Raw genomic sequence first — 72,089 nt, 5'->3', positions numbered from 1 at the left:
TATGGGCGCACATCTCTATGGATTTTGTTTCTGGCTTGCCTAGAACTAATTCAGGACATGATAGCATTTGGGTCATTGTGGACCGGTTAACCAAAGCTGCCCACTTTCTACCGATTCGCACGACGTACACTTTGGATCGACTGGCTCAGCTGTACATTAAGGAAATAGTGCGGTTGCATGGAGTTCCTATCAGTATTGTATCGGACAAGGATACTCGGTTTACTTCTAAATTTTTGGCTAGACTACAGTCAGCCATGGGGACGAGACTCACCTTTAGTACTGCCTTTCACCCCCAAACTGATGGACAATCGGAGAGGACCATCCAAATCTTAGAAGATATGCTGAGGGCCTGTGTTATTGACCTTACAGGAAGCTGGGATGACCATTTACCCCTGATTGAGTTTGCTTATAATAATAGCTTCCAAGCCAGTATTCAGATGGCACTATATGAAGCCCTGTATGGAAGGAAATGCAGGTCACCCATATGTTGAGACGAAGTTGGTGAAAGAAAGCTTTTGGGGCCCGAAATTGTCCAGGTAACCACAGATAAAATAACATTAATTCGTGAAAGGCTCAAGACAGCTCAGTGTCGGCAAAAGAGTTATGCCGATAACCGTAGGAGAGATCTTGAATTTGAAGAAGGTGATCGAGTTTTCCTAAAAATCTCACCAATAAAGGGTATTATGAGATTCGGCAAGAAAGGAAAGTTGAGCCCACGTTACATCGGACCATTTGAAATCCTGGAAAGAATTGGAGGTGTCGCTTATAGACTTGCCTTACCACCCGAATTGGCAAATGTCCATAATGTCTTTCATGTATCTTCACTACGAAAATATCAGCCCGACCCGTCCCATATCTTAAAATATGAACCTTTACCGATCAGGAAGGACCTATCCTTCATTGAGCAGCCAATTTTGATACTGAATAGAAGGGTGCAAGTATTGCGTAACAAGGAGATTCCTTTAGTCCGTGTATTATGGCAGTACCATTCAAGAGAAGAGTCGACTTGGGAATGAGAAGACGAAATCGGAGAAAAATACCCCTATCTTTTTCAGTAATCAGGTACACAAATTTAGAGGAGTAAATTTCTTTAAGGAGGGAAGAATGTAATAATCCTAAAATTTCAAAAAAAAAAAGGAGAAAATATGCTTTTAAATAGGTGATGTTCTGTTTGAATATGATGGTCCTTGAGGACCATCACTATTTTCAAAAGATTTTGCCTTTGCCTTTACTTTTTTTTTTGCTTGCTTTTGCCTCCTGCTGCTTGCAGCTGGCAACGTCCTTTAGCGGACGTGGTTTTCGTACGATCAAAGCAGACTTTTAACGCGACACCTCAGGTATGAGGTAAATAATATAATAATACGTTATAAGAATTTTAAATAAGGGATGTGAGCACTCCCACCCTAAAAAAAATTTTGAGATCTCTCTCTCTGGTCGAAACACAGTGAACTTCTCTCTCGAACCGAATTTTTTTATCGGAAGCTCCCTCTCAAATAATTGTGGGTAAGTGACATCGTCTTTCTGAAAAATAGTCTATTTTTAATAAATAGTTATATTTCCATCTAGAATCTTTATTTTATCAGTTTTGTGTGTAAGTGACCTCATTGTCTCGAAAAATAATCCATTATTTTTAAAAATAAAATGAAATAATTATTTCTGCTTATTATCATGAATTTTAGGCACGATAAATTTTATGCGCACGTGACCTCATTATCTTGAAAAATAACCTTTTTAATAAAAATGGTGATATTTTATCTATGTTAGAAATTTTGAATGCTGTAAATTAGAAAAATAAATTTTTCTTGTCTATTGGTAGAAATAAATGTGATATTTCTGCTTTTAGTAAAATTGTGATATTTCTTTCTACTGTTTTGAATATTTAGACATTGTAAAATTCATGTGCAAATGACTGCCTTATTATTTAAAAATTGACATTTTTGCAATTGATTATAGTATTGTTGTGAAATGTTTATTTGTGAATTGATATTCCATAAATTGTGATAATTCCGTATTCTTGAATTTTTATAAGAGTTTTTCTATACATATTAAATTGGCAATTATGCTAGAATGCCTTTACAAACTGCTACCTTTCTAAATTTGAGCCCAAAATATTTGATTGGTTATTTTTGAAATATTATAGAGAGTGACTGTTATTAATGGTTTAAGTGAAATTCATATTAATGGTTTCAGTGATATGTTGAGTACATGATATTGCTGCTTTCGAATGTTTAAAGAGATTTAGAAATAATTTAAGTATGCAAGTGGACTCATCCGGTTCGCCGGTGAGGTATAAGTGGACCTATCTGGGACGCCGATAGGGATTAAGTGGACTCATCCGGTACGCCGGTGAGGTATAAGTGGACCTGTAGGGATTAAGTGGACCTATCTGGGACGCCGATAGGGATTAAGTGGACTCATCCGGTACGCCGGTGAGGTATAAGTGGACCTGTAGGGATTAAGTGGACCTATCTGGGACGCCGATAGGGATTAAGTGGACCTATCAGGACGCTGATGGGGTATATAGGTGACCTACTTGGGACGCCAGTAGGGTATTTTGTGAAATCCTTTGAATTATGTACTGCCGTTAAAAGTGTTATAAGCATTTCAATTACTCGGATTATACTTAAATTATGCATTTATTGAAAGTGAAACTGTTGATGCATTTCTGTTAATAGATCTCATTTTGGAAAATATTGATATCTTTCAATCATGATTATTTTTAGGATTATGATGATCACTTACTGAGTAGCCAAACTCATCAAACTATGGTAAACATTTTTTTCAGGATAACTATGGATTCATTTTGAGTGCTAGTCAAGATCAACCTTGGAAGATACTGTTGTTGTGCTAGCTTTCTTTATTTACTATGTAAGACCTCGCCACTGTAAATTTGTCCTATCAATAGATGTATATATGTTTTGTCCGTCATATCTCAGGAATAATAGTATTGTAAATTCTTGGGGTGTGACACAATGAGACCTCGAGGTTATGAGGATGATTTGGAATGTATATTTTAACCTACAAATTGCTTTAGTTTTGTAGATGCCAATCAGTTTGTATGTTTATTAACCTACAAAATGTTTTTGTAGGTTAGTGTAGTTCAGGCTAGGATAACCATGTTAGCAGAGGCACTTACACTTAGACAGAAGTGGTACCCTAAAGTATATAGTAGCGTTAACAACGCGTTTGAAATGTTGTCTAAGTTTATGCCGATCTACATAGAAGATATAGAAGCCATGATGGAATTGTTACAACATAAAGTTAATGAAGAAGCTGTACAAGAAGAGGGCGAACAAGATGTAGTGGGTGAGAGTAGTCGGGCTACTGTTGATGACTTGGCTCCATCCACACAACCTGCAGTTGAGGAGTGTAGAAGACATAACACAAGACAGAAGCAGTATCAGCCGAAGAGAAGGCGGCATCCATAATTATATTTTTTTGGCAATGTAATGGTCATTTTTACCGTTGTAATATTATGAAAGGACAATGTAATGGACACTGAATACATTTGTATTGTTTATTAAGGATGTTATAAATGGCTTTTTTTTTGGGAATTATTTGTACTTGGTCTTGCTATATATAGAGTGTGGTTTTTATAAGGTTGCAACCTTAAACAATCCAATTAAGGTGCACCTCCTAATTTTATCATAACATGTATTAAAAATGCTTATGATAAAATGCATTTAAAAATGCACCTCCTAATTTTATCATAACATGTACTAAATATGCTTATGATAAAATGCATCTCAAAATGCACCTCCTAATTTTATCATAACATGGATCTAAAAATCTAATTTCATATCTAATTATAAAATCTTAAAATTTAAAATGTTAAAATGAAGTAGATCTATATGGAAATCTTGAATGTTCAAGTAGATCTACAAATATTTGAATAATGTTTTAAATGTTAAAAAATGAATGTTCAAGTAGATCTATAAACATAATAGTAAAATAAAATGTTTAGAATGTTAAAAAATGAAAAAAAAAAATATTTTTGGCTGTTGAACAACTGAAATTGCTCTAATTAATTTCAGTTGTTCAACAACTGAAATTCTGTGAACAACCAAATTTCTGACTGTAAATTTCGGAAGCTCCTTGGATTTTTACAGTAAAAAATTTGATTTTTCAACAATCCAAATTTCTAGAATGCCAAAATTCTGATTCAAAAAGTTGTTCATTTTAGTTGTTGCAACATTTCGGTTGTTCAACAACCGAAATCAACATTTTGGTTGTTCAACAACCCCAATCAACATTTCGGTTGTTCAACAACTAAAATTCTGATTGAAAAAAATGTTCATTTCGGTTTCGACTGTTCAACAACCAAAATTTTGATTCAAAAAAGCGGTTGTTCAACCGAATTTCTGACTGTAAATATCCAGGGGAGCTTCTGGAATTTAAAGTCAGCAATTTTGGTTGTTCAACTACCAAATTTATGACTGTAAAAATCCAGAGAGGTTCTGGAATTTACAATTAGCAACTTGGTTGTTGAATAACCTAAATTGTTAAAATTGTTGACTATGTGGCCTTTCAAGGCCTTAAAGCCAATAGTCTTATGCTATATGGGAGTTAGAGAGAGACTGAATTTGGATGCTTGGCGCACTCGGGCCCAGATTCATATACCCCTAGTATTTGAGGCATTGAGAGTATATATTTTAAGAGTGTGAACTCTCATGGAGGTGTGAGGGTTACCTCCCAATCAGGACTATATAGATTAGCATGCCTCATGTGATAAGCCAGGGCTTGGAGAATCCAATCGAGAATAGTAGAACCCGAGTATTTAAAAGACTATTCGGCCTATATAGAATGGTCAACTCATGGGACATGAGCCTGTATCCTAACATGAGACCGTTCCATGGCATGTGCACCCACAGTTGTATGGGGAAGCCACTCTTCTATAGAATTATCCGACTTAGAAGAGCTAGTGTGCATGTGCTTTGAAAGGACCCATGTATTTGAGTAGAAACATTTCCCACAAGGGTGCACCAATAATCCATTAAACCCCTAGTGACGGGAAGCTTTAGTTCAATGACTTTTATATGACCAATTATGTGTCCTTGCCATAGATTGTGGAGCATAGGTCCATTGGGTCGGCTTGAGACACCGACGGAACGTCATTCAGGTTAGCCTAATGGAAGACTCCGACTAGTGTTATAAGTTTAGAGATCTCATTTTCCTTTGACCAATATTAATCTAAAATTGATGATAAAATATTTTATATTGATGAAAAATTGTGTAATAATATTGAGAAATTATTAAGAGAATTTTTGGGATTTTTTATATTGATGAAAAATTATGTAATAATATTGAGAAATTATTTAGAGAATTTTTGGGATTTTTGGAGATTTTTTCAGTTTTTTTTTTAAACAATAAAATATGATTTTCAAATTTGTTTGACACAAATACCAAACAAGGACATTCCATGGGGATGCCACATGGATCCCAAGTGGCTATAGGGATGCCACGTGGCACCCCCACCTCCCCACTCATGGATGACATCATGTTGATGTCATATCTATGTGGGGACCTATTTGTCATTAATTCGTGTGTTGGTATTATGTTATAACATGTTATCTTGTTATTTAAAACGTTATATATTGTTATAACTTAAGTTTGATTTAAATCACATGTTGTTTTGCACATATGTGTCATTTTTTGCATGTGTGATGTCATGGAATTTTGAGAATTAATATTATTATCCACATATGATTTTGTAGCCTGTGAGTAGATCTTATGTTACACCACCTTATGGGCTTGACCCATATGAAACTTTAGTGTTGATAAAATCCTATTGGTGGTGTCATAATATATTTTATTCATATTTTATTGACTCTCACAAAGTATTCAAAAGCCATGGGTATAAGTGTAAATATGAATTTGGATTTAATGAGAAATAAAACATGGAGCTAAGGGCTTCAAGGTAAAATGACTATAAACCTAAGTTTTAAGGAGTGAAAGGTGTCAAAAGCTCATCCATTGATCTTAGTGATAAGATATGGATGAGTGGCTTGAATAAAAGCCTCTCATGTGCCATTAATCTAAAGCATCAATGATCATGATCAAATCCATCTTTATGAACGAAATATAAAAGTAACTTATGTGATCAATTATAACCCGTAACTTGAGTTTTCACTTCAAAGAGAGAGAGAGAGAGAGAGAGAGAGAAAGAGAGACCTAGACCAAAATGTGGCCACTCATGAGGCTACCTTTTTCTTTGAGCTTTCATTTGAAACCCTTCAATGGAGTAGTCCATCATTTATATTATCAAGTCCATACTATTGCTTCATTAAGGTATTGATTTTTTTTCTTATATTTTTAATTCCTAGCTCATTTCCCTTATCAAAGCTTGTTGTAATTCTCAATTTAAGGTAGCTTTCTTCATATTTGGTCATGAAAACTTGATATTTAAAGAGTCCCAAAGCAATAGTGTAGTCCATATATATGGTATGTGTAGACTAGCTTGCTTACTCCATGATCTTGAGTAGTTTCAACTTGATTTCTTGATCTTATTTTTCTGGAATTTTTACCGAGTACAACTGATGAAAGGTTTATTTCATCATATTTGAGCATAAGAAATAGTCCATTGAGTTCATTTTTTTATGTTGAAAAGTTTGTGTGGTCCCTTATTGACCACATGGTGTAGTTTCACCATAACTTCCTTATTTTGTGTAGTATCTCTCTCTAACTTTGAAGGGCTATTTAGATATATGTCTCTCTCATGATTTGATCCCCATTAAGTGAAATAAATGTGATCATTTTCTTTCCAATGAACTGATCTCCTTGAGTTACTATTATCACCTATGCATTAGACAATAGATCAAAATTAAATCCTCAAAAGGCCCTTTGGTAGCCCGGGCACAAGGGGTTCGAACCATGGTTTTTCCATGTATATTTGCATGTTAATTTGATGTATTTACAATTATTAAATGGATACATGATTGATTAAATTGAGTACGTTGTGTGAGTACTGAGATTATTTTTTAATCTTGCGGTATGAGTTTTAATGCGATGCATTATTGTTTATGCGAATTGAAATCTTATTGAATTATTATGATCAAGTGTATGATGTGTATGAGATATTATGATATATGATGAGGATGAAGAATGAAGACGGAATTATCATATAATTTTGATATATTGAGGAATTGCGAGTGCAAGTCATACAATATGTTGTAGAGATGTGAATATTTGAATATTGTATTCAGTTTAATTGAATTTTGGAGTAAGGGATTTGTAAGGGACCTATTAGGGTTGAATTTTATTATTCAAATATGTATAAACCATGTTTGTAGGCTGGAATATATGTATTATGGTTTTGTATTGAGATATTCATGCATTTAAACCCTTCAGTTTTTATATAATGGAAATTTTTGAAAGATTGCATTTCTAGCTCATTGGTCTTATGCCACTAACAAATGATATCAGAGCAGGGCTCTAATATGGTCCCTTAGTCATCCTATATTGTGTATAATTTAATTTTTAAATTTCATAAACACTTGATCATGATTGCCATGAGAATTGATAGTGTCATTGGCATATGAACTGTGAATGAATAATTTTCAGAATTGTTGTATATTTGTGAGAGAATGGTCGGGCATTCAATATTTTATATAAGAGAATAATTTTGGATAGTATTTTGTGTTATTGAGCGTATTTTCATATGGAAAAAATCTCATGATCATATTGTGTATATTTTGGAAGTTATTGACTGTTTATTAAAATGTATCAGATCTAAGAAAGACATTTCCAAGAACTTTATACCTTTTTCAGTGGGGGTTTTGGTCAATCAAAACTTATGAGAATGAGTTATGACTGCTTTGTATTTTTGAGGAATCGAGTCTAGTTTAAATGTACATTTGGGCTTATAGGAAAATTCCCCATATTTGGAAAATTATGGTCTTTTTACTTTAGGGGAATCATACTGTAATTTCTGCTACATAAAACAGAACTTGACCCTATGAGAATCATGTTCTTTGATCCACTTCGAACTATTATTCAATACTACTTTATAAATGAAAGTTATCTAATTTTGAGTTTATTTTATCTGAGAATAAGTCTCATGATTAAATGATGTGTAAATTTAAAGTTATGGCCATTGAATTGTACCGTACTCATCTTGAAAAACCAGAAAAACATTATTTCTTATATCTAATGTGTGAGAAGGGCATTGATATTTTATATTTTTTTGTAATCTCACCATGAAGTATAAGTTATTGAAAGTCCTTGTGAGTTCTTAGGATGTTTTAGAGTAGTGGGAGAGTTTTATAAGCCCCATCGAATCGTGATTGTTAAGTTTTAATAGCCGATACCTAAGTCTTGGTCTAGATCCGGACTAGTCTCGAATAGTGTGTGGTGAAATTGACAACAAGACTAAAGACATATGTGGATAGATGAGCCAATGATCATAGTTACAAAAGAGAAAAATAAAAGGTGAAACCAAATCACAGATCGAAGACAAAGGTATTGGCACATTATGACTTGGTCACTTTAAAACTATAAGGTACGACTTCTTTCTACCTATGAGCATGATTTTAATATTTTGAGAATGCATTTCTTAGAGAATAACCATTTTGGTTTTATGATATCATGTTAACAATTATTGGTATAATATCTTGGTGTATTATATGAGTTTAATAATTGGAAGGCTTGGACTCGTCACATAACTTATATACTTGAATTAGGCCGATACTTACATATTGAGATTTTGAATGCTTGTGTCCACTCTTATATAATCTTAAGACATATGGAATATGCTTAAATAATTTGATTCTAGATCTATGATCTATGATTCAAATTACCGATCCTATGGATATGGCTAATTCAAGATATATGGCATGTGTAAGGATTGCTTTTGTGATTGCTTGAGAATTATGATATATCAGAAATATTTATTATTTGTGAGTTGCTTTATGATTTGAGAACTCATGAGATGTATCATGAATAAGACATTGACTAATCCTTATGGTGCCTCAAGCTACATGCTTCATTATTTTGAGCTTTTCTAAATGATAAGATAATGTGATATATTATATTATCATATTGTGAGTACTTAGTGATTCATGATCCCGCCATAACTCTTATGTGAATAAGAAGTGAATGTGGTATTATGTTATGCGTGTCATATGAATATTATTACATGGCAAGGTAGGCTCAATGGTCATGAAAAAGGATTTTCATGTATGAGATAACATTTTCCTTTATAGTACCATGTTTTTCACTATTTTGAAAATTGAGATCAATCTAACCAAAATTTATCTTAAGTATGGATTGTAATAATTAAGAAAATGTGATGAAAAAGATTTTATTTTAAACACTTATTCTTCTGAACGAGGGTTTCTATTTTTTAAAATTTTTTAGCACAAGAGGATGTTAGAAACCATAAAGGGGATTCCACTTCATTTTGTGTATTGCTACTTTGTATTGTCTTTCTATTAAAGAGTTATGACAATGCTAAACTCCATGCTTCTTCCATTTGGAAGATCACTCTTAAATAGGTTCTTTTAACATTATGGTATGACCACATAACCGTTTGTCATAATATTTTGAAGTATCTCATAGTCATCAATCTTTGAATAAAGTCTTTTTTGAAACCTTTGAATTTTTACTTAAAAGTAAATTGCTTTCTAAGGCATAAATTCAAGTTATTTTAAAAGGAAACTTTGTTGGTTTCAATGGGAGCATCTTTAGTAAGTCTAAATAGTAAAACCATACCATCCTCAAAGAGATACCCGTGGTATTGATTTTAGAAATACTTATATCTCAAATTAATTTCACTTATGAAAAATTGGAAGAGGCATTGAATTAGAATGATTTATAAATAAAAGTCAAAAGGAGTGTTTGACCTCTTATTTGAAAATTGATTATTTTATGAACCCATGTGCCGTTTTCTCCGTTGTATTATAAATATTATTGTTTTCATTTAGAGCCAAAGTGAGAAGTTTTAAGTTACTTAGAGACATGTCACTTGTTAGAGTTGTGAGACATCTCTTTGATAGACTTTTGAATTTTCAATGATTAATTGTGTGACATTATGGTAATAGATCCTCACTTGTCTATACATGCATTTCATGTCATGGTGATCATATGCATTTACTTTCACATATATGATCCACTACTAGATAGCTTCTACCGGTCTCTAAAAGGCTAGTAAGCCTTTTAGTGGAGTATGCATAAGCCACTTGAAGATGTTTTTAATAGTATGTGAGACCTTATGTAGAGCTGCATATTTATATGTGGATTATGATATGATTATATGATGATAATGACACCTCATTTTGTGGGCTAGTCACACTGATAGTGACTATCTATGCATGGACTATATGCATATGACTTAATGCAATTGGTTGTTTATCATGAGATAATTTGTAAGACTAAATGTGAGAGAAATCTAATAAACTTTGATAAGTCCCACACTACATGAGATATTGTCTTAATTGATTCGAACTTATACTGTATTTGGTCACTTAGACATGTATAATTGAGCCTCTCTTGATCTTGGGATTGGATCTAATTAATAGGTTCATGATGACACTTGCTAGCCATCAAATCCAAGTGTAATTTCAATAAGAGATTAAATGTATTGAATGGAGAAATGATTGAAAGTCCAAGCACTACTCCTACACCTTGGTTTTGAATGGATAAAGTATTAGTTCGTGACTAAAGAAATTTTAAAACAATGCATGAGATTAAAACATGATTTTAATGAACTTTTATTCGAGTAAAAATCTGTATTACTTGAGAATTGATATGTACATAAAGTTGTGAACATTTGAGTACATGAATAAATGTTGACGGAGCAAGTAAGAAGATAGATGTGAACATATATGTCAATCTTTATGAGCATAAATTGTCATGAACATGCACATAACAATACTGTTCTCTTTGCCATACCTTATGTTCCCATATTTCACTTCTTTTAGGGATACCCATTACATTCTTAGAATATGTGATTGTTGAAGATGATGATTACTTCCATAATTAGCACCTAGTAGATTAGTATGTCAAGCATTGACGTGAGTATGATGTGATATGTTAATACATAAACTACATGATATTTGATTAAATATGTGGATGAAGGATATCGAACATGGCATTTAAATTGTGATTTATGGAGCATACAATGGTTTATGCTTATGCATGATAAGAGATTGAGCAAGTTAACTTGTTTGTTGATACTTGCCCCCTTGCTTGATATGCGTATTGCTTTTATTGTAGGGAATAAATGTTTTAAATTATATCATTGTGCATAAGAATGAGAGAGATGATTGTTTATAAGGCCTCAAAAGGCTTAGAGAGAGATTGAATATGGGTGCTTAGCGCATTGGGGCCCAGATTCATATACCCCGAGTATTTGAGGCATTGAGAGTATACTTTTTGAGAGTGTGAAGTCTCAAGGAGGTGTGAGGGTCCACTCCCAGTTAGGACTATATTGATTAGAATGCCTCATAGTTGATGTGATAAGCTAGGGCTTGGAGAATCCAATCAAGAATAATAGAACCCAAGTATTTAAAAGAGTATTCGCCCTGTATGGAATGGTCGGCTCATGGGACATGAGCCCGTATCCTGACACGAGACTGTTCTATAGCATGTGCACCTATAGTTGTATGGGGAAGCCACTCTTCTATACTATTATCCGACTTAGAAGAGTTAGTGTGTATGTGCTTTAAGAGGACCCCTATATGTGAGTACGAATATGTTCCACAGGGGTGCACTAGTAATCCATTGAACCCCTAGTGACGGGAAGCTCTAACTCAACGAATTTGACGTGACTAATTATGTGTTGCTGCCATAGACTGTTGGGCATAGGTCCATTAGGTCGGCTTGAGACACCGGTGGAACGCCATTCAGGTTAGCCCAATGGAACACTCCGACTAATGTTATAAGTTTAGATATCTCATTTTCCTTTAGCGCATATTAATCTAAAATTGATGATAAAATATTTTATATTGATGAAAATTTGTGTAATAATATTGAGAAATTATTTAAAGAATTTTTGAGATTTTTGAAGATTTTTTCAGTTTTTTTTTAAACAATAAAATATGATTTTCAAATTTGTTTGACATAAATACCAAACAAAGACATTCTATGGGGATGCCACATGGATCCCAAGTGGCCATAGGGATGCCACGTGGCACCCCACTTCCCCACTCGTGGATGGCATCATGCTGATGTCATATCTATGTGGGGACCTATTTGTCATTAATTCTTTTGTTGGTATTATGTTCTAACATGTTATCTTGTTATTTAAAGTGTTATATATTGTTATAACTTAAGTTTGATTTAAATCACAGTTTTTTTACTCATATGTGCCATTTTTAGCATGTGTGAAGTCATGGAATTTTGAGAATTAATATAATTCATATTATTAACCACATATGATTTTGTAGCATGTGAGTATATCTTATGTGGCACCACCTTATGGGCTTGACCTATATGAAACTTTGGTATTGTTAAAATCCTATTGGTGGTGTCATAAGATATTTTATTCTCATGTGTGGATGTCCCATATTGTTTTTATGTTCATGTCTTTATATTATATTGACTCTCACAAATTATTTAAAAACCATGAGCATAAGTGTAAACATGAATTTGTACTTAATGGGAAATAAAACATGGAGCTAAGGGCTTCAAGGTAAAATGACTATAAACCTAAGTCTTAAGGAGTGAAAAGTGTCAAAAGATCATCTATTGATCTTGGTGATGAGATATGGATGAGTGGTTTGGATAAAAGTCTCTAATGTGCCATTGATTTAAGGCATCAATGATCAACCATCTTTATGATCTAAGTATAAAAGTAACTTATGGGATCAATTATAACCCTAACTTGAGTATTCACTTCAAAGAGAGAGAGAGAGAGCCCTTGACAAAAATGTGGTCACTCATACGACTATATTCTTCTTTGAGCTTTCATTTGAAACCCTTCGATGGAGTTGTCCATCATTTATGTGATCAAGCCCATACTGTTGCTTCATTAAGGTATTGATTTTTTTTCTCATATTTTTAATTCCTAGCTCATTTCCGTTATCAAAGCTTGTTATAAATCTTAATTTATGGTAGCTTTCTTCATATTTGGTCATGAAAACATGATATTTAAAGAGTCTCAAAGCAATAGTGTAATCCATACACATGGTATGTATAGACTAGCTTGCTTACTCTATAATCTTGAGTAGTTTCAACTTAATTTCTTAATCTTTATTTTTTAAAATTTTTACTGAGAATATAGAACTATTGAGAGGTTTATTTCATCATATTTGAGCATAAGAAATAGTCTATTGACTTCCCTTTTTAATGTTGAAACGTTCGTGTGGTCCCTTATGGACCACATGGTGTAGTTTCCCCATAACTTCCTTATTTTGTATAGTATGTCTCTCAAACTTTGAAGGGCTATTTTGATACATGTCTCTCTCATGATTTGATCTTCATTAAATGAAATAGATGTGATCATTTGCTTCCTATTGGATTGATCGCCTTGAGTTATTATTATCACCCATGCTTTAGACAACGGGATAAATTAAGTCATCAAAAGGCCCTTTGGTGGGTACAAGGGGTTCAAACCATGGTTTCCCCATGTGTATTTGCATGTTAATTTGATGTATTTACAGTTATTAGATAGATTCATGATTGGTTAAATTGAGTATGTTGTGTGAATATTTAGATTGTTTTTTTTAATCTTGCTGTATGAGCTTTAATGCTATGCATTATTGTTTATGCGAATTTAAATTTTATTGAATTATTCTGATCGAGTGTATGATGTGTGTGAGATATTATCATATATGATGAGGATGAAGAGTGAAGATGAAATTATTATATAATTTTGATATAATGAGGAATTGCGAGTGCAATTTATGCAATATGTTGTAGAGATGTACAATGTGAATATTTGAATATTGTATTCAGTTTAATTTAATTTTTAAGTAAGGGATTTGTAAGGGACCTATTAGGGTTGAATTTTATTATTCAAATATGTATAAACCATGTTTGTAGGCTGGAATATATGTATTATGGTTTTGTATTAAGATATTCATGCATTTAAACCCTTGAGTTTTTATACAATGGAAATTTTTATACAATTAAAATTTCGGTTGTAGAACAACCAAAATTAGGGAAAGTTCGGTCGTTCAACAGCCAAAAATGTTATTTTTTTCATTTTTTAACGTTCTAAACAGTATTTTACAATGTTATGTTTATAAATCTACTTGAACATTCATTTTTTAACATTTAAAACAATCTTTAAAACATTATTTTATAACGATCTAACTCGAGAATTCTTGAGTTGAACTAGTAGGCTTTGGATTGGTCCAAGACGGATTTAAAACTATGACATAGATATTGTTAAGTTTTCTTTTATTTTTCATACAACACTTGTTTGTGTTATTTCCTTTCCATCGTAGGAAAATATTTTGTAGGGTCGTTGTTTGTGCTATTTCCTTTCCATCTTAGGAAAGTATTTTGTTGTGCACCAAACAAGCTGCAAATTGTTCATACCTTTTTGGAAGGAATAGATTCCTAGCCATATATATAGCAATTTCAGTTGTTCATAAGCATTTTTAAATCACCCATTTCATTAATTCAACACAAGATTGACGGCATCTAAATCACTCATTTCATTAATTCATCAAAATGTTAATTCCATTCTAAAACGTAAGATTGACAATAAATAATTCACTCTATCAGTTCTCTGCATATCCTCCTATTATGACCCACTGTGCCGCATCGTTTGCATTTTATAGTCTTGGTGAAGGGTTGTTCAGTCTCAGATCTTTTTCATTGTTTTTTCGGTCTACTAGGAAGGCGTATCGTCCTCGGTGGCAACACTGTACAGTTGAACATACCAGTTAACTCAATATCATCCGAGACAGGCCTAAAGGGATTTTGAAAGGTCCTTTTAAATGTTTCAACTGTGAAATATTGAAGGCAGTACGCTGTGGGATCCAAATGCATATGGTTAATAGCCGGAATCATATGAGTACACGGTATGTCATTCAGTTGCCATTTTCTACAACTGCATGTCCAATGAGTTAAATCGACAACATACTTCTTCCCAAGATAGTGGATCTCAAGTTGTGTATCCCTAGCCAATATAACTGTATGCAAAAATCCAGCCTTCATCTTTCGCAAGTCTAGTAAATCTTGGGCTTTTAGTACTAGCAGGCCGCTCCAACTATTACCGAACTCCCTTTTCTTTTCAAACCTGGTCATTAACTGTACCTTTATTTTTTCACACATTGTAATGATCGGCTTATCTTGAGTGGGCATTATCCAAGCATTAATGACTCCACTATGTTAGAGGTAAGATGAATGTATTTTGTCCCTGCAAAATAAGCATCCGCCCAATATTTGGGAGGGATATTCTTAATCCACTCATACGCATCTGGGTTGGCACATTATATGTCAAAAATAATTTTTTCAAACCCACTAATGGTTGCTTTACGGGCAGCCTTCCAAAACAACATCAGCAATACTTCGATTGTTGCTTATTTCTTCATGAAGCCCTTGAAGTTCTCTCCCATATATTCCATGCATAATGCTGAAAAACACGTGGGGAAGTATTTTTCTATTGCTTGTGGCAAGCTTTTCTGTCGATCTGATATAATTGTTAAGGCAGACAGATTAAAAAACTCATATAATAGTTCACTCAGTATACTCAAAAACCAATATCAACTCTAGTAGTTCTCCTTCTCGACCACTGCAAGTGCCAATAGAAAGAACCCATTATTTTCATCTATAGAAATGATGCACAATAATATGCCTTGATACTTTCTTTTTAAGAATATCTCATCAGTACCAATTAGTGGCCTGTATCCATTAACAAAATCCATAATGCATGTATGATAAGCAATGAATAGTCGTTTGAACTTGCCTTCATCTGTGTCGATGCGAACTACAGTTCTGGGGTTGGTTATTCGAAGCTTCTCCTCATACAAGGGGAGGTCATGATATTGTTGTTCATGTGACCCATCTATCATCTCTCTAGCAACCTCTTTTCTCTGCCAAGCTTGCATGTATGAAAGCCTGACACTGTGATCGCATTAAACATCATTTACAATGTCTTTAGCTTTAATTTTTGGTTGGTCAACAAGGCGGGCTTTAATTTTTTTGGCCACCCAATTATTACGAGCTAGTGGCAGATGGATGCTCCCCATTGGACCATTACATGTGTGCTCCTTAACCATAGATTTAACTTTGAAGTAAGCCGTACTGCCAACTCGTAAGCGCCGTACTTGCCATGTGCATCCCTCTGCCTTACAACTTGTTCATACCCATCCCAATTCACTTTTGTCAAATTTTAGAACAAATTATTGTGAATTGCAAAATCTACAAGATGATGTCAGCATTCATGGACACTTTCAAAATATTGTCCTATATTCAATTGAACCTCATTACCAACCCCTCTACATGGGTTCTCTAGTGGTTCAATATCCTCCATATCACACTCTGATACAAGCTCAGGGTGGCGCCACATGAATGTTTTGATCTTGATCAGGTAAAGTGTTACGCCGACTGTTGACAACAGATATAATGTAAGATGAAGCAAGAATAAAATTTCTATACATAAAGAATAAATTAAAGCAAATTATAGATGGAAAATTAAATTATAGATATACCTATTTCTTGAAGATGGACCTTAACCAATAGATTCCAGTTCTGGCACCATTGTAGATGCAATATATACAACTATTTTCGAAGATTCCCTTCCCAACATAAAAGATACATCTACATCATCACTTACATCAATCAAATCAAGCCCACTAGGAAGACTTTGTGTTGTGGTACACAATAGTTAATTTGTTTGGATCACACATTGTTAAATTACTAAAATGACTTTTTATTTCCTCCAAAGAACTATTTCCATTATACTTTGTAACTTTCAATTTTACCCTTTTGTAAAAGATACGACCGTCATCTGCATCCATCGCAAATGACCCCTCATATCGCAATACCACTTGCACTGCCTCAGTAACGATCGTCAATGCTACTGTATTAAATGAATATCAAAATTTGTGTCACAATACAAAAAAATTGGATATTTCTAACTACTTTAGGGTTCATAAAAAGTGAGTATTACATACTAAATTCAAATAGTGTACTATTATAAAAGGACAAATAATCAATAAACAACAAAAATAATAAATACTCAAACAAACTCCAAATAAACAACAAATATTAACATAAACCAACAAGTTCAACAATATTTACCCAATACAATAAATACAATGTATCAACATAAAACAAACAATACATATTTATACAAACAACAAATAATTATACAAAGAAACACGTTTAGCAATGTTTTAACAAATATTACTTATTAATCAACAATACATAAAACTTACAAATCTGATAATATGATATTCCATTATACTCATTGCGACAAAACTAACAAAAAACAATAAAAAACATAAGGCAAGAGTAAGCACCGTACCAATCACGACCGCGGGCCAATCTCGTGGGATATTGTATTGGGAGAAAGTAAAAAAGGTATGGATCCACGTATGATACTATATTTTCCGTTTTTCCCCAACTTTATACCCTAAAGGGGTTTTCTTACAGTAAAAGCGTGCGAAGTATAGAAGCGAACATTTTCGGTTAATCAAAAGCCGAAGTCCATAAATTTTCGGTTGTTCAAAAACAAAAATCATGTTTTCGGTTTTTGATTAACCGAAAATATAATTTCGGTTGTGAAAACAACGCACTCCACGGTTTCGGATTTTGGACAACTGAAATTAGGTTTTCGGGTGTTGAAAAACCGAAATTAGATTTTCGATTTTTCAACACACGAAAACCCTAATTTCAGTTATTGAACAACCGTAACTAGAGCAGGGTCAAAAGACCTATTCCCGTTTTTGGTTGTTGAAAAACCGAAATTTTTTTATTTTGGTTGTTCAATACCTGAAATTGGGGAAAATCATATGTTCAAACAAATCTCGTTATGAAAGTGAAAACTGAAAGATGGAACTATAATAACGCAAAATATAATGGATATATACATAATTTTCTAAAACAAAAAAAGTAATACAACAAATATCATATTTTCTCGTAAAAAAAAATACAAGTATTTATTGTCAAAAAAATAAAAGATATTTCTTAATGCAACAAATATTTTTTAATAAAAACTAGGAATAACTGATCTAATTATAATTTTTATTTTTATAATATGGTAAGCTTTAACATAAATTTAGGAATATTAATTTTAAGATATGATTCATACACATTTGAAATATCTCTCTGTCTCTAACAATCTCTTCAATTAAATTTATTTTAGAATTCTAAAAAATTATATTTTTGAAAATTTGAAGTGTTATTTAGAAAATTGATGCGCATTCGAATAATTTCTATATTGATAATCAAATATTTTATTTTATTTATTTATTTATTTGTATTATAAATCTTTTAATGTATTATTTTTTTTACAGTTGTCAATAATACATTTTAAATTAAATGATATTATAAAATATTTTAAGTTTTTTATTATTTATATAATAAAATATAAACCAACAATTTTCGTTGCAATAAATAATATTATAGTTAGATAGGCTATAATAATTTTGGATTATAGTTAGTTAGGTTATAATAATTTGGTTTTTTTTTTTTTTTTGTGGATTAGGGTTTTTCCTTAATTCGAGATTTTAGTGTCCATTTTTCATTGATTTAATCCATTATTTATTGTAGTCTATGTAGGATTATGTACTTTATTCATGGTAATTCTATGTTTTTTGTTTTATGTGATACAAATTTAATGGTTATCGTAAGTTCATACAGGAAAAGAACATATTAATTTTTCGTAAATTGGTTAAAAATGAAAGTTAATAATGTAATACCCATATTTCTTATTGGAAATTATTACAAAATAGCATTTATAATGAATTTTCATAACTTTTTTGGACTTTTTTTAAGGCTTAATCGGACAGATCGGAGGATTCCCGATCCAGATCGTTGATTCACCAATCTTGAGGTGCCTAATCCGCGGCACCGATCCGTTTCTTCAACCACTGGTTTCCATTATAAATTTATCTCTTAACAAGAGGTTGTGGGATCCACTCCTGTGGAAGACTTTTTAAAAGTACCCTTTAAAAAGGTTGTAACAACCAAAAAGACATTTTTACACATCTAAATTAGGTTGGTGGTTTTAATGTAGGGAAAGCTTTCTATGTTCCCCCTACAACATATAAGTTCTATCGTCCCCCTACCATCCAGGCAGCCGTCCATTTTTTATCAAGAGAGCCACTGGCCGTTTGATCTTAGATCCGATGTCTTTATTTTAAATCTTTTTTAGTTCAGTTTTTCTGAATATGAAAATTGGTACATGCCATCTTCTCATTGGGGCGCACCTATAAAAATATTAACAATAATTTTTCAATAAAATATAATGACCAAAATACCCCTTGAAACTTTCAGGGGTATTTTAATCATTTTATTCTATTAAAAATATATTTTTTATATATATTTTTTGTTAGTGCAAGTTTAATAGAGAAATGGACGTTCAAAATTTGGTGTCAAAATAGTTTATAGAAAAAAATTAAAAATAAAACAGTGTAGAGACGTGACATTGTGATTGGGGCAATCTTGGCCCTCCATTAAAAAATGGACGGTTTCATAAGGGGGAGGATAGAACTTTTGTGTTGTAAGGGGAACATAGAAAACTTTCCCTTTAAAGTAATTGAACTTAAAAAAAATGGTGTACAACCAATTTAGCCAAAACTGCATCGCCCTATAGTTACTCGGCAGAGTCCGAGTTACCTCGGCTGAGTTTCAAAATGATATGTGTTTCTCTCTCTCTCTCTCTCTCTCAACATGTGGAGTAATGTGATTATTTTTAAGAATTTCGATAGGGGATTTGAGCTCGAAATGCTGTGATCGATTGATAAAAAATCAGTAAGGATTTATAATATTCACAATTATTGTGCATTCATATCAATATAAACAAGCAATCGAAACTAAGTAAAAACATGGAATAAAATTCCAGCAACATGCATTCACAGAGCATTAAAATTTAATGTGGTTCGATCACAAATCGTGACCTACATCCACAGGAGAATAGTGAGAGGCTTTACTTACTTATTTGTGAAGATTACACGAGATATCAAGTCTCAAAGCTCAAATTTCCAGCAGCTTTAACTCTCTCTAAATATGGCCCAAAACAGGGTGCAAATATACTACAAACATGTACTTTCTCTCTCTAAAACAGGTCCTGTAACATGGTCTCAAAACACCCAAGTGCATGCAAAAAATCTCCATGTTATCTCTTTACAAAATGGGAAAACCAAGGCCAGCAGTACCCACTGGATGTATGCTCTCCTTTTCTTCTTTCTCTCACTCTCTCTCTCTTTAAAACAAAAGTGAAACAAACCCCTTTGAAGAGAAAAGTTTCTACAACTCACAACCATTGGATTAGGTGCATCCAATGACCCAAAATAAAAGAGACAAAAGTCAAACAAGAAAATATAAAATGAAGCCTACATGTTTGATTTGACTTTTCATATGTAACAATCTCCAACTTGAAGACAAATCAACAAACACACAAATAATAGTCTCCCACTTGAACACAAATCTTCAAGTCTCTAAAATGATCACTAATGCACAATTCTCTATCCTCTCAAGGTTATGCTTTTTTTGTGGAATCTAGAGAGCTTATACAATGCTGCAAGCTCTCTAGCTTAATAAACTCCATGTGCATGTGTTGCTTATCCTGCTTCATGCATGTACTTCTCATACAAACTCCATCTTCTACAACACTTGTGTCCTCGAGCTCCTGGAGCCATCTTACATTCACACATGCTTTAGATGAACCATTTTTTATGCACTTATAAGCCCGACTGATGGTTGATCTCATACCATAGAGATCCTTTGTATCAATCTCTCCTATGACGCCTTGAAAATCTTGGATTCCATGCCCATACTTCTTAAATTCTGGAGTATCCATGCACTTCATTCTAACTTTTTCTTCCTAGGCTAAATACAAGACAATCGAGAAAAACACAAAGAAATGAAATGATATACTTATACAAGTCATGGCAATTATCAAAATTAACATTAGAGTGAGATGCAGCACTCTAATCACATTGGCCATTCCTTCACCAAATTCTGAATATTGGTTCGAAGGGAATCATGGGAAGCTTTTGGCTGCACATCTTTTTGTAAGAGCTCTAAGTCATGCTGTTTCGATTATCCTTGTCAAGAACTTGTTTTGTACCATCAAGTTCTTCCATTGCAAACTATGTACCTATTGTCGATCTTCTTTTTCTTCTACAACCAAATTTCCCATTTTGTTTATAATTGTGCTTCCTAACAATTTATACAAGTTTCTTTCGGGAACTCCCTTCATCATCATCAGAGTCCCCCTTTGAACCTTTAAGCACTCCACCTTGCCTGATAAATTTGTAGCCTTCTCTATCGATATTAGGAAGTGAAATCAAGCTCTTCTTTAAGATTTTCAAATGTATGAACCATACCATCATATATTTTTATGTGAATATTTTCAATGCTCAAAATTTTACAAGTTCTATCATTACCAAGATAGACACATCCACCATCCAGATCTATATATGATGGAATGTATGATCTTTTTAAGAAAATATGAAATGAAGCACCAAAGTCCAAGACCCAATTATCTTCATTGGACATTTTTGTTCAAGCAATGCTAAAAGTGACCCCATCTTCACCATTTAAAACAGAAATTGCTTCGGCATGACCATCATTATTCTTGGTCATTTGCTTATTCTTCAGAGCATAATAATCTTCCTTGGTCAGATTTCTTGCAATACTAGCAAGTAAACTTCTTTCTCTGTGATTTGGACCTACCTTTGCCATGAGATTTATCTCTATTAAATCCATAAGGTTGTTCTCTATGCTTGATTTGATTCAATAAGCATTTGTGTGGATGCCTTTTTAGTTTCTTCTTTTAACAATGAGGAAACAACATCTTTCAAATTAAACTTGTTATTCATTGTATTAGTTATAGGGGTAACCAAGGTATCCCAACTAGTAGGCAAAGAACTTAGCAAAAGCAAACATAACACTTTTTCATCCAAATTCGCTTTCATAGACTTCAATTGTGCAGAAATAGAATTAAATTCACTCACATGCGATTTAATTATAGTAATTTTATTTTATTTTCAAAAGACATAGTTTTCCCATTGCATGCATTTTATTTGCACCAGAGGGTTGCATAAAAGATTGCTCCAAAGATTGTCAAAACTTTACAGATATTTTATATTGACAAATATTTAATAAAATTGATGGTGAAATACATGGTCTAATAGCTGTTAAACATTTTCGATCAAGAATATATTATTCCCAATCTTCTATTCCAATAGGCATAACCTCATTCCCTTGTAGTGGCCGATCCAACTCTTTTCCAACAAGATAATCTTCCATCATCATTTTCTATATTAGCCAATTTCTTTGATTTAGTTTGTCAAATTCCATTGCCCTTTCCATTTTAAGGAAAATTACAGCAAATAACCACAATAGCACAAATCTTTTCTTCACAACAATTGTGTATTCATATCAATATAAACAAGCAATGAAAACTATATAATATTTAAGCATGAAAATGGAATAAAAATCCAGCTACAAGTATTCACAAAGCACAATAATTTAACGTGGTTTGATCACAAATCATGATCTACATCCACAGGAGAATGGTGTGAGACTTTACTTACTTATTTGCGAAGATTAAAAGAGATATTGAGTCTCAAAGCTCCAATTTTCAACAGCTTTAACTATCTCTAAACAGGGCCTAAAATACGATACAAACACACTTCAAAAGTGTACTTTCTCTCTCTAAAATAGGATCTGTAACAGGGTCCCAAAACACTCAAGTGTATGCCTAAAAATCTCCACTTTCTCTCTTTGCAGTAATAAAAGAAGAGCAATAAACCATTCAGGGGCTCACTCCAACATTCTTATTGAGGTCCTTTTCTTCATCGCGTGTCTGATTTCTCTCATCTAACTCTTGATCTTTGTGATCCTTGCTCTTACCCCATGTAACACAATAAAAGCCTAAAATTATGAGACATGCCCCAATAACACTGCAACCCATGAGGAAATGAAAAGAGGAAACATTGTCAAAAATAAAATAACACAACTGATTTTCTGTTCTAGTTTTTTTTCATAACCAGTTCAGACATCATATGATTATGAGTAAATCAGACAATTTTTCCATTAACCCTGTTTAATGACGAGAGGGAAATCTCTCTATGTAGAGCCACTCTCGTATAAAACATCTTTGACTCCCATTATGAGTCGAATTTGAATAAACAGATGGGATAGCTTACGTCATAAGTTATGCTGAACACGGTTTTTTTTCAAATTTTCTTTCTAGGAATCATTTTGAGAAAAAGTTGCAATGCACAATTCTCATTGGGGTTCACTTAATAAAAATAATTTTTTAATATTAATAAATGACCAAATTGCACCTAAAAAAAATATTAAAATTCAAATAGTCCAAACCATCTACTCAAAGGCTAACTTGTGACATTATGATTAAAGCTATCTCCAACGTTTATATAGATCTCAGACTTGTATAGTCACATATATTTTATTTGTGGGTGAAGCGCAATAGAAATTTTCATGATGAAATATCCATAAAATGCTAGTGCTAACATTAGGGGCGGCAATGGGTCGGCCTAGGTCTAGTTCCAAAACTCTAGACCGGAGTGGATTTTGGGTCAGGTCCAGATCCAGGTCTAGATGGGTCTAGAGCCTATGCTTGGGTTGGGTCTGGGTCCAAGTTGACCCGATCAGGATCTGACTCGAGTCTAGGTTTTGCAGTCGCTTCACTGGATCTAAAACTTGGAACACAAATCTAGACTTGGATTAGGTCAACTTGACCCGATTGCCACCCCCAGCTAACATTTAGGATATGATGATAATTTGTGGTTTTTGCCCTGCCAAATTTGGTGCATGCTTTTATAATTGTTAATAAATGCACCAATTTCTAATAATCACAAACAAAAAGAATATTATTTAATATTTTGGAAAGTTTGTTCAAAGTATCGCTAGATAGTTTAGAAAGGAGGCCACAATACAAACCTGCCCAAGTGGAGTCGCTCCCTTAAGATAAGCGCGCTAAGGATGGCAGCAATTATAAGCTGGAGGGGAAAGAACAAGGCGACGAACACCGGTCCTTTCTTGGAGATGCACCAAGTTTGTAGACTATAACCGATTGCCGAAACCAAAACTCCCTGCACAGCAAGGCTACTTTCTTATTGAATGAGGCTTGGCTTTCAGTTTCTTCATGCTTCATCAATGTTTTCACACTGTCCTAATGGTTAGCTTCAATGGTAATCTATAAGGAAAAAGTTTATATAAGGTTGACATGTTATATTGTAGGGTCAAAAATCCATCAAATGCTCATTTTGATGTTGGAAAACCATCTAATTGATCATCTCAAAATCAAGATGTACAAATATAGAAAAAAAAAAAACAAAAAGATGAGATTTTAACTCCTAAAAATAGTACACCGTGCAATAAATTATCCGGACTATCCATTTTCAAGATTTTCATGTGTTTATGCCTATGCTTGATTTGAACCATTTTTGGAGTTTGGAATTTTATAATCAGAGATAAAAATAGATTTTCAAGCCATTATAAGAATTTTCAACACCAAAATTTCATCTTATAACAAATTCTGGAAGTGTGCTTTACTTTGATTGTTTCAAGTTCCAAACTTACGAAAGCCCCACCCAAACTATAATTGTTTAACGATACCTTCTAGTTCAAAGATTCAACCAAATTTCACTTGCAATTCAAAACTAGATTTGAATTTTTGGAAAAATTTAGAAGAATTCTCATAGAATTTCATGTTCTTCCATTGAATTCGGGAAAAAAATTAAGGGAAAAAAATGAAGCCTGGTGTAAACCAATTTATGCCCTTTTGAGATTGAAAAATCAATCACTGATCCAATTTGTGAAACATTTTGGTTATGGTTCCCCTTGAGATAGTCCAGGACGAGGCGTTACTTGTGATATTTCACCTTGGGATGATCTTATTAACCAAAGATACATGAATTTGCAGTATGGTTTGTACGTATTTCTAGATTTTGACCGTTTCAATTAGTAGTACCTTCAATTCTATCATCTGGTCCTTTCCTCTCATATAATTAAATATGGAGGGCAATTCCATTGTTGTAATTGCATGTGCTCTATGTATGTGTTTATACACACACAGAACTACCCCATTAAATGGAAATTCCACTAAAAGTTTAAATCATATGATGCCTAAAGAAGAATAAAGTATAACAAAGCCATATCTAGTAAAACTGTAAATTTGATGGAAATAAAACTTAGAATTGGCATAAAACATATGAAAAAGAAAAGTTTCGAATATGGGTAGAACTTGAAGAGGGTGGAGAAAACCAAGGGGTATTTGACAATCTCAAATTGCCATCACCTTCTAATGCCTTTATACAGAAGCAAGAATCGTGTTTTCTTTGGCAAATGGATGTGTTGCGGCCTTTTGTGTAGGTGTGTGTGTTTTGTTTTTAAACATATGAAAATGACTCTAATGGACAAAGAACATACCTATAAAAAAGGTAATAATTTCAAGTAATATCAAAAGTTCACTATTGGAATTTCCCCAGGCGTATATTTGTGGGGAAATATCAGTGATTTTGCCCTCGAGGGCTTTACCATTATTTTTTCCTATTGTTTAAGCCAATTTTTTATGGATTCGGGGTTAGTTTCTCTCCTTAACTTGCAGATAAAGTTTCATAGAAAAAGTCCTCATATCCATGGACATTTGATTGAGCAGGGGGCATTCTCCACGGCGGCATTTGTTTTAAGCTGCATTATGCCTCAATCCACTCCTCGATCTTGTTAGCAATCATGAAAATATTTACTACGGCATTAAGTGAGGAGCTTATCTACAAATTTTCAGCTCCAAATACATATATATATATATATATATATATATATATATATATATATATATATATATATATATATATATATATATATATATATATATATATATATATATATATATATAGTGTCAGCCAATCGTCCAGATTTGAATCTGGCCGATCTGATGGTCATAATCTTATTTCGTATTTGAATTTTTCATTTTCTTTTTTTTACAAATCCAAATCATTTGAAATTTAAGCTTATATTCTGCTCATCAAGGTGCACCTAATAAAAATATAAAAAAATAATTCCAAAAATATAAATTGATCAAAATACCACCAAAACTTTTGGGGGTATTTTGATTGATTTATATTTTTCAAATTATTTTTTAAATATTTTTATTAGATTATAATATTTTTTAACAATAGCTGCTTAAAATTTCAAGTGATTTGGATTTGCATAAAAATAAATAAAAATTCAAATATGAAATAAGGTCGTGACCATTGATTGGGCTTAGATTCAATCGGGACCATTGGCTGACACTATAGCTGTCAACCCATAGGCTGAGCGGATCATTTCCCATATATATATATATATATATATATATATATATATATATATATATATATATATATATATATATATATATATATATATATAAATGTTGAGATTAGCCCGCTAGCTCATATGAGTTCATATGAGCCCAATGGCCCAGATTGGATCTAAGCGGATCTACCAATCACGATCTCACTTCGTATTCGAATTTTAATTTTTTGTTCTACAAATCCAAATAATTTGAAATTTTAGACGTATGTTCTTAAAAAATAAGACAATCTAATAAAAATATCAAAACAATAATTTACAAGAAATAAATTAACCAAAATATCCCTGAAATATTTCGGGGTATTTTGATCAATTTATTTATTACAAATTATTTTTTAAATATTTTTATTAGGTGCACCATGATAAGAAGAATGGACGCCTAAAATTTAACGGTATTTGGATTTGTATAAAAAAAAATTAAAATTCAAACACGAAATGAGGACATGATTGTCAGATCGGCCCGTACTTAATCTGGGCCGTTGGGCTCATATATTCATAAGAGCATGAGCTAGTGAACTAATATCAGCATTTTCCTATATATATATATATATAGTTATGAAGGGTGGATTTATTAATTTTGTAAGTTATTTTTTTAAAAAAAACATTTTTGTGGGGCAATTTTGTAAATATTATTGTAAGACAAATGGTACTTTTGTCTTCTCCATAAAGAGTAAAGTAGAAATTTTAACTAAAGGACAAGGGCACTTTATAAATAAAGTTCCAAGATACTAACTTTCAAAATGTCATTATATTTGTGAAAATTTCAAATTAGCCATTGCTTAATAGTAAAGTTACATATTCAAATGATTTTTTAATAAAAAAGTAATCAATGTTTGGATAAATACACCCATCATAACCCCTTCTAACTTGAACCTTTGTATTTTGAGGGGTTGTTATATATATATATATATATATATATATGAAAGATGCTAGGGTGAGCCCACTAGCTCACCTAATAATATAAGCCCAATGGCTCAGATTGAATTTGGGTCGATCTGACGACCGAGAGTGTTTGAATTTTAATTTTTTTTAAAAATTCAAATCACATGAAATTTCAGGTGAGTGTTCCTCTCATCAAGCCACACCTGATAAAAATATAAAAAAATTAATTCATAAAATTAAAAATGACCAAAATACCCCTAAAAATTTACAGGGGTATTTTGGTCATTTTGTTTCATGTAAAGTATCTTTTTTAATATTTTTTTAATATTCACCTATTTTTTTATCAACACATATCTAAAATTTCAAGTGAATTGGATTCATTAAAAATAAAATAAAATTCAAACACTATCGGACATCCTAGATCGTTAGATCGGCCCATATTCAATCTAGGCCATTGGGCTCTTTCTTTCTTGTGAACCCATTGGCTCGCAGAAGCCTTTTCTCATATACACACATACATACATACATACATACATACATACATACATACATACATACATACATATATATATATATATATATATATATATATATATATATATATATATATATATATATATATATATATATATAGTAGATTCTGTCGATGGTAGCTACAACAAAAGTAGATTCTGTTGGTGGTGGCTACAGTAAAAAACAGATTTTTCGGTAAACGGATACGTGTCCTGGATATGGGTCGAGTCGTCCAAGTCCCTCTGCGAATTTTCTTTACTTTGAAGGAAATTCAATGCTTGAACAATCATCACTGTTCATTGGGCTGTAGTCTTCTTGTTCATTACTCTGAGTAGAGGTGGACATTTTGTCATTGTCTTCTATAGCACTCCAGAGCTTCCTTTTAAGCTCTTCTTTAGATAGTTTAGGGTTTTGTTGCTGTAGCATTGCAACATATTCTGATATTTCTATTTTTTTCTATTGAGATGAAACTGAAGGTATAAGTTTCGTTTTTATTTTGTCTAGACTGAGGGATTCATTTTTATAATTGTTCCACCATTTAATGGATATTTGTCTCTCTAATTTAGAAAGGTAATCCCACCTATCCATAAGATCTTTTGAGATTTGATAATCCCATTTTAAAATCCACAGGACCTGATATAAAGCCATAAAGTATATATGATAGTCTCTTTTAAGACTTTGCCTATTGCAATAAGAGAATTTTCTCTGTGAAATTTGTAGATTTGTAGGTAAATTTTGGCTTGATGATCCTCATATAGGGAATCAATTTTTAAACCAATTAGGAAACTCATTTGGCTCAATTAATTTAAATTGAATATACCAGCTATGTGAATTTTTTGTATTCTGGTATGCAAAAACTTTGTCCCAAGCTTTTCTATATTCGAAGTAGTGATAGGATTTTATTTTAAATCCTTTCGTATTGGTGATCCTTAGTTTTAAAGGATCTAGTCCCCATTCATGGTAAGAAATAGCTTTTTATATTTGAAATTTGGAGTATGCTATTTCTGTATCATTGTTTCGGTAATGGTGTACTATAAATACCGAACCTATTTTCATAAGGATGTATTTGTACCATTCCCTACATCTTTCATTCATATTGGGATGCATATGTTGCCTTAAATATATGACAGCTATTTCAGTTGGGGTTTTTGACTGGTGGTCATTTTCTATAATCAATAAAAGAATATATGTTGTTTCCAAATATGTGGTTTTAGTACTAGGAGTTTGAGTGCTTATTTGTGTTTGACGGGGAGATATATCAATATCTTGTATTTGCCTTCTTATTAAAGTGTTTGATATTGATGGTGATGTGAGGGTTTTCCCCGGGCTAGGGATTATTGCCATTGATCGCTTTTGTTGATTCCTTCTGCCTTCCTGCAAATATTCTCGTGTTAAATAGTTAGGCAAATAATTGATATTACCATTAATATGTTCTTTAGTAAATTCAAAAGCTGAGAGAATACCTTGCCATCTTGCTAAAATTTGTTTTGAAACGCGATGTTTTACATCTTTCTGAAGAATATCCCTGACTGCTTTACAGTCAGTTCATATAAGGAATGACTGGTTAAGCAGATCACTCTGAAATTTTTTGGCAGCATGGACAATAGAAAGTATCTCCTTTTTCACGGTTGAATAATTTTGTTGGGCCGGGTTCCAGGTTTTAGAAGTAAACCGGACCAAATGCTCTTGATTATTGATTTTCTGTTTTAATATTGCACCAAGTCCCTATTTTGAGGCATCTGTTTCTACTATTTTAGACGTTGTAGGACTGGATAGGGCTAAGCATGGTAATTCTTTGGCTTTTGTTTTAATCTTTTTGACGGCCTTAGTATGTTCATCTACCCATTCTGGAGGATGCTTATTCAGTCTTTGAAATAAAGGTTTTGCTGCTAAGGCCAGATCTTTATAGAAATGAGAAATAAAATTTAAACATCCAAGGAATCTTTGTAATTCAATTTTTCCTTTTATTTCATCTGAAAATTTAGATGCGAATTATATTGCTCTATCAATGGGAATGATTCTCCCTTTAAAAATATTGTGTCCTATAAATCTTATTTTTTTTTGGCATAGGTTTATCTTTTTTGCCGAAACCACTAAACCAGCATTTTTTATTGCTTTTATAAATGTACCTAAATGTTTCCAATGTTGATAAATAGATTATGAGAAAACAAATACATCATCAATATAAACAATCATAAATTTAGTATATGGATTAAAAATTTCGTTCATGATATATTTGAAATTTTGATGGTGCATTTTTTAATCCAAAGGGCAAGACATTCCATTCAAATTGTTCAAATGGGATATTAAAAGTAGTTTTGTATTTGTCTTTTTCAGCAATCTGGATTTATCAGTAACTTGATTTGAGATCAAATTTTGAGAACATACAGGCGTTAGCCAGTCTATACAGAAGGTCTCTTTTATTTGAGATCGGATATCTGATCCATCTAAGAACTTTGTTGAGTGGTTTATAATTTATAACCAACCTAGGAGCTCCTCTTTCTATTTCTGAGGCCTTTTTATATAAAAGGCTGAGCAACTCCAAGGTCATGAACTTTTTCTTATAAGTTTTTTGTCTAATAATTCTTTTATTTTCTTTTTACAAATTCCGAGTAGCTTATTGTTCATTTGAATAGGTCTTGCTTTAGTAAGAATTTTTTCTTCTAAAAAATCTGGTTCATAAGGAAGCTCAACAATATATTGTCTTTTATCCCAGAAAGCATTAGGGATATCGACACATATGTTCTTTTCAATATCTATTTTTAAAGTTTTAATTTTATTTTGTATTCCTAGAAGAAGTAATTTTTCTTTTATATTTTTATATTTTATTTCTTCTTTTAGAAAGAAATTTTTCTTTAGGAGAAATATTATCCCTGATATTATTAATCTCATGGATTCTAGGCTTGTCAATAAAGGTGAATTTAACCTTATATCCTTCAATATTAGCTTCTATCCATGTGTCATCAATTTTAATTGGATAGAGCATGTTTAAAAATGGGGTTCCCAGATTAACATGTTGACTTAAACATTTTACCATTATGAAGGGGAATTTGAAACAAGCATCATTATTGTATACTGCAGCATCTGATAACTTGTAATTGATAAGAATTTTGCTATCATTGGCAGTATTTAGTACTTGGGCAACGTCTAAAATAGTAGAAACAGACGCCTCATAACAGGGACTTGGTGATATATTAAAACAGAAAATTAATAATCAAGAGCAATTGGTCCGGTTTACTTCTAAAACCTGGAACCCAGCCCAACAAAATTATTCAACCGTGAAAAATGAGATACTTGCTATTGTCCATGCTGTCACAAAATTCCAGAGTGATCTGCTTAACCAGTCATTCCTTATATGAACTGATTGTAAAGCCGCCGCCAGGGATTTTCTGAAGAAAGATGTAAAAAATCTCGTTTTAAAACAAATTTTTACAAGATGGCAAGGTATTCTCTCTGCTTTTGAATTTACTGTAGAACATATTAATGGTACTACCAATTATTTGCCTGACTTTTTAACACGAGAATTTTTGTTGGGAGGGCAGAAGGAATCAACAAAAGTGATCAATAGAAATAATCCCTAGCCCGGGGAAAACCTTGACATCACCATCAACATCAAACGCTTTAATAAGAAGGCAAATACAAGATATTGATATATCTCCCCGTCAAACACCAATAAGTACTCAAACTCCTAGTGTTAAAACCATATATTTGGAAACAACATCTATTCCTTTGCTGATTATAGAAAATAACCACCAGTCAAAAACCCCGACTGAAATAGCTGCCTTATATTTAAGGCAACATATGCATCCCAATATGAATGAAAGATGCAGGGAATGTTATGAAAATATCATAATGGAAACAAGTTCAGTATTTATAGTACACCATTACCGAAACAATGATACAGAAATTGCATACTCCAAATTCTAAATAAAAATCCTTTAAAAACAAATGAACACCAATACAAAAGGATTTAAAATCAAATCTTATCACTGCTTCAAATATATAAAAGCTTAGGACGAAGTTTTTGCATACCAGAATACAAAAAATTCACATAGTTGGTATATTCAGTTTAAATTAATTGAGCCAAATTAGTTTCCCAATTGGTTTAAAAATTGGTTCTCTATATGGGGATCATCAAACCAAATTCTACCTACAAATCTACAAATTTCACAGAGAAAATTTTCTGATTACAATTTGTAAAGTCTTAAAAGAGACGATCATATATACTTTATGACCTTATATCTGGTCCCGTGGATTTTAAATTAGGATTATCAAATCTCAGAAGATCCTATGAATAGGTGGAATTACCTTCCTGAATTTAGGAGACAAATATCCATTAAATGGTGGGACAGTTATAAAAATTAATCCCTCAGTCCAGACAAAATAAAAATGAAACTTATACCTTATGTTTCATCTCAAAAGGAAAACATAAAAATATCAGAATATGTTGCAATGTTACAGCAACAAAACCCTAAACTATCTAAAGAAGAGCTTAAAAGGAAGCTCTGGAGTGCTATAGAAGAGAATGACAAAATGTCCGCCTCTACTCAAAGTAATGAACAAGAAGACTACGACCCAATGAACGGTGTTGACTGTGCAGGCATTGAATTTTCTTCAAAGTAAAGAAAATTCCAGAGGGACTTGGATGACTTCACCCATATCTAGGACACATATCCCTTTACCGACAAAATCTATTTTTTACTGTAGCCACCACCGACAGAATCTACTTTTATTGTAGGCACTACAAAAAGCCGACAAAAGTGGAAAAGCATCTTGGAAACTTTTATTGTAGGCACTACAAAAAGCCGACAAAAGTGGAAAAGCATCTTGGAAAAGGATTGTCAGTGCGGATTTCAAATATTTTCAAATCCACCTAGTTTCTCTGGCTATAAGAGGAAGAAGCTGAGTTGTTTAGGGCACACTTAAAAAATCCTTTGGCCGTTCTTCTCTTTTCTTCTCTTCCCTTGAGTCTGTAAATGTGTAAGGGTTTAACGAGTGTTTAAGTATATCTGTGACTGCTTTTGGAAGGAAGTGCCAGAATCGATCCCTGAGAAGTTAAAGCAATTTACGAGCTTCTGTATCTGTGAAATGTAAGTTTTTTTTTTTTTTTATAATTGTTCATATTATTTGGTTATAGCTAAGCTTGTAACAGTTTTATGTTAGGCTTGCAATAGTTTTATGTTAGACTTGTAACAGTTTTATGTTAGTTTTATGGTATTATGTTGCCTCTGCTGTATCTAATAGATCTGTTACTACTAGTAATACACTTCGTGTTAATAATAGAGAAGAAGTTATAATAGATAATATAGAAAAACAAATCCAAAATTGGAATATACCAAGTACCTATGACAGATGTTTATAGTTAGGGGACTTTTGATTTCAAAAGTAGTTTTTCCATAAAAACAATTGAAAAAAGTATTTCTGTTATGGAAACTCAAGACAAATTTCAATTACTCTCAGAAAGAATGATCGAAGATCATAAAAGGAAAGACTATAAATATTTGCATATTGGATTAGTTCAAATAGCTGTCAAACCATTAACAAGGACGTGATTAAATAATTTTGTTCTACTCTGTCTAAGAGATAGTCGACATAAAAGATTCACTGATTCACTATTAGGAATAGTCGAATCTAGTCTCTGCAATGGCCCAATATACTTTAACTGTTTTCCAAATTACTCTGTAGCCTTAACCGATCCAAATATGTTAAAAGTCCTAACTCTAAACCTAAAAACTCAAGGTTTTGATATGGACCTTGGTTCTCAAAGTTTATTACAGATTTCTCAGATTCTTACTTAATAGTTCAGCTTACTACCAATAGTACAGTTATACCACTGTAAAGTAACTTAACTTGGCTCTGATACCATAACGCATTCATATCAATGACTGCTTTGTAAAAATCACATTGGCAATTTTCTTCTTTTAGATTATTTTCATCATTAGAGTCTGAATCAGAACTACTAATGATAATATCTTCATCATCATTGATCTCTCTAATCAATATCAGAAGAATTAGAAGTTTCTTCTTTTATTTGGAGCATCTCAAGTAATTGAGTTTTAAGACTATTATCTATTTCTGGAAAGTTAATTTTCTTTTTAACTCTATATTTAATTTTCTAGTGGCCTACTTTGCCACAATTATAGCAAACAAGAGTCTTTCTTTTTCCCTTTCCTTTAAATGATGGTTTGTCTTGTAAAAACTTCTTGGAAATTTTTTTTCTTTTATTTGAAGATTTGTTTAAATCTTTTCTTTCTAAAATTTTCATGTTTTTCTTTACGAAAAGGTTTTGAAGGGGGTAGGGTATTATAACCAAACTGTTCATAGAAATCTCCTAACTATATATATATATATATATCTTCCGCAATTTCTGATACTACAAAACTCCTATAGGTGAAAATGAACAGTGATTTTGCCTACCCTCATCATCATCCAAGCTTCATCACACGTTCACAGTTGTCCGGTAGTGTTTCAAATTTTATTTTTTACTAATCGAAATGATCAGAAATTTGGAGCATGTGTACATTTTAGTGAGGCATACCTAATAAAATATGAAAAAAAAAATTGTAAAATATTATTTGACCAAAATACGCACGTAAAGTTTCAGTAATATTTTTTGAATTAATTTTTTCGTATTTTAATTTGGTGATGATCATTAGGATGTATACACGCTCCAAATTTCAAGTAATTTGGATTTGTAGAAAAAAAATGAAAATCGAAATATTACCAGACAACTTTGATCACATGATGAAGTTTGGATGATGATGAGGGTAAGCGAAATCACTATTCATTTTTGCTTATAGGCGTTAGGAAGACTTTTCCATATATATATATATATATATATATATATATATATATATATATATATATATATATATATATATATATATATATATATATATATATATATATATATATATATATATATATATATATATATATATATATATATATATGTATATATATTATTTTTTTAATTATGTTTTGGTACAAATCCGAATGATATAAAATTTGGAGGGTATGTACATTTTACTAAGGAGCATATAATAAAAATATAAAAAAAATCATTCATGAAAAGTAAACTGACCAAAATACCCTTGAAATGTGTCAGGGCTATTTTGGACAATAGTTTTCTAGTAAAATATTTGTTTAATATTTTTCAAAGATTCCCCTATTTTTTATAAATACGCGCTCTAAATTTTAGGTCATTTCGATTTGTAGAAAAAAAAAATGAAAAATGAAACACTACCAAACAATCGTGACTGTACGATGTACTTTGAACGGTGATGGGGGTAGGCGAAGTCACTGTTCATTTTCTAAATACCTATCCTCCTTTATCTCCAGCAAGATCAATCAATCACCCAGAATATTCATCTCAACTGAAATCCACTCCAGTTTTCACTCTTGCATCTAGTCGCAATAAATCCAATAACCCAAATAAATCAGTATATGAAGAAACTGCTTTCTTGATAGATGTTACCCATCTCAGAGCCGGAAACTTCAACCCCTGAATTTCAATATAAATCATATCGATATACTGAATATATAGATGCATGGCATAAAGTGTTTGCATATCAAAACCTAAATAATTCTCATACATGGTTTGTTCAGATAAAAATGCATGTTTTTGAGAGATTTCCTAGTTAGTTCCGTTACTGGTTTCTAATCTAGGGATCAGGAACTCAGATATTGCCAGGTCCATTTATAAGTGCTCAAACAGCATTTGCTGAATACAATGGAGTTGATGCTGATATTGACTATCATCTTTATTTTATGGCCATATACCAGATACCCTGGATAGTCAAGTGGGAATATGGGATAAATGAGAATACTCATAATAATTTTGAATATATACCCCGTTTAGAATATCGATTCGGTGGTGGGATGTTTTTAGCATGGACCCAAATATGATAAAACCCAAACGAATACCTCCTGCTACTCATGATTGTCAGAATACTCCTAAATTTGACCCAAACACTTTCGCCGAATATATAAGACAAATGCGAAGACAAAACCCTAGAGCAATCAAAGATGAACTGGAAAATCAGCTACTAAAAATCATACAGGAAGAAACATCTGAAGCTACCACTTCTCCATCTGAGCCTGATGATGATTTCAGCCAAAGACCCGAATAGCCCGGCTCAGCTCAGCAAGCTGATACATCATATTAGGTATCAGAAGCTTATCACATCCTCCTACTGTATTAAAAACCAGCTGTATATCCATCCAGAAGATGCCACCTGTACAGCTATTCAAAAGACTTTACAAAAGGACGAAAAGAAATAAAGAGGTCGACAGATGGCATCTGCCGTACGGCAGAAACGACAAAAGCCATTAGATCAAGATGCTTTTCGTACAATATGGACGACAAAAGTTTTGCTTGTAGTCATGTCATATACAAAAGTTACTTTTTCTTTTTCTTTTAGTCGTGTCAAGTCTCTTTTATCCTTTATCTTTAAGTCATATCTGACTTTAAAGATTCCTTTCTTCTCACCTACTTTGCCAGCTCACCTTGCCAGCTTACCACTGCCAGCCGATAAGATTCCTTTACGTCTTCTCCTCTCTTTGTGTCTAATCAAGACAATGCCAGCTCGACACCTTTGCTTGCTCGCTCTTGCCTATAAAACCCCTCTCTTCTCATTCAGTCGGGGCATCGGGGATTTTCACCTACTCTCTCTCTATTCTGAAAAGCTCTGTCTGCTCTTTCTCTATTCTGAAACACTCTGCCTGCTCTCTCTCTATTCTTAAAAGCTTCTACGCTTTTACCCTATCTACCCGATCTCTGCAAATTTTCCAGGCAAGCCTTTCTCAAGTAAGATCTTTCCATTAATCTTTACTTTCACTTTGAAATGTGTGACTGTAATATACATAAGTTACCATCGTTCTGTCCGGACGAATGGCAACACTTTTCAAGTTTTTGCCTTTGTAATTTGTAAGTTATACACAATCTGTATTCAGTTTGTAATTTGTATGTGTTTGTCTCTGTACTTTATTTGAATCTGTATCAATAAAGATTGTTCATATTATGCAGTTTAAAATAATAGTCAGTGTTAAGATATTAAATAATAATTATACCAGTTGGATATTATTCGATATATTGGTTGTTTCATTCATTATTATTCTATTCATCTTTTTGTATTACACTTCTCTTCTTAGATCTTTATTAGACTATAGCACCATGTTTTCTATGATGTTAAGATAAAAGGTAAGAATTAATAAAATTTAAGAATTTCATACGAATTTAGATCTTGGAGCTATTTGTTATCAGAGCCATAAGAAATTCTTAAAAAGTTTTTATGTTAGACTATTTTTAGCTGATTATAGTATTTATGAGATAATATTATAATAAAATTAGTCATTTATATGGTAGTCCGAGAGTTAAGACTCATTGCCGCCAAATCATTAAAGACCATTTAGGCCAAGGAGAGCCGTTCAGGTCGTTCAAGACGTAAGAGGTTGACTAGAGTCATTATCCGTACCGATAAATGGAGAATTTTATTAAAACCTTATCTAATAAAACACTATCATCTTCTAAAAATACTCTAAGGGTAAAAAATAAAGAAGAAGTAGTTATTGAAAATGTTGAACAACATATTCAAATTGGAACATACCAAAGGTCCCAATAACGGATGTATATAAAAAAGGAAATTTTAATCTAAAGATTGGATACGCTATCAAAACAGTAGAACAAAGTCTACCTGTTCAAAATGAACAAGAAAATCTTCATATATTAACAAATAAAATTATACAATCTCATAAAAATAAAGAATATCAATATCTTCTTATAGGATTAATTCAAGTAGCTGTGAAGCCTTTAACTAGACTAGGATTAAATACTTCCATTCTATTATATCTATGAGATGAAAGACATAATAATTTCTCAGATTCACTATTAGAAATAATTGAATCCAGTCTATGTAATGGACCAATTTATTTTAATTGCTTTCCTAATTATGCTATATCATTAAATGATCCGAATTTACTTAAAGTACTAACTTTAAATATTAAAACACAAGGATTTGATATGCTACATGGATATCAAAATATAGCTATCATCTATCGAATATATTATAAAGTAATTACCACTTTATGTCCTAATGTTATACAAAGAGATACAAAAGGACAAACTACTTTCTTTCAAACGAATACTGAAAGATCAGATGTAATTATCTCCAAAACAATACAATGGTCACAGATACAACTTTCGTAAGAGTGGAAACTTCAGATGTCAAATCAAGCATTTAAAATCCCTCAGAATAATATTCCGAATCAAATAATGGAAAATATAGATGAAGTAGAAATACTATTTAATAAAAGAACTCCTTCCTTAAAAATAAAAGACGATAATTTTCTTCCAGTATCAAGGAATTCAACAAATTTCTTATCATCTAGAAGATCTGTATCCAGCATATCAAGACCTGAGACTACATCATCTTTAGAGCCTGAAATACAAGGATTAGTTAGAACTCAAGATAATATACATAAACCTATATATCAACCGATGAACATAGAAACTCTAGATCAAGATTTTCAATTATTAACATTACAAAAAGAAAACAAAATAAATAAAGAATATATCAAAATTGATTATTTAAGCGAAAACAATAAAGAATTTAGAAATTGGTACCTAACTACCTTTTCAAAAGAATTAATACAAATGACTCATAAAATATATAATAAATTTTTGAAAAAAGAAAAAATAAACTTAGGATTTTTTGAATGGCTCAATACTACATTACTTTTAAAAGGAGTTAAAAGCCCTGAATTCCATAAACTCCATAAAATCAATATCAAACATATGCTACCGATCAACAAAAACAAATTCGAAGTATTCATCCTTCTGAAGAAAGTATAAAAATTATAGGAAAAGATCAGAAAGAGGATTTAGAAACTGTAGCTACTCCATACAAAACACTTCCTGGAGAACACTATCATAAAATAGAACTATTACCTCATATATTAGAACAAAATAATTATACAAATTTATATTTACAAACCATAGGAAAACAAACAACCAGGATAGAGAATATTATCAGACAACCACAAGAAAAAATAAAAGAAAAGAAAATGGCAATATTATTTAAATCTCCTCCTCTAATTAAGAAGAACCTTCATCTGAATTAATGCAACAATTTATTACTAAATTAGCAAGCCTAGATATTAAAGAAAAGGAGAAAGCTAAAAGTAAAGAATCGGTAATAAAAATAACAGAACCAACAACTATGATGCAACATGAAATACCGGAAATACAGAATACTATTACTAATATCACAGATGCTTTACTCAAGAAAATAATATTAATAGAATAGACTATGGTAAAAAATGGAGACCAGTGTCTCAATCTAGAATGTACCATACTAGACCTACACCAGTCGATATACAATTCGAAAAAGACCTTATATCCCATACAGTATCATATTCAGGACGAACTATTGTTCATTGGAATATAGACGGAATGTCCGATCATCAGATTCTTGATACAATGAAACACATGACCATGTATGCTACAGTGTGCCAGGTCTTTAGAGCCCATGATTAAGATGTAGTGAAAGCTATTATCTGTGGTTTCACTGGTTGGCTTAGAGGATGGTGGGACTTCCATCTTAATGATATCTCAAAACAACAAATATTAGCAGCCACTAAACAATCATATATTAAAAATGAATTAAATCAAGACATCGTCCAAGCAGAAAGCGACGCTGTCAATACCCTCATATACACAATAACCCTTCACTTTGTAAGAAGCACTGCCGTACTAGAAGCAAGATCTGAAGACCTCCTTTCTAATCTTAAATGTCCAACCCTTTCTCACTATAAATGGTATAAAGATGTTTTCTTTCCCGCCTTCTTATTCGTGAAGATAGTAATTCCGATCACTGGAAAGAAAAATTTATTTCTGGTCTTCCCTATCTTTTTGCTGAAAAGTCTGCAATCGACTTAAGACCAAAAATGGGGGGATCATACCATATCAACTCTATACTCTAGGAGAATTATCAGCTAAAATATGTGCCGAAGGGCTAGCTCTTTGTACTGATCTAAAACTCAAAAAACAACTTGATAAACAAAAGATGACTGATCATAAAGAACTAGGTGATTTTTGCGAACAATTCTGATATAGTTTAAATTTGTCCCAAAATAAACCCCATAAAAGAATAAAAACAGAAAAGAGACAAAAATCCTATAAAAAAGGATACAAGAAAAATAAATATTAAAAATATGAACAACGTTCTAAAGGAAGTTCTAAAAATAAAAGGCCTAAAAGGAAAATACCTAGATGTTATAAATGTGGAAAATAAGGACACTATAAAAGTAATTGTAATATCAAGAAAAGATAGAATCATTAATATTAGATGAAAATATAAGAAATCAATTATATGAAATTATTCAGCTATATGATAATGATATTAGTACAACCTCATCTTCTTCTTCTGAAAGTTTTGATGAAGGATCAGATATAGGAATAATAAAAGATGAAGACTTATTAAATGAGACATCTTCCTTATCTGACAACGACAATAAATGGGCATGTCATACCCTTACAAAAGAAGACAATTTAATTTTAGAAATTATAGACAAAATTCCAAATACTGAAGATAAAAGAACAATAATCAGTCAATATATTCAAATAGCCAAAGCTAGGAATAAACCAACTTCATTAATAAAACCACCAAAAGAGTATAGCTTCTCTGAAATTCTTAAAAGAATTGGTCAGAAGAATAACATTCATAGAGAACCTACTATTGTTGAATTAAAACACGAAGTTAATGAAGTAAAATCTGAACTTAATAATTTGAAAAATAGGATTAAGTTATTAGAATTAACAAATGAGTTAACTGATAATCCTTCCGAAGATGAAGACATAGAATTTAATGAACTAATAACCAATAATAGAATATTAGATAAACCACAATCATTAGACAATAAACAAGAACCTCAGTTAAATTTAATCAATAAAATATTAAATAAAAAATTGTATACCTTAGTAAAAATCATAGTTCAGAATGAATACCATTTTCAATCCATGGCCTTAATAGATTCAGGTGCCGATTTGAATTGTATAAACTAGGGACTTGTCCCTACAAAATATTTTGATAAAACTACTCAAATTCTAAATACAGCCGATGGAAGCAAATTAAAAATAAACTATAAACTATCAGATACAGCCAACTATCAGATACAGCCATTTGCAATAATGGTATTTGTCTAGAATTGCCATTCATCATGGTAAAATGACTTAATCAAGCAATAATTCTAGGCACCCCTTTTATCAGTATGTTATACCCTATTGTTATAGACCATACTGGATTATAATCAACAATTGAAGGAATAAAAGTAAAATTTGAGTTTATTGACAAACCAAAAATAAAAGAAATAAATAATATAAAACAAAACATACAAAATAAAGAAAATTTTTTATATCAGCTCAAAACTGAAATAAAATATAAAACAATTGAGGAACAACTATTATTTCCTGAAATAAAGTCAAAAATTGAAAACCTAAGACAACAATTTGAAAAAGAAATATGTAGTGATTTACCTAATGCTTTCTGGAATAGACGAAAACATATAGTATCTCTTCCATATGAATAAGGATTTTCTGAAAATAAAATACCAACAAAAGCTCGCCCAATTCAAATGAATTAAAAAATGGTAGAAATTTGTCATAAAGAAATAACTTCTCTCTTAAAAAAAAGATTAATAAGGCCAAGCTCATCTCCATAGAGTTGTGCCACCTTTTATGTAGAAAATAATGCTGAAAAGCAATGAGGGGTTCCAAGATAAGTTATTAATTATAAACCACCAAATAAAGTTTTAAAATGGACCAGATATCTAATTCCTAATAAAAAAGATTTATTAGATAGACTTGTAAATGTCTGTATTTTTTCAAAATTTGTCCTTAAATCATGATACTGGCAAATACAAATAAATGAGAAAGATCACTATAAAACAACATTTAATGTTCTATTTGGCCAATACGAATGGAATGTAATGCCATTCGGTCTAAAAAATGCATCATCTGAATTCCAGAAAATCATGAATGATGTTATTAATCCTTATATGACATATATGCTAGTATATATTGATGATGTTCTTATCTTTTTAATTCATCGACACTTTAAACATCTAAATATATTTCTCAATACTGTGAAAAATGCCGGACTTGTAGTTTCTGCAAAGAAAATGAATCTCTGTCAAACTAAAATTAGATTTTTAGGTCATAATATCTTCCAAGGTACAATCAATCCTATTGATAGAGCTATTGAATTCTCTACTAAATTTCATGACATTATCCTAAATAAAGTCGAATTACAATGATTTCTAGGACGTCTAAACTATATTTCTGATTTCATTAAAGATTTTGCTATAATTGCTAAACCTTTATATGACCGACTAAAAAAGAATCCTCCTAAATGGACGAATCAACATACAAATGCCATTCGAATTCTTAAAAGTAAATCAACTGAATTACCTTGCTTAATCCTATCCGACTCTAATGCTTTTAAAATTATTGAATGTGATGCCTCCGAACTTAGTTTGGGAGGAATCCTCAAATAAAAAATAGATAATAAAAAACAATTAGTACGCTATACATCTAAAGCTTAGAATTCAACACAACAGAACTATTCAACTATTAAGATATGGCCTTACCAGTGTTTTAAAAAATACAGTGACGCGTTTAAGTTGCCAGTGGGGTCCTAGTCGCCTGGCACCTAGGTGGACACCAAGATTTCTGGGTGGCATAGGTTGAATAAGGGCGTAGGGGTGTCTAAGTAATATGAGTATAAGACCATTACTAGTACACTGTTCTAAGATCTCAAAAAGGGGTGTTTGGGCACATAAAAGCCTAAAGCCTCCCTTTCCCCCTTATATTGTGGGGAAAAGTATGAAAACATGCCCCTCGTTGAGACTATGGGCTTTACAATTGTGAAGATTCAATGTAGTTTCATTTCATTAAATCGGTTTATCAATATTTCATATACTAATATTCTATAAAAAAAAGATATTGTAAACGGGAACTTTTCCAATATTTAGAAATCAAATAAGTGCAGTGTCAACATTCGCATCTCTTATGGATTCATTTGTAAAAGCAAAAAAAAAAAAAAGTAATCGGAAAACTAGAGAGAAAACGAGTAATTTCTGCCCTGTCTAGATTCTAATAAGCCATGGCAAAAGGAAGCTTATTCGGAATGGAGGCCGAATGCCTTCTTGGAAAAAGGTGATGTCAAAGTGCATGTTTACACGTAAAATTGGCTGAACGCCATTCATTTTTGGCAGTGAGAATTGGGCTCCAAATAGAAGTCCGCTTTTTTTCATGCTTATTCACATATTTAGACAGGGCAAAGGGACTTACATTGTAGACATAGGCTAAGAGCTTCAGATCCCAATCCAGTGCCCAAGGTGAAGCTGTCCTCTCAAAGATCACAGCAACAGCGGCCGATTGGATTACGACAAAGCAAAAAATCCATGCATTCATTGAAAGCGGGGCAGGATAGTCTTTGCAGAGAGATGTCAGTAGAATTAGAAACACGCTCCAGCACAACATTGCAAGAATTACGAACGAGGAACCCTTAACCCAGTCTGATTTGGCATGTGTTGCCCCACTATGAGAGTTGAGGCCATGAATATCAATCGAGGAATCCTTGAGGGGTGGGAAGAGGTAACCCTTATAAAAAATGAAGGTCATTGCACCTCCTAAGCAAATCAAGGTGCCCAGGACCTTGGCTTGCCCACGATGAGTTTTAGTGTTCACCTTCTCCATCCTGTATTATGAGCAATTATTGGCATACATTAAAAACAATTTGTTTTTTAAAAAAAATAGACAGAAGAAGAATCACAAGGAGTCTTTATTGTTTTCTTTACAATTTGCAAAACCATTCATTCTTAAATAAAAATTGGTGTATCTCTGGTTTTGTTTTTGGAAAAATATTTGAACTACTTTCATACTCTCACCTTCTTGCAAGAACGGTTACCATATGTTTGAAGAACAATGAATAAAAAAAATCAATCAAAATTATGATACTTCTATCCAACGTTATATAAACATTGTTATTGAATATCGTTTCTACTACATGTGGAAAGGGTCTAGTACTTTGGCCTAAAGACAATATCGCAAGATGCCGACCATACAATCAGCATTTTATAATAAAATAATAAGCTTAATAATAGAAATATAATATCAAATACTTCATGGTCTTTAAACTCTTAATGCATTTGGGACAGCAAAAGGTTGCATGAACTTGGCACAAGATGTTTTGGGTTAAAATCTCAGCTTTAAGCTACTTAGACATTTTTAATAGCCACGTACATCGGAATGTCTGCAAGGCATTCACATGTTGACACATGATGCGGCCTAAAAGACAAGACATCTTGGTAACATAATTTGCAACAAGGAAGGAATGTGCACCGAAAAGCAAAAACTTTGAGATAGTATGGTACCTGAATATTATTGCCAAGATGAAGGTAATGGCTGGGCAAAGATTGTTCATGGCACTGGTAACAGTTGGAGAGGAGTAAAAAAGGCCTGCAAAATAAGCATTTTGTGCCACTGTATACCCACATAAAGCCAACAAGCACAACTTGAAGAAGATTGGCCTTGTGAGAGGTGGGCGTGTTTTCCTGCAAAAACATATGAAGTATTCAAACATAAGCTTTTAAACTTGTATCGTACTTGAATTTTGTACTGCAATATGAAAATGAGAAGTTCACATGTATTCTATGATGTGCTTCATGGTATGGTTATGTTTCATAAGACAAACAAATGCATTTCTATGTGTTGGTCTTGTTTCTAATATGTTCAAGTTGGGCGTTGAGATAATTATGTCTAGTCATCTCCTAAGAGTTTGTCTAATTTGTTACTAGTCCAACTCTAATAATTTATTTCTAATAGTTTTAAATACACAAAATTGTATCACCACCCTTTAATTGATTTGGTTATGTTGTATTCTTCTTTTCATCTACCCAAAAAGGTTGTTATGATGAAACAGGACCAAGAATTATATGTAGGGTTTCTTGATGGTAGAACATTCTTTTCAGGAGAACTTTTTAGGTCACCTATTTCTACAGTATAAGGTTGAAACCTAATATAAACTTTTTCCAATAAGTAGTGACATATCAGTTAACATTGTGGTGCTATGCACCCTTCTTTCTTTTCGAAAGATTTGTTTAAGTGGCATGAGAGGTGAATGTCAAAATTCCATGACCTCTATTGTGCATACCAACTAATGTCTTTCTCCCAGCAACTTTCATTCATTAGGAGAGAGGGGGGGGGGGGGGGAGGGGGGGAGGTGTTTGTTCTTTATAGGGTTTTGAATGTGCATGTTATAGAGATACTGATACAAATTGAGGGCAAGTTTTGGGGATTTGTAGTATAATAAAATCTCGGTAAAGAGAGTGCGTGAGAGAGAGAGCCCTAACCTAGGGTTAGGGTTAAGAATTTATTTGGTTTGGATCCGAAACCCAAATTTCGGATCCTATTCGAATATGGGTATGGGTATGGATTCAAGATTTGGATTTGACGGGTCAGGTACAGATGGATCCAATCTATATATATATATATATATATATATATATATATATATATATATGGGTGTGGTTTCTATAAGGTTGCAACTGTAAACAATCCATTTAAGGTGCACCTCCAAATTTGATCACCATATATAATTTTGATGTAAAACCTTTAAGATTATCTTAAAATCTCTTTTGCATCTCTATTTGTAAAATTTGAAACTCCAAAAATAGATAAAATCAAGAAGATCTATAAACATATGAAAATATTGAAAATGAACAGTCTAGATAATGTGTTGCAAGATGCATTATTTCTAAGACTCAATATATATATATATATATATATATATATATATATATATATATATATATATATATATATATATATATATATATATATATATATATATATATATATATATATATATATATATATATATATATATATATATATATATATATATATATATATATATATATATATATATATATATATATATATATATTCCCATATGTCTACATCTCGATGTCGAGATGATCAATTAGAAAGTTTTTCAACATTAAAATAACTTTTTTTGATGGATTTTTTAGGTGCATCTGTAATTCTACATTTTAAGGTTGCAACCTTATATTAAAATTTTCCTATATATATATATGTATTTTTTTTTATCCAATTAGGTCTAGATCTAGATCCAAATCTTATGTATACTTTTTGGATTCGGATTCAATCGGGTCCATATTTGGATCTAGATCTCACGTATACTTTTCGGATTTGAATCTGGATCTCCATGGATCCGTACCTGATCTGACCCATTCTCAGCCCTACCTAAGGTTTCTAGGGCAGGATAAGGGGATGGTGAAGGTGATGAAATGACAGTCAAGTTTGTTGCTTCTGCAAAATCTTTCAGGGAAGCGTGAAGAGTCAGAAAGGAATGGAGAAAAATGTAAGAAGATTGTAGCAAAGAAGCAATGATTAGACATCAAGGAGAAGGGAAAAAAGTAATGAACACCGTAAATATTTTAAATATAGTTAATATTTTGTCTTTTTTGCTGAATTCTTTAAAATAAAGTGAGAGTAAAAAGATGGGAAAGAAAAAAAGAATAGTTGATACAAGGGGATATAATTATCGCAAAGGATAAAAAAAGTAGTGATGCAAAAGGGTTAAGAGAATGATTTGTTGTTTAGGTTCGAATATTGGATGGTATGAGTGAAAATAATCAGACAGAAAAATGGATATGTCATCAAAGTCATAAAAAAGTAGTATAATTTGAGCAAGTAGTCCTCCCTTTTCGTCTTACAAAAGATCCAAAGATGGTAAGAAATGCAGGATGACAAAAGATGACCCAAGTGCAAATGGAATATGGGGACAAAGTACTATTTGAATTATTTGGATAGAAGAAACTGATAAAATTCTAATAAAGAGGCATCGGTCAGTTAATGGTAGGCTATTAACAATTCAATCTAGGAATCCATAGCTGTGTAAATCAATTATCCACCCGAGAATGCCTGGTTCAAAGCAGTTGGAATACCTCTGATTGCATGGAGTATGGAAGTGTTAAATGAAATTGTAGAAAAAAGTGGAAGAAATGAAGAAATGGAGTGGTACTATGTAATGGGCGAAAAGATTGGTGAAATTTGATATGAACTAGAAAAGATACTAGGAAGAGATGCCAACGAAGAAATTTCTTTAATGGTGGGAGAATTTAAATACAAAATTGATGTTGAAGAAGAAAAAGAATTAGTTACAAAGAGTTGCAAGATTGAGAAAAGGAATTTCAGAGGCATCAGGAAAAAAGAGTAGGAAAAGATGGAAAATTAGGAGAATCGTTTATGGATATTAATAAAAGAAAGAAAAAGAAAGGCAAGAAAGGGGACAAGAAAACATTTATTGGAAAGTGAAAAAATAGAATAGCAAGAGAATCTGGAAAAGTTAATAAAAAGGAATAAACAGATGGAAAAAAGGTAAACAAGAAAGAGAATATGGAAGGAAAGGTGAAAGTAAGTAAAAAGGATAGACAAAGAGATGACTGTGGCTTGCGAGGCAGGAAAACTGACAATGGATGTGACTTGAGATTTTGCTTAAAGCCAACATTGGAAAAGAAAAGATCATTGAGATGATGAATAGTTGTGAATGGGATAAAGAGAAGAGCTATAAAGGTACAAGAAAATAGGCTGTAGGGAGTGAAAGAAAAGTTGAAAAGGAAAGGATTAGAGAATAAAGGGAAGAGTAAACTAAATATTAAAAAAATAGTGAAAAAAAGATGAAAGAAAGCAATAAATTTTTGCCATATTCAAAAGGTACGAAAGTAATGATCGTATAGGATTTTCTTCCACCCATGTGTATAGATCTTCAAAAGATTACCATTAAAGTTGTCACGGATCTCTAAAAACATTATCACATGTAGGACTTGACTTTTCTATAGATCGTTCCCAAATTTAATGATGATCCTTTCGGATCCTACACATATGAATAGGGGAGGGTTCTATAAGATCATTTCTCAAGCTATAATAAAGAGAAAAGGGAGCAATGAATCTAATGCTATCAATGAATTATTAGCCCAAGTAATGAGTGCCATCTATATTTGTTGCCTTGTTTTTCTGATCCAACCGAAATGAAACCTATCACAAGGTTCATTGAGCACAAGGAGAAAGCTCAAGAATTGGGCAAAAGGATATTATACTGGATGTACCACCTATAAGCAGGTTTCCTAGAAGTTTGACGATAGAAGATGAGACTAATAAGATGTGAGATGCAAGAAAATAGGAAGCCAAATATTATTCTTGGGTGTCCTAATATCTAAACTTAGTAAACCAACTCTCACAAATAGATACATTTCAATGCAAGTTAGAAATTTTTGCAAACAGCCGTTAGCGAGAAAATGAATCAATAATCAAAATCCCAGAACTTTTATCAAGCATAACTAATTAGTTGTCAACGACATGGGACATGTCATTGGATTCATATAGCTTAGTGATGCATATTGCATTGCTGAAGCTTGTTGGCCTCCAACACCAACCACTATTTTTAAGGAGTCTTTCAGCTATATACAGGTATTTGTAGTATAAAAACCCTAACCTTAATTATGAAACCCTAAACCCTAGACTTTGGCTACCAAAACCCTAATTCTAGGACCCGCCAACTAAAAGTAGAAAAAAAAGAAGCAAACGTCCTTTTCAATCAATTCAAGTACCCAAATGTAAATTTCTAGACCAACTCTGAGTTGGGACTGACATCTGGGCCTTCAGGTGTGTTCGCTCTGCATTTCCTTTTCTTCAAGGTCTTCTTGGTCTTCTTTGTTTATTTTATTTCCACTATTATTGTCTATATCTCTAGAAAATATCTGTAAATATGCTCTTGTTTTCCTTTTCTTTTTGCTCTTCTTTTCGGATATTTTACAAACCTAAGCTTGCTTGGCCATAGATCTGCAAGGAACAGGTCTTTTTAGGCTGATTTCTTCATAGACTCAAATTTGACAAGACCCACCTCTTCTGACTTTTAAAAATTAAGTTTGGACCTGATCCTTGACATGTCGGACTTTTGAGTTATCTCGTTAGACTTGGAATCATGTGTAAACAATTTCGCACCAATTAGGGAGCACGTCAAGTTGATGATTATGTGAATTCTAGTTAGAAACCACTCCTAAGCTTCATCCCAGGGTTGGTTTTTATGTAGGCAAAACAATAAATTAGTGCACAGACCATACAGAAGAGATTGGTGGGGATTCTAGTGCAGTGACGCACTGTGTGTTGCTAGAACAAACGGGACCATCGATGCCCTGCGAATTGCAGGATTGGTCTTGCTCCAACATCATATTGATTCCTGATATAAGCCTCTAATATTGCAAGATAAACTATTCCAGATAAGCCGAGCCATTGTTTCTACCTACCTCCTTGACTTTGTAGCTTCATTACTTAGTTTTTTTTAATTAATTTTCCCCTGCTTGTTTTTTATTTCGTGTTGGGGCAAACTAAGGGCATATGCATTGGTCTTCCTCCAAGTCTTTGCTTGACTGCATCTATCTATTGTTGGGTTCATGTGGCCTTTAAATGCCTTATGAGTGTTTGTAAAATGAAATGATAGAGTGGAACATGAACTCAATGGGAGTGTGGTCCCTCGTGGGCCATACTAAACAAACGATGTTTACAGATACCAGACTGTGCTTGACGATCTAGGCCAGTAGGTTGGGAAAAACCCATGATAACTAGGCACAAAGAACAAACCGATAGGGGCTCTAATGGGTCAGCCCTTGATGAGGTCAGAAAATATGCCTGGATGAGTGAGCGAACGACTGTGTGACCCTTGTGTGTGATGGTGGCCTACAGAGACAGGGGTCAAAGCATCATTCATGCGCCATCGTACGGCATGCATATCGATAAATCGTTCGGGAAAGCTAGAAATCCACCTTTTAGGGTGAAGCGTATGCATGTGCAAGAGATACCCCTATGCGTCATAGAGCTGTAGTTGCATAAAGTCTGGTGACCTTGACTTGTCTCTAAGGGAGGACTTGAAATCCACAGACTGGGATTGCGATCCCTTGGCTCATCGGCTAGACTTTGGTAACTCGCTAATGAGCTCCTGCTTGGACTGTGGCTCATGGGAAATACTGGGTCGGTCGGATAAAGCAAGTGTGGTCTGTAGTCCACAGTTGAAGGTGGAGTGCCCCATGATTGTTGATTCCTAAACCATATGGACCATTTTCATATCAAATTAATTTAATTGTGTTTGTTTTATGATGAAAATTATTTTAAGATTATTATTTAAATTTTTATGAACCCCTGAATGTTTTATTTATAATATTTGGATTTATAAAATTAAATATATTGATTTTATAATTGTTTAAATATTCAAATAAAACTCTAAAATACTTTTATTAATTTAAATATATAAAAATATCATGGAGGCACATTGTGCTCATGAGCCGACCATATTTTTTGAAGGTGAGGCCCATGAGTACCTCCCTTGGGTGGCACTCCTCACCCTTATTCTCTTTCCTATTTTTTTCTGAAAGATTGAGTAGACTGGTGGTATTTTATGGTATGCACAATATTTTGATTAGATTTAATTTATTTAATTTCTATTGATGGGAAAGTGGCTTAGGAAAAGGGAATAATGGTTCATGCACCTTCCATAATGTTGATGACCCAGCTATGGAATGGATGGCTCAGATCTCTCCCCCCACAAGTCACCCTTGATCGACAGTCTATGTTCTCACAAGAAGAGGCAAGCCAAAGAAAACCCTAAGAAACCCTAATCTTATTCAAAGCCTATAAAAAGAGATTGTCTCTACCAAAACATCTCTACACCTTATCTTTCTATCTCTCTCTTAAGAAAGTTTATCTCTCTCATGTTTAGTCTCTCTCCCACATTGTGAAAGAACCTAAGGGTTTATGTTATGTAGTTTTTCTCTCTTATCTCTCAAATATAGATTTGTGGCTAAGGGTTTTAGGATTTAACAAAAAGAGAATCCATCTCTCTCAAACTAGGTATCTAAGATAATTCACCTAGGGTTTGAGTTTGTGATCAAAGGGGTTCATGTTCCATTAGTGTGGCTTGGCCGAAATTTGCTTTCTCGGTTCGAGATTGAAGCTAGACTGTTGATCCGGAGATTGAAGTTAGACTGTTGATCCCGCGCCATCGGATGGTGGTGACTCGGTGTGGGGTGTAAAAAGCCCAGTTGAGGTAATCTCCGACACTCTTCCTTTTGTTAATTGCAATCTTTATCTTTTATTCTCAAGCGTAGTGCATAGTTGTTTCAATGGTATCAAGTTGTTAAGATCTTGGTTTATTATTATGTTGATTTTATTTTGAAATTTATTTTATTATTATAGAGACCACATGTAAGTGATCTTTTGCCAAAAAAAAGGGGTGAAAAAAAAAATAAAAAAAATAAAATTTATTATCCGGTAAAAGATCACATAGGTCTTTCTTTCATCTATTAGAGTCGATTTCTTAACAAGTCTGAAGTAACCTTGAAGCTGCACTCAAGGGTGCCTCAAACCTGATCTAGAGACCCCCAAAGCTCACTAGGAAAACCCATGGCCTATCTAAGAACCTTCGACCAATGAAAATTAGGAAAAGATAAAGTTCAAGCCATTTCATGTGGTGTTTGCTTAGACTAGACTAGGCTAGGTTAACATTGACCAAAGCTGATGTACCATGTCTGAACCCGAGTGCGGTCTGGGTCGCATATTGAGTCTATGCCTTCATCCTCATCTAGGTATGGGGCAATAAGACACCAGTCAAGTTGAACCACACTTTTCAGATACATGACATCATAATAGGTGAGCTAAACCTCTCCTCATTTGGGATTACACCTAGACACCATGGTCACCAAAGTTGGCACTCTCCTCAATCATTTCTTAGGAGCCGTGGATCAACTTGTGAACAAGGTCAACGGCACACTCAATAGCCAAGGAATGAGTCCAGGAGCTTTCGATTAGGTGTTGGCTCAGTTAGGCTGGTGGAGCTGAGGTCGGATCCTCAAACAAGTCCCAACCAATTGAAATCCACCCCAGTTAACTCCAGTAGTCAAACGCAGCCAAACCACTTGAAATATATAGACAACCTCCCCGCCCTTAACTAAATTTTATTTATGAGTTCTTAAACCTTGGAGCACAGTATCCTAATATACTATAAAACACACTTAACCATAGTCATGCCCATGCCATAGTCCAACCTAGAATATTATTAGAATATGCTAAAGATCGCAAATATTCCTTTCTAAGGAATCAAATATGCATAGGGATCCTAAGTATTTAAACTTAAGAATTCAAATATCCCCTAAATATTCCCCCAATCCTTAGATATCCTAAATATTTCATTTTAAAAAGACAAATTACCCTCCAAGGCTATGTTCAAGCTCTTTTGAATTTGTTGACCCACTAATCTATGAATTGCAACAAATATATCTTCGATCGTAAGAGCCGGTTTCGATGGCATCATAATTGATGGATTTTACTTGTTCTAATACCAACTGACGCAAGAAAAAAAAATATATCAGAAAAATACAAAATAAAAATAGTTGAGAGAATATATCATCTCTCAAGGTTTGCAAGGGAATCCACCCAAAAAAGATCTCTTCACAAAATCAATCTTATTTAATTCCAATCTCTCTTTCATTTACAAATGATGGATTTCTTCAATTTAAATAGACTTTAAAAATAAATAAACAATTAAAAACAGAACCCAAAAAATAAAACTCTCTTTCTCATAAACTATATATATGTTAACTCAAGTTCACCAATCCACGGAAAGTAACCAGTCATTCAGTCATGTTACTCTTATACCAATAACTTTGTTATCCAAGATGGAGAAGCCATGAAGATCTGTCAAGTTGAACTACAGGTTGGGAATGCAAGACTTCCATACCCCGAAAGAAAGACCATGTAGAAACTATATGAGTCCTAAGGATTTACCTGCAGGTTTTGTAATGCCACAACTTGAAACAAATTCTCTAGAAAGGGAGCCCCTATGCCCATGTTCCGGCGTACCATAGAATTTGATGATTATTTCCAATGTGGAACATATTTTTAGTCTAAAATTTCGGGAACTATATAAGGATTATTAGATGATTATTTTCAAAAGAAAAAATTCAAGAATTTTGAGTCTTCTTAACCCTTGGATCGAATCCTTTAGAAATTGGACGACCTCTATTCAATCTTGAAGCATAAGTTTTTTTCTTGTAGATAACAAACTTATTTCGTCAATTTTTTTTACTGAGATTAGTCTATGGGTTGTAAGATCTACATCCACAAAATGTGAGATCTAAAAAGTGTCATTAGTGTGTGTTTTGTCCGAGGCAGTAAAGTTTGAAGGAATAAATGGACGGCATGCTCCCGCACGAGTAGAAAACCTTCTAGGTATTTTATTCACATTAATCTTGACCATTGGATGTCAAATTGGGTGGCTGCAATCATTCTATAGACCAAGTTCAAACTTCAAAAGAAAATTTCTCGAACTTTATAATACATTCAAGCTATTAAATTTCACATCGGATTGTTGTAAGTAATTGTGACCACCTTGTATCAAAGGTAAATGATCTCATTGCATGCAATCCCTTTTGAAATAATACGTTGTATTTCTTTTAAATAAAAAAAAACACAGTGACTCCACATGCGCACATAAGAATATAAATTGAAATCCTTATGCGAAAAAATGAAATAACAAGTGAGGGAAACAGTGTAGAGAAATTAGAAAAATTTACTTGTGCACCGAAGATAAAGTTTGAAATTAAAAGGTGATCCATAATTTTGGACTTTTTACGGAAAGGTCCAAAATTTTTACATTTTTTATTTTAATTTTACCTCGGAATAAAAAGTTCAACTTTTGAACTACTTAAACATATAATCTCCCAAAGGTCCAAAAGTCGGACTTTCAAAGCAGCCAAAATAGAAAACAAAAGAACATAATTACTTATGAGCATCTTATGTGAAATTGGGTAGTTGCATTTATTTCATTGACCAAGCTCATAATTCAAAATAAATTTTTTTGAACTTTATGGTACACTCAAGCTATCAGATTTCACATAAGATAGCCATAATTAATTGTGCCCTCCTTGTACTAAAGATAGATGGTGTCATTATATACAAACCCAACAAAAAAACTTCAAATTTGTCAAGACACAAAAATTAGAAAGGACTGTAATTTTTAAGCTCCGCAAACACTGTCTTTTTTATAAGGTGCTTCAAAAGTTGTACTTTCGAACTAGTGGTAAAATGAGGATGAAAGCGCATAAACATTTTGGACCTTACCATAAAATGATAGTTTCAAAAATTATTTTTGGTTTGTATATAAGTTTCCCAAATTAATAACTTACAAAATTTCTTACGTTTTGTAGAAAATAAAATAGGAATATAGGGGTTCCTTTTTTGTCCTATTGACATATTTTTGAAGCATTGATTTAAATAAGTAAAAATGTAATGGATGCAAGCTCTAAAAGACCGAGGCTTTATGAAAACAAAGCAAAGGCCCACCTTGAATTGACGTTCGAAAAATACTTTGGGCATAAAATATCTAAATGATAGCTCTAAAAATAATTTCCAATACTGATTGTGAAAATTGAAGCTAAAAAAATGTGCGGATCTAATCTTGCAGATGTGAACTTATTTTTAAAATAAAAATAGATGATCTAGATAATGTGTTACGATGTACATTAGTTTTAGGGCCTCAAATCCTAATTATTTTCATAATCATAGTGATCAAGTATGAGATGCTTGATTTGACAATTTTCAATGGCAGAGCTGCAAATTTCAATGAGTTTTAAGCTGAAACTTTACTTATTTTGATAGGGCTGCTCTATCAAAACATCTTTCAAATGTGATTTATTGTTAGATAAACTGCTTGGAGGCCATAATTGCAAGGAAGCAAAAAATTATAATTACAGATAAAAATTGGTTCTCAAGCCATTTTAAAAAAATTTGGAGATAAAATTTGGAGAATCTCCTGGCTTTAATTGTTTAAGGTTTGATTTGATTGTTTAACATTGGCAAACCTCACCGGAAAGTGCTTACATAAGTTTTATAATTTGCTTTCACCCTTCTTTTTCTAGTGCTTCTTTTTCTTTTCATTTTAGGTTAAAAAAAAATCCTCCACTGACCTACAAAAGTTAAAACACACACACATGATATCCCACCAATAGTTTTCTATCATGTTGTCTACTAGACATGCACCCAATTCGTACACCTGAATGAGAACATAAACCAAATCCATAAGCCAATTCGCACAAGTTTTATGTGTACTCTGTCATTCACCATTACAGTGGAGAGGAGTTGTTTAACTCACATATAGTCCAGCCCATACTGTAGAAGTAACACCTGAAAAATCCCTACAAGTGGTTGATGCGTCATGGGAAAGCATTCTAATTGAGTATATCGACGACGATATATGTGCATATTAAAAAAAAATAAAAAAATTGAACTTGGGATAAGGCTAAGATGACGATCATGATAATGGATCTGCTCAATCTGAACTTTTTTTTGAAACTTTAAAAGTTTTTTAACATGGTTTAAAAATAGATTTTTCATGCCGGATTTCCGACAATAAAAATGCAGCTTTTGGCACGGTTTGGAAGTGCTTCTCACTTCGATTTTTTAAGGTCGGCGCCACCCAAGACTTAAAGCAAAAAGATTATGGGCAGCTTTTGGCATGGTTTGGAAGTGCATCTCATTTCGATTTTTCAAGGTTGGCGCCACCCAAAACTTAAAGCACAAAGATTATGGGTAGATTTGGAAGCATAATTTGATGCTATTCTTAGGCGGCCGCTACTCATTCAGTTTAGACAGGAGATCAAAGCTTTCACGTATCAATTTCGACCATCAAATCATGAATCCAAAAAAATAAATTAAAGTCAAAACTTTTAAAATTGTCTAATTTCAAATTTTTAGTGGGGATCATTCATTTCAATTCTTACCAAATCATCAGATTTGCGCAATGTTTTGATAGAAGAATTCGTCAATGCAATGCAAAAATATGTTTGCGATAGTTTAGGATGGGTTTCCTAATGATTCTAAAGTGGATCTCAATGTTTGAGATGGAAGAAATCCTTATCCGCAATTCTTTTCATAGAGGGAGTAAATATGTAGTGTGCTCCCACGAGAACACGCTGTAGACGCCCAAACTTAAATTTCTTACCCTAAAAATGACAAGTTAGACGGTGGAATAGCAGTTAAGTTGATCAAGATAGTTGATCGGCCATATACGGTCTACACGTAGTGCACCCAACATTTACCATATTGTCTTGTTACACATCCATTATGCATAACGCAATAACGACTTTTTTACCCTTTAATTCAAGCATTAGGATGGGGTATTTACCCCATGCACTAAGGAAATTACACATATGTTCAATTCGATGCATATGCATACATAGATTTTATGCATTGAAAATATGAATTTTTTTTTTGTTATAATAATTTATCTTGTAATATATTATCTGAACCTTCTATTTTAAAATTTTATCGATTCACAAAATTTGCACAATTTTTATGGTTTTATATTTCATAATATGAGGCAAAAAAAAAAAAGATTTTTGGCTATGACATAGGATTTTGAGAGAGCTATTGTCTACCACCTTATAGAGAAGCAAAATGTTCTCGTTGTGCCAAAGTTGCTGGATATATATTTATATATAAGAAAAGTTGCTGGATAAGTTTAACAAGAATAAGGCGTACTCTCTCTATCGTGCATAAGGGGCGTAAGCTACAATGCAGCATGAGTACATATACCAAGTAGCAGGCTTTTAAAAAATGCCAATCCAAATTAGACTAGCCCAATCCATATTAGAAATGAGTAGAGTTATGTTTGTTCCTAAAAAGAATATTGGAACCTATCACTTTTCATTTTTCAAAATTTACAAAAACTGATTGGAGAGAGAGAGAGAAACACTTCTAAATCATATGATTGAAAGAGAGAGAGAGAGAGAGAGAGAGCTATTCAGCATTGCCAAGAAGCAAATCGAAGCAAAAAGAAAAAAGATCCCACATGAGGGATTTAGCATTCGATAAGGAGTATATAAAAACCATCCACATATCACTGACAGGAGCGGTGGTTGTGCGCATGGCTTTCTAAAAGCTTGATGATAACTTCAAAGAAGGGTATTTTAAAATTGTTCTCTTAAAGCGCTCTCTTACAGGTGGCAAAAAACATGTGGCGGTCTCCTGATAGTGCGACTCTATAGAAGATATGGGCAGAAAACGATAGTGGTGGTTCGTTTGTGTGCATGGCTTTTTAAAAAGTTCGATGAAAGAAGGTATTTTTTTTTTGTTTTATTTAATACGTGCAACGTGGCCCACCCTAAGTTTTTGGGTGTACGGGCAATTAGTGATTGGGCGTCACATGAATGATTGTTTAAGCTGCCCATTAGCCCCACCGCGAACGTGTGAGGCCTCTTTCCACGTGTAAAAGCATACACGGTAAATTTTTTTCAAAAATAATTTAACATAAGGCAATATCTCTTCTTTTTTATCTAAAAATATTATAAGAAATTAAGGGGAAACAGACTTGTAGGGTGCAAAGTTATCCACATCTTATCTTCCCCCTCCCCCCTCACTCTCTATGTTTTAGAAAACACGCAAAATTGTTTCATATTTCTACAATATGCGGTTGGTATAAAGAATTCATCAAATAGGTAGTCCATCTAAAAATAAATGCAACTAATGGTCAAAATATTTTTTTATATAATTATTATTTTTAATTTTGAAATATTTTTTTTCATATTCATGATCTTTATGTTAAAGATTATATATTCTTTAAAAATCAAAATAAAATTATATTTAAAAATATATTTATTGACAACACTGCATTTTTATAATATGCGCACTAGCCGCATAGAAACGTGCTCTAAAAACATTACCCACACCAAGTCTAGCTTGTGCAAAGTTTTTTTGGGTGCACTTCGGGCGCTTCACTCGATCTTTATCATTGAATGATTATCCTTAGCTCTTGTGCCACTAAAAGATATGCATAAATTTACGTTTAAGCCTATAATTCAAACACAAATATTAATATCAATAGACACTTAGAGAAAGTTGTATCAATATTTATATATTTTTATAAAATAATGAAAGTTTATGTTGCTCGATTCTCATGTTCTCTTGGAAACCTAAAAGACAATATTTATAATGTTTTTTTATACTTTTTTGAAATTTTTCTATAGCTATGTAGGGCTGCTTCGGCCGATCCACTATTCGAGACACCGATCCACCGATTCGGACTGATTTTTGGAAAGAGCAATCCGAATCACCGTCGCTAAGTATAGACTACCAAACAATTTCTAGCAGCGATTTAATAAACGCATCAAGAATCGGACATCCCGAGCTGATTCTGTCAATATATAAGAAATCGTCTCAGTCTAGATGAGAACCGGCGATTTGCGACAGTAAAACAGAGTTTTGTTACAATAAAATGGTATTTTTACTACAATCAAAACATGACTCACCGATCTAGACTGGTTCACTATTTTTGCATGTATTTTTTTGCTGGTTATCTATTTTTCTATAGTAAAACAGTGATTCGGACCACCGGTTCCGAATTGGTTTTTACGATGCTCGATCCTAGTCACCAAACCATTTTTTAAATCACTAGTTCCTACATAAGACTCTACGAAGTGGCAACTCCGAAAAATCACAAGGACGCATTACACTTGGGAACGACACTGTGGGGGAGTGTGACAGTAAGTGTATGAAGTTGGAAAGAAGAGTAGTACCTTTCTAGGAAGAAAGCCAAGGGAGAGAGAATGAGTGTGGTCACAGCGTGTCTATACACAACAAATACATGGTAGCTCATGCCTCCCTCCAACGCGCCTTTGCTTACAATATCTCCCGTCCCAAGCCCCAGCTGTAGGACCATCATCATCATGTAAGGGCACCAATCCTTCATCTCTCTCTCTCTCTCTCTCTCTCTTAAATTAGAAGTTAAGAACTCGTGGGGACGTTCTGGACTGGAACTCCCTTATTTATAAGAACTGAAATAATGGGAAGGCAGAGCATTGGGATATTAGGTAACTAACGCATCGGCTGGACTAAAAAATAGTTTTACACACTCATATTGGTGGGCCTAAAAGACAATCATATCTTTAAGACGGAAGATTATATTCCTCCACTTTCTCGTGGTGGATTTGGACCGGTGCTAGAAAAATCGAGCCGGCCTCGGAAACCGGCCGAGGGCTAGATCCGAGTAACTGAAAAATCGGCACGTTCAAACAGCCTAACCATGCAAGTCTCAGCCGTCCAAAAAAGTGTTAAAAAATAGAAAAATATAAAAAATCTAAAAAAGTACAAAAAGTTTATTTAAAACATAATTAGATAAAGCACATCCAAATAAAGTTGAAAAATAGTGAAAAAAATGGATTTCAGAAAATCGATTTTTTCTTACGAATATTTTTGTAATTTTTCAAAAAAAGAAAAAAATGTAAAAATAAGTATTCATGGCCAAAACACTTTCCAATCTTTGCCTAAATGATAACAAAACATTCAAAGACGAATTACAAACAAAACTCTTATTTTTTGAGATTTTATATATTGCTTTTGAATTTTTCTTAAAATACCTAGCTAGACCACTAAAACTAGCGAAAACCCAATTGGCCCGTGGTCGGTTCCAGTTTGACCGGCCGGTTTCGAGTTGCACCAGCCTAGTTTGCGAACACTGGCTAGAATTGTATTATATCCGATTATAATCTACACTTTCTTAACTACGGCTGTGGTTTTAGTCAAGCCTTGGCTTGATAAAACTTGGTAAAGGTCAGACCTAAGCCTTGGCTTGATAAAACTTGGTAAAGGTCAGACCTAATGCCTACTGAAAGATGGAATTGTGGTGTTGGAGAAGTTACCGATGGCCTGTAAATTTATTTCCACACATGCCTGTGAGATTTGAAGCTCAAAAAATACTCGATATATAGAGGATTTATGAAGGCTTAAAATGCAAAAAACATTAGTGTAGAGGATATTTAAAGGCTTAAAAGGCAAGGTCCAAAAAAAGTATTGCAAAATAAATGTACACACCCTGATCCCGATAGAGGAACCTGTAGAAGACCAAAATACCCTAGGCAAGCTACAAGGAACTAGAACCATTCACACCCCCTCCTGATCTAACCATAAGCCTTCCCCATTGTAGTCAAATCACATGGTAGAGCTCGGAGCGCTAAAGAATGCCCCTGAAGAACTAGCAAGGCATATCAGAACCCAAGATTTTTAAATTGTAAGCGGTCCGGGAGCAGATAGCTCCAACTCCATTGCCAATGGGACCAACGCCACTCTCAGTGCCGACACAAGAGAAACAACCTGGACACTCTAGGCCGACACGGTGACATGCGAAGCAAACAGTGGGAAAAAAGCCCGACGCTATTGCCAGTGGCGCCAGCGCCACTGACAGTAGCATGATGTATATGCTAGTCAAAGATGAATACAACCTGAAGGTACGGACCTGTGTCCTATACTGACACATGTCGACAAGGACTAACATGCTAGGTGTCATTACAGAAGGTCGTGTCACTCTCGAATTCATCGAATGAAATGTCACATAAGCCGTCAATCATACAATGGTGTCCAAACTATCAACTAACACCGACGACACTAAGAATGGCGCCAACGACTGTCAGAATTGCGTCGAAATCTAATTGGTCAGTCAGTTGTATGGAAGAATGTCGAGAAGGTGACACGTGGCAATCTGTATCAGAAAGTGGTTCTGAATGTCTCCAATGACACTGCCAATGTCGTTGGGCCTTTGACACCTCACCCACAGCTTTGACCGGTAAAATCCAAAGGACCGGGACTTGCTATGCAATTATCGTCTCTGGACCATACAATTATTGTCGTGCAATCATTTTCGTTATTATTTTGGTTTCATTTATGGTGTTTATAAACTTTCTTTAGTTTCTTTGTTTGTATTTATTAACTTTCTTTGATTTGTAAAACCCTATAAAAAATTCCCCCTCTTTTCATTAAATACTTCAAAAACTTCTCTCGAAAGCCAAGGTTAAGGTGTGTGGGAAGCAGGCTCGGCCGACGATCTGAACATGATAAGTTCTTATAGCCCGACTCTCACCCATAATGCAATTTGATGGGACCTTTCTCTTTCAACCCCTTTGATGAATTTATGCCCAAATCCAAGGTGCGAACCGAGTTCCTTGCCTACATTTTTGAGCATAAACAGTTTGGTGCCCACCATTGTCAAGCTTCCTTTACACCCTAACCATTGAAGTAGTCCTCTGGGCTTCATCTCAAAGGGTCACCATCAACCTGGAGTTCGTCTCGGTTCATTCCAAGCCTCTTTTCACTTGTTTTGGAGTCTGGAACATGAAAACTCACTGAAAATCGTGTTAACGCTATCTCCAATAGCGTCTTTTTGTCTTAATACCATTCATGCGTTCCCTGAAATCTCAAAATACAGTTAGCCATTGGTAGTGTCGTTGACACCATTGCCAGTGGCGTCGGGCCTCTGCGACTCTAAAAATGCTACTGGCTTTTTAGGGTCTTTTTGGTTTATGTTTCAAGTTCAGGGTACATTTAGGCCAAGGATAGTGCCAAGAGGCTTGCCACCATTGACACTGTTGTCGGTCCCTTCTTCCCTGTTATGTTCTTTCTTCAGTCTGTCCAAAGTGACAAAGTACTCCTTAGGTGACATTATCGTTGATGTTGATGCAATTTGCATTGGCGCCAGAGCCAGGACTGTTTGTTGTTCTCAGTAGGTTTTAGTCTTGGCGACACTACCATTAGCGCTAGCATCACTACCATACTCGTTGTATCTCAGTCACCACGGATGGCTCTATTTTATATGGTACCATAGTGGTCGGGGCCTGATTTTTCCTTGCGTGGACGGCGGGAGAAAATCCTCTCTCAAACAATCACGGAGGATCTGCGGGTGCTGCACATTTCTTGGTGTACGCTCTTGTGCTCTCCTTTGTGTGGATAGGAACCAACAATAAGAAAGGTTTTACGGCATGGGTGCTTTTAAGTGCCTACCTTATCGTTTGGGGGTTCAGGGACACGCCCGGGCAGTTCACTCTCTTAGAACAGTTACGAAGCCCTTCGGCTGTCTACCAATGCGGTTTGGACACGAACTCTCCTCAGGCTTTTACATGTCACCCTGTTCTCTTATGCTGGAAAATGCAATGTGAATTCAAAGATATTCCTCTATAATGGTTCACTCTGACAGGGGTTGGCTGATAAAAGAAAGAACGAGGGGAGGAATACTAACAAGAATCCACTTCTCCGCGTTATGTGCTCAGGCGATTAAAGCAACTGAAGAGTTGGAACCCTCTCGACTAAAGACTCAGGAAGACTCCACCCGAGTGAGTGAGGGAGAGAACATATGTATTTCTCGTGGCTCAACTCGACTGTACAGAGAGAAAGTTAGAGCGATGTGTCGAGGGTTAGAACTCTTGGGATGACTTTGAAGGGTATCGAATTGAGAGTATGACGGATAGTGGGATGCTATATGGAGCTGTAAGTTTGTTGTGTTTGCGCTCGAAGCATAAAGAGGAAGATCGCAAAGAGAGACGGGACTGCAGGTTTCACGACTTCGAGTCCCACAACACGACGAGGATGAGAGAGAGAAAGGGGAAGAGACGAGGCTGTGCATTTATCGTGCCTCTAGGTTACTAGGCGAGGCAAGCAACGTGTGGATAGAGAGAAGAAGAAAGAGAAAGAAGTGAGAGGAGAGAGAGAGTGGGAATTGAGGCATGGCCTAGCGTGGGCTAGGGGTAGTTTCTCTCTTTGAAATTTTTCTTTCTCCTCACCACTTGATCCAAGGGTTAGAAGCAAAAGAAAAGTGGAAACAAGCTTAATGCCCCGATTTCATTAATCAATGATCCCGTCCTTTTAGAATTGAGCTAAGTTTTTTTATGTAGAGGACCCATCAAACAGAGGTGGATGCTCAAAACTAAGCCAAATTTGATTACAATAAAATCCCTAATTTAATAATTATGACCATAATGCCCCTTAAAACTTTTATGTTAATGACGAAAATATCCCTTTTTGATGGGCCTTTCACCATTGCCAGATCTTAGGAGCTTTCTCGGATGCTTGTGGTGGTGGTTTAGATGATCCATCGTCGTAGTCTTGATGCTTACTTGATTCTGAAGAGTTTGATGTTCTTTTATCATCTTGAGATAGACTTTTCCCAAGGGGTAAAAATCCGGTTAGGTTGTGAATTTTGGTCGACAATGAAATGCGATCCATGGTGTTCCGAGTCTTTATTTTGATTGCAAATTAAAGGGGAGACTGTCACAATCACTTTGCACCAAGTTTTTTCCGATTTGGTTTTTGCTTTAAGTATTTTTCAATTAGAGCGGTAACCAAAAAATGGGATTTCGGGGACTGAGAAAACCTTGCCATCTTCAACCTTGGAATTTGCACTTATTTGACATTCGATTGAGTGCAAAATTTGTACTAGTTTGTAGCCTTTCGTGATACAGTGACATCGGACTTGATCTTGCGATGATCCATTACACAGATCTCCAGTTATCGTTTCAAGAAGCTCGAGATGTATTTCTTTCAACGCTCTAATTTTTATGGTTTTGGTCTTATCTTCTCTCAAGAAAAGCTTTCATTCTGGGTAATGTCATGGCACATGCCATATGCCAGACCTAGCTTGTGTGCAAATTTGAGCTTGTTTCGATTCCAAACGAGTGACTTGTGGACGCTTGAAGATCATCTCGAGATGTGAAAACCATCCTGAGATGTGAAAACACAGCCTCCATGATTGGAAACTGGTTTGGTTAGGTGTCATATCACAATAGCGTAAAACCTACCCATTTATAGTAATCGAGACCTAAAATGCTCTTGGGAGGTCCAATTGAGTCCAAATTTGGTTTTCGACGTTCTAGATGCAATAGTGGTGGTATGATATTATTTTGAAGCCCCTAGAATATGTATGTAGTTATAAGGTCTTTATTCAGCATGATAGGAGTTGGTCTTTGAGAATTGAATTTCGTTATGATCGTATGAAATTCTTTTTGAATTTGACGAAACTTTGTGAGTGTCTTTCGAGTATCCCAAAATACTCTTTTCATTCCTTATGAAGCCGTTCCAACACTCTTTTCTAGGTTGCCCGGTTTTAGGCATATTTTGCATTGTTCCCATGGTCTGGCGGTGTCTTGATTATCGGAAGGACCAGCTTGTTAATGGCTATCTTGTTATTTACACCAGCGATGTAAGTACGTCAAAAATAACATATAAAAACTTGCCCCGACGAATGCTCCGCTTTGAGAGAAGCGAGAAGTGCAACATTCAAAATAAAATTTTGTCGTCGAAGTTCATCTTTCAAATCCTTACTAAGACGTGTTTATTGTCTCTAAAAAAGATGTTGTTTTCTTCTTGATCACTGGCTTTAGCACAATCCTTGAGGGGGAGATCGTAGTAAGCTTCCTTCTGAAGGGGTGACCGAAGTGGACTCTAGTGATCGGGAGCCTTGCTTAAGGGCTTCCTTCCCAATGCTACTGGAATCCATTTTTTGGGGGAGCGTGCTGATAGGGTGCCTCGTGAAGGGCTTACCATTCCATGTCAACAATGCCTCCTAATGGGCCAACTAGTGAGTTCTCTTAGTGGGCTTTGCCCCAATCTAGCTGGTGGGGGATTTTTGCTTTGAGTGGGTGCCTTGCTTAAGGGCGTTACCCCAAGGTTGTCGAAATTTTGTTTTAGCTCTGGGACCTGGCTAGTGGATTCCCTTGGTGGGCTTTGGCCCAATCTAGCTAGTGTGGGATTTTAGCTCTGGGGCCTGACTAGTAGCTTCCCTTGGCGGGCTTTTCCCCAATCTAGTTGGTGGGGGATTTTGGCTCTGGGGCCTTGCTAGTGGGTTCCCTTGATGGGCTTTGCCCTAATCTAGCTGGTGGTGTTTTTCAGCTTTAGGGCCAGACTAGTGGGTTCCCTTGGCAGGCTTTGCCCCAATCTAATTGGTGGTGTGTGTGTGTGTGCGTTTTTTTTTTTTTTGGGCTCTAGAGCCTGATTAGTGGGTTCTCTTGACAAGATTTACCCCAATCTAGTTGGTGGTGTTTTTTTTGTTTTTTGGCCTCTAGGGCCTGACTAGGGGGTTCCCTTGGCTGGCTTTGCCCTAGTCTAGTTGGTGTTGTTTTTTTGTGTAAATGGTTGAAGTCGTCGTTTTTTTGGGTCAAGACCTGTCTTTTTAATCCAAGTGCCCTTTCAGGTTTTCGCCTAACCTGGATAGAAGTGGCATCATAAGAATGGTTTTCACCAGCTTCTTCCTTTTATTGAGGCTCTTTTACCTGTGACTTCGGGTTCACGTCCACCTTTTGATTTTCATTTTTACTCATGGTTCCCTTTTCGATTTTCGCCATGCCTGGTTTTCTTGGTTTCAGGACACTTTTACTCATGGCTTCATGGCCATGCCCGCCTGTCAATTTTACTCATGGCACCCTTGTGGGTTTTCACTATGCCCATGTTTTTGGTTTTTTTTACAGTTTTTACCCATAGCTTTGTGGCTATGTCCGTCTGAAGCTTCTATTTTTATTCATGATGATTCTCATCATGCTCGACTTCTTCTTTCTTTTTGAAGGGACTCCCTCTTGGAGGGGTCCTGCTTGGATAGGGCTCACTGGGGCAGTGGATATCGTGGGTGACCTATCGGAGGATAGCAGTGCGACATATCCGCGTGTTTGTGCAAGGAGGCACACCAGGGCTGCGTCATGCATTGGCATGTGGAGCGCAAGGCAACTCTTTTCTTTATGAGCCACTGATTGTCAAAACTGCGCTTGGAAATAGAGGATCTGCAAAAAGGAGAAGCGTCGCCAGGGAGGCAGGCCGTTTTGGTGATGGGCTCGTGTGTTTGGGAGGAGGAACGGATCCGCAAGGAGGCGAAGCGTTTTTGCGGAGGCAGATTGTTTTGGTGATGGCTCCGCATGTTTGGGAGGCGGAATGGATCCGCAAGGAGGCGAAGCATCATCGGGGAGACAGGTCATTTTGTTGACGGGCTCGCATGTTTGGGAAGTGGAACGGATCCACAAGGAGGCAAAGCGTCGTCAAGGAGATGGGTCGTTTTGGTGACGGGCCTGTCTGTTTGGGAGGTGGAAATGATCTGCAAGGAGGTGAAGTTTCGCCGGGGAGCATTTTGGTGAAGGGCCCACGTGTTTGGGAGGCAGAACGAATCTGCTAGGAGACGAAGCATCGCTGGGGAGGCCGGTCATTTTGGTGAAGAGCTCACGTGTTTGGTAGGTAGAACAGATCTGCAAGGAGGTGAAGCATCATCTGGGAGATGGATCATTTTGGTGACGGGCTGCGTGCTTGGGAGGCAGAACGGATCCGTAAGGAGGTGAAGCATTGCCGAGGAGGCGGGTCATTTTGGTGACAGGAACTCTTATTTCGGAGGTGCTGCCAAGAAGGTGAAACTTCTTCGTGACAGATTCAAAAATAGGGGAGGCGTTGCTAGGAAGTTGAAAACGATGGGAGACGGACCCGGGGTAGGAAGAAGTGACGCTTGGGAGGCGAAGCGAATGGAGATTGACTCGCAGGTTGTTGAGACGACACATTGAAGGCAGAAGGTCTTGGATGGGCCAGTGGATAGACATGTTGCCCTCTCGGGATGTGAGACTTTCTGGGACGAGTCTATTGTCCCGAGCTACTTATAAAAGCAGTGGTGGGTGGAGAGTTAAGGGCATTCTTTCTCTTCGGGAAGCTTCTGCACCGCCTGCCTTTCTTTGTAGTAGGAGAGGAGAGATCTCTCCCTTCTGATGCATTCCTCTAGAAGGCCATGTCTTTTGTTGGTGTCGGCAGTGCGTCCAAGCATCGCCTTCATGGGCGAAGGTGTTCGACTTCGCGAAGATGCCAATGATCTATGCTTGATGGTGAGCTTGTTCCCCTTGACTTGCTTGGAGTTCTGGAAACAAAGTCTAGGGCTATGCACAATATTTTTGAAGGTCATCAAACCTAAACCCAATCTCGTTCATAAAAAACATGAAGGCGGATTTTGAAGATTTTTGCTGGCCAGACATCTTCTTCCTGGTGGTTGACCAAATGAATGATTTGGTCAACTTCAATGTTTAACGCTTGGGCGAACTGTCAATTTATCAAGCAAGTGTTTTTCTGCTCAGATCTTTGTTCGTTGCTACACCCTTAATCACCATCTGGTTCTTTTCCTTCACTTGATGGTGAGAATAGGAAAGGGGTCCTTTTCATTCTTTTCGAGCTCTCTTTGAAGAGAATGATACTGCCCATTTGAAGAGATTGCCGCTTTAGAAGGAGGCGATGCACTCGGAGGATGTATCTCTAGATTGGGGACTTTATTCAAAACAAATTTATCTCTTTGTAGTTATCGACTATTGTAACCACAATTTTGTAATCTTTTTTGTTCCTGAAAAAATCTCCCTTTAATTTGAATGTTTCTTCTTGTTTTGTTGCTTGTGTCTCTTCCTTCTCATGGATTCCATTCCTTTCTTTCTTCCTGTCTTCAATTCTCATTCCTCTTGATGGTGAGGATGAGAAAATGGTCAAAGGACTTGTTTTTCTCAGGGGGCACGCTGACTGTCTGGCTTGAATGGTTCGAATGGCCTTTCGAGTTTTCATCCGATCCTCTGGGGTATGTGCCATTTCTGATTTTTGCAAGGACCCAGCTTTTTTATTTTGGGGGGGCACTTGACACTGAGGGTCCCATGTGTGCGGATAGTGCAAGGAACATAACTCGCTTGTCTACCTAGTGTAGTGGTGCATGAGTGTGTGATGAGCCCTTAGTAGACAAGCTGTTCAAGTGGGTCTTCAAATGGTTTTGTACGTTCCCTCCGCATAAGGGGAATAGTGGTGTTGGAGCCAAGAGGGAAGGTTTAGAGGCTGTGTGCATACCTGAGATCGGTAGTGGAGACAATGGCCCTGTGGCCGTGCTATACATAGGCGCAAGAGTTAGAGCCGCATGGCCGTCGTGCTGAACGATGGAATCGCGTGACGTTTGCTCTTTGCTTCATCGGATCTGCCCGGCATTTGGCTCGTGTGCCACTAGTGCTTTCGTGTGACGTGGTCATGTGGCGGTTTGCCAGTTTGACAGAACCACATGACGTTTGCAATTTGATGTGTCAGGGGCATGCAGCGTTTCGCTCGTGTCCTTTATGATCCTATGCGATTAGGCCGCGTGTCGTTTCGTTGGCTTACGCCACACACTATCCTTCCTTAGTATAAAAGGTATGCAGGGGTACTTCTCCTTATTTTTCTTTTACCAGTGATTTTACCCAAGGTAAAAAACCCAAATTTTCATTGTTCCTCTTTCTACAGTCATCTTTGAGAGAGGGTTTTCACCACCGAGTGCTACCTGTAGCAATCGCTAGTACAAGTTCTATCGTTCCTTGTTTGGCTTCTCCTTTTTTGCTTTAGTTTTGCCTTGTTTTCTTCTCAGTTGTAAATCTCCATTTTTCCCCAATTCTTCTTATTGAGTTCCGAGTGTTTGGTCGACTGTGCCATTGTTTCTTTTGGAGCCGTTCTTGCTGTCTATTGAGCTCTGCGAGCATGAGTTCCTTCTCCCAAAGCCCTTCACTACCTATTGTTGTGGCCATGTGTGTTCGCATTGATAACGCTCGGGTGCGGTTATGCCTGTACTCGTGTGTTGGGAGCTTCCTGGTAGGGTCTTGGTCTCGAACAGGTTTGTGCGTGGACAACACGGCTCGGTGAGACTAGGCATGAGGGGAGCTCGCACTTGGCATGGGTACGTAGGTGGGGTATCTTACGTGCGTCTGAGCCTCGATATGTACGCATTGGGTTGGAACCCGCACGTGTTTGAATTGTCACGCGTACAGCATTGCGCGAGCACAAATTTGTGCTTGCATTTTCTTGTTCATGCACACGTTTCGCACGGACATGTTCTTTCGTGTACATGAGCTTAGGTGTGCATGCAGTTTAGTTGAGCTCTGTGTTCGTCTGTATTCCTTTCACGTGTCTGAGCTTGCACGTACACACTTCATGTACGCCTATGTGAGGTGTTACGTTCATGCGTGCGCCATAGATTTTTCACTCTTTTTGGCACCTGAAGCTTTGCACTCCTGCGCATCAATTAGGAATATTGCCCTGATGTTTTGTGTGTTCATTTGACCATGACTTGGGCTCAATGAACATGTAGGAGAGGTTGCTCATCTTTGCCGATATGAGGATGCCAGCGAGGGACCTCTTGTTCAAGGGGACGAAGTCCCACTCTATAACGCCTGCCATAGGGACTTCGATTCTAGTGAGAACCTGCCCACGCTGGGGAAGAGGATGCTAGTGAATACAAACCTTCATTGGGCCACTGGTGCGCTTCGTTTTGAGGGGGAGCACCACTATATGCCTCGGTACAGCACTTGGACACTTGATGTCCTTAACTCACATGCTAGTACCTTGAAAGAATTTGGCCTAGCCGCGGCGTGCCAGTGCTCAACTTGCTATTATGATAGGTGCTCTAACGACATCAAGGATCTGTTGGAGACATGGTTCCATAGGAACAACAACTGACACTTTGATAAAGGTGAGGCAAAGATCACTCTCTTGGATATGTACTTTGTCGGGGACTTGCCCATGTTGGGGGACTTGTATGAGGAGTTTGTGCCTAGCAATGAGGTCATTTTTGGCGCTTTGCCTATTAATGGCAAGCTAGCCCCTGCTGGTCTCTGTTATTCTTATACTCGTAGACCAAGCTCAAATCTGGAGGGGTGCACTTTGAGGCATGGAGGGATTACTTTCACGAGGACTGTCAAGATAGCGGGGACACCAATTCTAGTGTCTTGTGGGCGGATGAATCCCAAAGAGCTGAGGTGGTCAAAGCTTCCAAGAGGCCAGTTACTTCTCCTAGGAGAGGGCAGAATGACCATGTGTACCTGGCCACTTACCTGGTCCTTTTCTTATGTAAGTTCGCTTTGCTCGGGTCGAGGAGTAATATCATCCGGTTGGGCTGTTTTTTTGTGGCGTGTAAGATTGTTGAGGGGCATGAATATGCCTTGGCTCAGTCAGCTCTGTGCAATATTTACCACGGGCTTGGAGCCATTGCACGTGGTAGGGCTCCCTCAAAAGACAACAAGAGCGAGGTCCTGGTTGGTGAAGGGTTTCGTATCCGTTTTACGATGAGCTTCCCAGTCCACTACGTCTTTGGGTGGTTTCGGCATACTTTCATAGGAAAGGGGACACTCTGAGAATGTACAAGATTAATGGGAATCTCATGGAGTATTCTTGCCCTCACCTGCTAAGAATTGCAGGGTTAAAGGCTATCTTCAGAGGGACAAGAGAAGCACGTGGGCTTCTAGCTAATGTTTCTTTCTTTTCTAGTGGTAGCCCTTTTCCTATGGGCGGTCCCACTAATCATGTATTTATAGACAACTTTGGGGAGATTCTTTACGAAAATCCCACTGAGACAAGGGATATTAAGTATCTCTTAAGTGTGAGATGTTGCATTTTGCTGTTTAGAGGAGTGGGAGACAGGAAGCTTGTCCTCTTTAGTCTTTTAATGATTTGTTATAGCTATTTTAAGTTTTTTTATGATTTTTAACTATTTTTCCAATAATTGTTTTTTCTGACTAATCTATTTTTCTTAGGCTATGCATAACTCAATCGAGTCTACATGGACTTGATGAAGTTACTCGCTTAGGCCAAGCGCTGAGTATACCGGTTGAGCTAAGTTTAAGAGCATAATTTTCTTCATTTTCAAACAAATGAGAAAAACTATGATCCTTGTATTTTTGTACAATACGGTCTTTTATTTTATGGAACTTTAAGGAAATACCTTTAAGAAATGAAGTATTCAATGTATTACCCATTCACAACTACTCTAACTCATGACCATGTGTCCTTTCCATAGTTATCGAGAGAGGGAGCGGGAATGGCTCTGGTTCTTGGAGCAAGAGCGTCGGAGCGACGTCTGCCCGAAGCTCCAGAGCTCGGGGAACGAGTTCGGGTGAGGGTAAAAGTAGCTGATCGAGATCCCGTATTAACATGGAGCACGTTCCCAAAACATCGGGATCGAGATCCTATTTTACGGGAATGCTTTCCATGTCAAATGGGATCGTGTTCCCACATTCATTAGGTTCGTGTTCCCATCGACAATAGGATCGCGCCCCCATCTAAGAATGACCGTGTTCCTATTTGGAAAGGATCGAGCTCCATTCAAGGAAGGATTGCGTTCTATACATGATTAGTCCACGCTCCCATGGCAGGAACGAGATCCTAAAATTTAAGGAACGCTTTCCATGCAGTATCGGGAGCAAGCTCTGTTGTGAATGGGATCGAGAATCCTAAAAATAGGAGTGAGCCCCTAACAAATAAAGAACGAGTTCCGATCGAGATCCTGGCTATTCTGGAGCTGGGTTCCGAAGCGGGAGCGCCACCCTAATCGGGCTCTCCAGGTAACTATGGTCCTTTCTTACATAAGAATTGAATAATCTTCTTTAGAAACATTGACTATGTTGCACTCCTCTTCTTCTAAGATGCAATTATTAACACCACTAATTCTTTTTCATAAGAGATTTCTTACTTTGATTCAATAACTTTATATCAATTCATTTCCAATTGATGAATCACAACTAAGAATTCCCATTTTATTTAACTTTAACAAGTGTACTTCAATTTCATGTAGCGTTGAGCGTTGCTGATTTTTGGGTTGCTTGGTGGTGGAAATCAACTTGGAATATGACACATGCTATATTGCATTAGCTCTTCATGGAACTTTTCTTATTTTTATTAATGCAGATAATTGGTATAATCTTTATGCCTACAACATGCAATCATCCGTTGTGATGAACCATGAGATGCATTGAGTTTGAATGGCAGTGTCAGGAGAAAACAAAAGTGAGGTCGTAAAGAAGAAAATGTTACAATTATCATCTCTTGAATTACAGTGATCTATACAAAGCATAAGCACATGGTACTGGGCAAAATCCTATAAAAAGCGGATTCCCCGAGCTGAAAACTTGGAGTTCACGGGGGAGGGCAATATGGTCAGGATGTTAAGGAGGGCAACACGGGTTCGAATCGGGTGACTGCTGATGCATCCCAACTGATTGTCCATGTTGGTCATGCACTTGTCCCATAACTCCAGTTGTCTTTCGGCATCCTTCACACACAAGTCATCAACCTTGCTAGAGCTGGTGTGGAGGATATTGAGAGCAGCTTTTGTACTCTCCCACTCCCCATTTGGCTTTTGCAATTTGGGTTTCAAGAATGAGGACATGATTGAATGTCGTTTCCTTGGTGCACTGAATCGTGATAGTACTGATTCATACACAAAGATGGTTACTGATCCGACTCGTTGCAATGAACACAACACCTCATTGTCCTGAGCGGATTGTTGGTGTTGTGTCTT

General features: G+C 34.9%; 1 protein-coding gene across 5 annotated transcripts; it reads right to left on the bottom strand.

The window, feature by feature from the left end:
- Positions 1 to 22,509: 22,509 nt before the first annotated feature.
- Positions 22,510 to 59,073, bottom strand: LOC18436399 (WAT1-related protein At2g39510-like). 5 transcript variants are annotated; one of them, XM_020668541.2, is made up of 5 exons: positions 58,546 to 59,073; positions 44,275 to 44,454; positions 43,190 to 43,598; positions 24,031 to 24,182; positions 22,510 to 23,027 (listed from the first exon to the last, which is right to left on the bottom strand). In XM_020668541.2, the coding sequence occupies exons 1-5, from the start codon at positions 58,716 to 58,718 to the stop codon at positions 22,880 to 22,882; spliced, it is 1,062 nt and encodes a 353-aa protein (XP_020524200.1). In that variant the 5' UTR covers positions 58,719 to 59,073; the 3' UTR covers positions 22,510 to 22,879. The 5 variants fall into 5 exon arrangements, with proteins under 5 accessions (XP_020524200.1, XP_020524201.1, XP_088704224.1 ...); XM_020668542.2 differs by having other exon boundaries at positions 22,510 to 22,972; XM_088848098.1 differs by lacking the exons at positions 22,510 to 23,027; positions 24,031 to 24,182 and adding an exon at positions 24,194 to 24,286 and having other exon boundaries at positions 58,546 to 58,823.
- Positions 59,074 to 72,089: the final 13,016 nt, after the last annotated feature.

Source organism: Amborella trichopoda, chromosome 9, assembly GCF_054954075.1.
Source record: "Amborella trichopoda isolate Santa Cruz 75 chromosome 9, AtrichopodaSantaCruz75HAP2 v2.0, whole genome shotgun sequence".
Lineage (NCBI taxonomy): Eukaryota > Viridiplantae > Streptophyta > Magnoliopsida > Amborellales > Amborellaceae > Amborella > Amborella trichopoda.
The sequence above is the reverse complement of the archived record's forward strand: the minus strand, read 5'-3'. Positions and strand labels throughout refer to the sequence as shown.

Excerpts from the sequence above, each read along its gene's own strand:
- LOC18436399 (XM_020668541.2), bottom strand. The coding sequence starts at position 58,718 with ATGAAGGATTGGTGCCCTTACATGATGATGATGGTCCTACAGCTGGGG. Across the intron at positions 44,455-58,545 it reads TTGGCTTTCTTCCTAGAAAG|GAAAACACGCCCACCTCTCA; the intron begins GTACTACTCTTC and ends ATGTTTTTGCAG. Across the intron at positions 24,183-43,189 it reads TCTTAGCCTATGTCTACAAT|GGAGTTTTGGTTTCGGCAAT; the intron begins GTAAGTCCCTTT and ends CTTGCTGTGCAG.